Below are 72,089 nucleotides of genomic sequence, written 5' to 3'. Positions count from 1 at the left end.
ATGGCACCCTAAAAGCTAGAATGTTAAAAATGTCACAAGAAACAAAGATGCCCTGGCCAGAAAGCTTGTCAATAGCTCTATTCAGCGTCAGACACACACTTAGAGGGAAGCATTCACTATCCCCATATGGGATTCTATTTGGGACTGCACCTAGACTAGGTTGTTATTACCCACAACAGCTACAGCTTCAAACTGATGTTTTGGTAGATTATGTAACTGAACTTGCAAGTGCTTTGAACAAAATACATGCCCAAGTTTTCTCTTCAATTCCAGATCCCGATCTCGATACGGGTACCCACTAACTGCTTCCCGGAGATTGGGTTCTGGTAAAGAGATTTGTGCGGAAACACACCCTGGAACCAAGATTTGACGGACCATTCCAAGTCCTCCTGATCACTTCAACCTCCGTCAAGTTGGCCGGCAGGCCACATTGGATCCACACTTCCCATTGCAAGAAAACTCCTGCCCCAGAGGAAGCAGATACCGCACAACCATGTACCTCTGGTACATCATCTCCTTAATTAGCCTAATTAAGGCCCAACAAGTAGCCATTACTAAAGATGCCAGTGGGTATACCTTCTGGTACAATTCCTCATGTACCCGTGTGGCTACATACACTTTTGACTATTGTGACATTGTAGACTGCCCATTCCCTACGTCACAAATTCAAACCATCTATAGAGATATCCCTCATGTAAAAGACCCCTATGTTTGTGTAGTTGACAAACAATGGGGGCTGTAACGAAGCTCCGTGTACTCCGACCGAGTACCCTCCGTTGATGGATGCTCCTAGCGCTTACAGAGGACTCCAAGCACTGCAGACGACACCACAACCACCGTACGCTCCACAACCGCCGTAGCTTAACTGGAGCCGCGCCGTCTTCCTTCCACCCTGGAATGAACCTCCAGCATTCAGGACCGTGTGGGGAAGACCTCTCCTCCAGGAGAGCGTATCCGGAACAAGCTCTTAAAAGAGCTGCGTGATTAAGCTCAGGGGAATATGCAGAGCATAGCAATCCCCAGTGTGATACAGCAATTCCCTCCAATAACGAGACAAGGCTACGTTTTGAAGGGTCAAGAAGAACTGAGGACTGGGACACCCAGCCTGCTTTTTATTACAAAAAGGTACACACAGGACACTCCCAGGGGGAGGTTGAAATTAACCAATCACATACATGGTACCACCCCCACGTCTCCTCCCCTCAGATAAACACATAACATAATTATAGCATACAGTAAAAATACCGTTTTCACACATACACTGTAACTTTAAAACTATACATCAATCTCCATAAAAAATACATATTTGAACTCAGCACACTTCAAACATAAACACTTCCAAAAATCAGCCAAATCCCTCCAGTGGATCAAAAGTTAGCTGGAGGTCCCTTTATGACCGACCGCAAGCACAATTTCCTGCCCAAAACAGTTCCATAGATTTGGGCTGTGCGGCCGGTCAATTTCATGCGAAAAAAGGACTAAGTCCCATTTCGAACGGGACTTAGTCTCTGGAGCTGAAAACGAAGTGTAGGAGAAGGTAAGGGTCAGCGGTGTTCAGTAAAATGTGTAGCCGATTTCAGTTCCACAGAATCTTTAGCATACACCGCTGACCGCATTCGAATGAACCAAGATGGCCGCCGCCACGTGCAATTAACCTGCAGTAACCTCCTGGGAGGTAAATTGCCTGCATACTTTAACTTCTGGGTGGTCCGCCTGTGTGGTACTTGGTTCAGTAAGCCCTATTTACTGAACCAAGTGGGAGAGAGCCAGGGGCAAGTTATTTTACAGGTCTGGGGACATAGTCTTAAAGGGGTATTGTTCAGCAAAGTCACAATATGTCCCCCAGACGGTTCTTAAAGGGCCATACACACCCAATAAAAGTTAATAAGTTTTCAGGGGCACAATCTTCCAGGGGCCATAGTCATGAGGAAGGAGGCTGGCAGATAGGCTTCTCCACAATCCAGGGAAGCAGGGCAATTTTCCATTTAAAGGGCCAGTTACAAATAGCGATTTGTAACACATCTCCCCTTTGGGGGGAAGACTAACCAGGCACCTGACCTTCTGTCGGTCAGTGCCTCCGTTAGTCGATCCACCAACCCACAATAACCAAATGCCAGAGTAGCCCACCCACAACAAACAAGGGTGACCCACCCACAATACACAATTACTGCACCTGGGTATTTTGCTGTGGTGATGTGGTAACATGCTGTGGGGACTTGCGGGAGGGCAGAGGCCGACCGCACTCTGCCCAGCTGCCAGCTCTTCTGCTGGGGTGCTGGGACCATAGTCCGGCTCAGTAGCCAGGGGAGTCAGTGGGGGTTAATGTCGCCTCTGTTAACCCTGGTGCCACGCTAGGAGTTAGCTGGGGAGGGGAATTTGTACTTACCCCCTCCTCCTGTTGTCCCGGTGAGGGTAGTTGGGGATCTGGACAGGCTGTCCAGCATCCCTGTAGGTCAGGCACAGAGACCACGGTCCCATCTGCGCCGTCTGGGAGATTGGTGTCTCCCCTTGTTAGGGTAAGCTGCCGCTGGGGAGAGGGGGTGCTGTGCTCCTCTCCCTGAAACACAGGCTGCCGCTGGAGAGGGAGACCGCCTGTCTCCACTCCCGTAACATTGTCCTGCTGCTGTAGAGAGGGACCAACTGTCTCTGCTCTCTGTAGGACACACTGCCGCTGGGGGGGAAGGACGACACCTTCGGCCCCCTGGGGCTCACACTGCCGCTGGGGGGTAAGGACGACACCTTCGGCCCCCTGGGGTTTATACTGCCGGAGCCTGGGTGTCCATACCCTCAACGTCCACAGTTGTCGCTCAAATGCCATTGCCGCACGGTTCTCAGCACTCAACTGGCGCATTACTTTGGAGACCACCTTGTTTGTAATGTCTGGGCCATAGCAGACCAACCGCCTCTTTACCTCCTCAATGTAATCGTCACCCTCGTAGCAACGTACCATTTGGAGGTGTTCTTCGGAGGGCTCTATCCATGCCTGCTCCATGCTGCTGTAGGTAGGGACGCTGCCCAATGGCTAGCGTTGCCCTCAATTTGTAACTCCAAACGTTACCAGTGTCTCTGAGCTGCTTCTCCTCGCACTAGGACGCCATCCCACCGCTGCCACCACTGTAACGGAGCTCCGTGTACTCCGACCGAGTACCCTCCGTTGATGGATGCTCCTAGCGCTTACAGAGGACTCCAAGCACTGCAGACGACACCACAACCACCGTACGCTCCACAACCGCCGTAGCTTAACTGGAGCCGCGCCGTCTTCCTTCCACCCTGGAATGAACCTCCAGCATTCAGGACCGTGTGGGGAAGACCTCTCCTCCAGGAGAGCGTATCCGGAACAAGCTCTTAAAAGAGCTGCGTGATTAAGCTCAGGGGAATATGCAGAGCATAGCAATCCCCAGTGTGATACAGCAATTCCCTCCAATAACGAGACAAGGCTACGTTTTGAAGGGTCAAGAAGAACTGAGGACTGGGACACCCAGCCTGCTTTTTATTACAAAAAGGTACACACAGGACACTCCCAGGGGGAGGTTGAAATTAACCAATCACATACATGGTACCACACCCACGTCTCCTCCCCTCAGATAAACACATAACATAATTATAGCATACAGTAAAAATACCGTTTTCACACATACACTGTAACTTTAAAACTATACATCAATCTCCATAAAAAATACATATTTGAACTCAGCACACTTCAAACATAAACACTTCCAAAAATCAGCCAAATCCCTCCAGTGGATCAAAAGTTAGCTGGAGGTCCCTTTATGACCGACCGCAAGCACAATTTCCTGCCCAAAACAGTTCCATAGATTTGGGCTGTGCGGCCGGTCAATTTCATGCGAAAAAAGGACTAAGTCCCATTTCGAACGGGACTTAGTCTCTGGAGCTGAAAACGAAGTGTAGGAGAAGGTAAGGGTCAGCGGTGTTCAGTAAAATGTGTAGCCGATTTCAGTTCCACAGAATCTTTAGCATACACCGCTGACCGCATTCGAATGAACCAAGATGGCCGCCGCCACGTGCAATTAACCTGCAGTAACCTCCTGGGAGGTAAATTGCCTGCATACTTTAACTTCTGGGTGGTCCGCCTGTGTGGTACTTGGTTCAGTAAGCCCTATTTACTGAACCAAGTGGGAGAGAGCCAGGGGCAAGTTATTTTACAGGTCTGGGGACATAGTCTTAAAGGGGTATTGTTCAGCAAAGTCACAATATGTCCCCCAGACGGTTCTTAAAGGGCCATACACACCCAATAAAAGTTAATAAGTTTTCAGGGGCACAATCTTCCAGGGGCCATAGTCATGAGGAAGGAGGCTGGCAGATAGGCTTCTCCACAATCCAGGGAAGCAGGGCAATTTTCCATTTAAAGGGCCAGTTACAAATAGCGATTTGTAACAGGGGCATAACTGTAACCATTGGGGGGCTGCATGGTGGAATGCTGGGCCTGCCTGGGGTTACAAACCCAAAAGTGCCTTATCTAAGGTAGATGACCATGGTAGATCCCTCCTGCAAAGAATGACCTTAAGGAAGCCTGGAGGAGGTACACCCATGAAACTAATCTTAAACATAGAGCATCCCAGCCCAACGGATGCAGACCAGTATGTAATGGGAATGTATTGGAAGAAAGGTTCCTATAACAAATTGGGGCTCTTCTATCTGAAAGATATGTGCCACTCTCCAGAGTGGCAAGGGGCTACTCGCATGGTCTCAAATCTATTAAAACCACATATCCAGTCCTTTAAAGACATGATGGCCATTGCTAACCCCACTTTTGAAGATACTATGGCCGCTGAAACAGCTTTTAATGATGTTAATTTATGGTTAGAATGGATGAAATACAATGCCAACAAACATAACAGAACCGCATGCTATGTGTGTGGTGGTGCCCGACCCCATCTCGGCACCGTACCTTTGACTTTACCATTAGACATAGAAGAATGCATTTTAAGCCTTTTTGCCTACCACTACAATTTTAACAGGTCCCTCTGCAAAGCATGGACAGTAGAATACCCTCTCCTAACCATGGATGTCAAACCCCCAGATGGTATTAGATTTATAAGGGAAATTAGACCTGTTATGCCAATTATGATGGAATTGGTAGGTTCTTGGGTAACTTCTCCAAAGGATATTGTGCCACCTACAGAACTGTCCCTATGCACCTGCTACAATTTCATACTAGGTCATTAGGGGATATTTACTGGTTGTGTGGGGATTTACAGCTACGATCCAGAATGGACAAGGAATGGTGGGGGGAGTGTACTCTGGCTAAAGCCATCATGCCCATACATATTATCTCTTACACACACCCTGACATACATGAGTCCATACACACACCAGCCAAGGTTAAGCGTGAAGCCCCAGTAAGAGGCAGTTTTGACCCCCACATATACATTGATGCCATTGGGGTGCCTAGGGGAGTGCCTAATGAATTTAAAGCACGAGATGAGGTTGCTGCGGGGTATGAATTACTTTTTACCATAGTTACTGCAAACAAGAATTTAAACTGGATTAATTACATTTATTATAATCAACAGCGCTTTGTCAACTACACCAGAGATGCCCTCCAGGGCTTGGCCGAACAGTTGCAGGCCATATCCCAGATGACTTTCCAGAATAGAATGGCCTTAGACATGATGCTAGCTGAGAAGGGGGGCGTATGTAAAATACTGCCCGACACCATGACCTGTTGTACCTACATCCCAGAAAACACAGGTCCTAATGGTAAGGTCACCATGGCCATAGAAAAATTAAATAAGCTCTCTGAAGAGTTAAAAAGGAACTCTGGGGTGAAGGATCCCTGGGAAAGGTGGTTTGGTTGGATGACAGGGTGGCAAAAAGCTTTAATTCACATTGGTATGGCATTACTAATTTTTCTTTTTATTTTCGCTCTTCTCGTTTGTTGTGTCCTCCCCTGTCTGAGAAAATTCCTACAGAAGACTGCAGACCAAGTGGCACCAACTTTTGCACATCTGACAGTTGATGACCAAGATTTCCAAGATTTCAACTCACCCTGTATACCGCTGCAAACTATCCCTTATATTGATAAAGTGCAAGAGTTTTAGGTAGGGAACCAGCTCAGGGACAGCGCCCGTCTCTATGGAATTGACTGCCGTGCGGAGATGTGGTGGACAAGCCACCGCGGGATACCAGCGGAGTGAAGAAAGTTCCTGACCGTATTGACGGATGTGCTGCAGCCTATTAGGGAGAGGAAGGGACAGAATTGCACTTTGCAATAACACCTAGCTAGCGGTCATGGGGTTTCTGTGCCTTTGGGCTAACACGTCTTCTGGTATTAACAAATAAAGTTTATCTTTTTAGCGTCTAACATTTCATAGGGGGGACTGTTATGGAATTATTAAAAACCTTTATTAAAATTTCTCATTAACTCCATTTAACTTCATTATATGACAGATTTTCCTAACAGCATTTAGAATATTAGAAAGAGAATGTATTGTATGTATTTTCTAGAAGGATATGACTAACACCGGAATCATCAAGTTCCTGTAATATGAAACAAAGTATATCATAGCTAGCTCATGAGAAACTGCTCTAATGAAATGTCCATTCTCTAAAAAGCCTTGAACCTAACCTCGAATATAACATCACTAACTACTCAAAATGGCGCCTAAAGCCCCCCTCCCATCGAGTAAAGCCTCGTGCTAAGCAAGATGGCGCCTGAACCATCGTGTCCACACCCGTGTCCAAGATGACGCCACCTCTCGGTGGGAGGACACTTAGCCAGCCACTTAGTACTTGAGCCAATTAATAATATTGATGGGTGGACATTGACATAACCACTTAACACCTAACCCAATTAATGATGTTTATTTGTTGTTATCTTGATATTCAATGATGATGTAATTTTGCTCTTATAAGGGTCTGCGAGCCCGCTTTTTAACCAGATGCCATTAAATTTTCTCGAAGTTTCTTTAACCTGAACTCCGTGTGTCAGTGTGAATTTACTTCTGCGTATACGCAATTTAATCATCTCAGATTGGGACAGGAACAGATAGACATTCAAACATATTTGTTTGCTTAAAATAATCTATATCAGGAGCAGTGGTGCAATGTGTGTGAAAGGTTCAGTGTGTAGGGTGCATGGGGCAATGTGTGTATGGGTGGCTGTGTGTGTAGGGCAATGTGTGTATGGGGGTCTGTGTGTGTGTATGGGGGGGGCAGTGTGTGAATGTGTATGGTGTGTGTGGGGGCAGTGTTTGTATGGGGCTAGAGTTCACTCTCACCACTTGGACCACCAGGAATCCCTGGTGGTCGCAGTGGTGAGAGTGAACTCTAGCCTGTAGCTCCAGGGCTAGAGTTTCCCTGTGGCACTCTCCCCCCCCCTCCTCTGTCTCTCTCTATTCACCCCTCTTTCTCCCCTTGTGTCTCACTCTCCCCCCTTTCCCTGTGACACTCTTCCTCCCCCTCTGTCTCTCTCTATTCGCCTCTCTTTCTCCCCTTGTGTCTCACTCTGCCCCCTCTGTCTCTTTCTCCCTCCTTTCCCTGTGGCACTCTCCCTCCCCCTCTGTCTCTCTCTATTCACCCCTCTTTCTCCCCTTGTGTCTCACTCTCCCCCCTCTCCCTGTGGCACTCCCCCCTCTGTCTCTCTCTCTATTCACCCCCATTCCCTCTGTCTCTCTCTCTATTCACCCCCCCACCCCCTCTGTCTCTCTCTCTATTCACCCCCCATCCCCTCTGTGTCTCTCTCTCTATATATTCCCTCTGTCTCTCTCTCTCTCTCTCTATTCCCTCTGTCTCTCTCTCTATTCCCTCTGTCTCTCTCTCTATTCCCTCTGTCTCTCTCTCTGTCCCCTCTGTCTCTCTCTCTATTCCCTCTGTCCCCCCCCCCATCTCCCCCACCCACCTTAGAGGAGTCAGGGGCCGGCAGAGGAGTCAGGGGGCCGGCAGCGTTCCACACTGCAGCCTCACCGGTCCGGCGGCACTCCTACTGCTGAGGGCTGAAGGGGGAGGGAGCATATCTCTACCATGCTCCCTCGCATCCGTGCTGTGAATTGTGGGAACCGCGAGGGAGCATGGTAGAGATATGCTCCCCTCCCCCTTCAGCCCTCAGCAGTAGGAGTGCCGCCGGACCGGCGAGGCTGCGATCCGGCCCGGTGGCTCCAGCCAGGAACGCGGCCGCCGGCCCCCCTCTGAGTGTGCCACCGGACCGGCCACCCGGTGGCACATACTTGCGCAACCCCCAGATGCCGCGGCCCACCGGGAAATTTCCCGGTATCCCGGTGGGCCAGTCCGGCCCTGGAATAGGTTTACACTCCTAGCAGTCAAACTGGAACAGCATCCAATAAATCCTCCCCCAATAATGAGACAACACTTCACTTTGAGGGTTAAACAGGAACTCCCTGTACTGGCCCATACAGCCTCTTTTATTCCCAATCCCCAAACACATTACAGCCCACAGGGTTTTGCAGAACAACCAATAAACACATTACAACTCATACAATGCAAGTACAGCGGCCAATCAGACACAATGGGACAATAGAAACACACCCAGCATATTCCTCCCCTCTGCTTAGGAGATAATTGAGTCAATTACTGTATCTACTCAATTATCTCCAAGCTGAAAAGTTACACTTTTTATACATTTTAATAACTCCCTGATCTTACATCACATACGGATAATTATATTTACATACTTATATTTCTGTGATCAGCATAACTTGGGGAGCAACATATGTAAAAATCACATGAATCAGTCCAGGGGTTAAAAAGTTAGGTGAGGTCCCTTTATTATCCCTTGCCAGCATGGCTTTCCGGCTCAGACCGGTTTCAGAGTCTTCTATCCTGGAGATAATTGAGAAGTAATTCAATTATCTCCCAGAACAGACTCCATTATGCACATGGTGAGCACAAAGCATTAAAATACTATAAAATACACAAAGTCACATTTTATACATAAAACACAGACATGTCACATATCCCCAGATAGCTGGGATCTGAGCGCACAAAACTACCGAATAGCGCTCAGATCCTATTCACACAGTTCAATTGCCATGGAGCCGAAGTATTTTAACTACACAAATGGGCTCCATGGCATAGCTATCTGGGTTAACACATTCACATAAAGTCGGGACCATAGTCCCAAGGCAAGAGGCGGGCAAGCAGCCCCCTCCAAGGACACGTGGCGAGGTCGGTTTCGCCACAAAAATATTAAAGAGAATGGGTCCAAGTATCTATCCCTGAGGTACCCCACTGGTGACAAGCCCAAGATTCGAATATACTCCATTGACTACAACCCTCTGTTGCCTGTCACTCAGCCACTGCCTTACCCATGATTGGTAGCGTTTGTTTGTATGATTCATTTGAACAAACGTATCAAACGGCGCTCTCCTGACATGTGTGGGGAAGAAGCAGGCGTTCGTTTAACTTCAGCTGTGTTCAGCTGTGTCCTCGCAGTTTTAGGTTTCGATAACATTTGAATAATATTTTTGTTGATTTTCCTTTTTCAAATTTTTTTATATATAATGAACTTCTCCCTTCATCTAAATTTTTCGACAACAATGATTTAACTCTAAGGTAATGAAACACTTCAGCTGCGGGCAAGCTATATTCTTGGACTAAAACAGCAAAAGTTTTAATTTTTCCCTCCGTTATTATATCATTTACAAAATTGATATTCTTTTCTTTCCATAGATCTAATTTTAGATCATCTATTAAGGATTCCAATATTTCCAATTCAATAAGTCTATATAGCTTACCTATACTTTTTATATTTTCCTTATTTTATACCAAGAAGAGCAAATATATGTTAAAATTGTATTTTTATTTTCTTTCGTTGCCAAAGGTGTTTTATTTTGCCAAAATTAACTGTAATGGACTGCCTTGCACACAAGAGGTTAAAAACCATTTAGGCGATATTCCCCTTTCCAATGCACAGGCAGCTACTGCAAGCACCAGTCTCCCGAACTGCAAACTACACGAATCCTCAACTCCCGAACAGGAAACACACGAACACTGGAAACAGCTGAACAGGAAAAGCATACAATCAGCTTACACTCCTGGCAATCAGCATACAATCCAATTCCCCCAATAACGAGACGACACTTCGTTTTGAGGTCAAGCAGAACTGCCTGTACTGGCACATACAGCCTCTTTTATTCACAATCCACAAACATAGTACTGCCCACAGGGTTTTGAAATACAACCAATCATTCTGTACAATACACACAGACACTCCCACACAAAATCCTCCCCTCTGCCTGTGATATGATTACTGAACACAATGGGTAATATAATTATCACAGGCAGAGAAATACAGTTTTATAAAACATATCACAGGGACCCCAAAACATGCAATAACTCCAAGTATAAAAGTATATCCTCGGAAGCGGGGGATCTGGGTGAACCACATATCCAAAATCCACCCAGATCCGTTCAGTAGTTTGGAAGATACAGTTTAATGCAGATTCCGCAGAACATATACAGGCTATATGAAAAATAATTACTGTATAATGTGTCCCCTGTTGTATAGTTTAATACTACTGCACGGTGTCTTTGTGCACCAAATACCGGCAAGATGGCACCGTGTAGAAAAGTCAACACAGTGTCTGTGAGTTAAAATGGCCGCCGTCCATTGTTCTCACCATGTGCCTCTGATACATGAAATGGTGGCCACCCAGTAACTCCACAGTATGTCCCCAGATGGTTCTTAAAGGGCCAGCAGCAGCATAATAAAATACAATATGCCCAAATCTGTTATTTCAAGGGCAAAACCTCCCAGGGACCATAATCACATGGCAAGAGGCTGGCAAGCAGTCCTCTACAGGCACAAGTGGCGGGGCTGTTTCCACCACATTAACTTAGATTTTTTTAATTTATCATTTGAGTTTCTAAAATGAACCATCCTGTTTCTTTTACATATTTTTTAGTTAATATCTGAGTGTGGTATATTATGCTGGCTTCATGATGTTTTATTATATTGGGGAAATTCATACCTCCTTGTCCCAGGGGGTTAGTCAATTGATCTTGATTAATATGAGGTCTTTTACCTCTCCAAACTAAATTTCTAAACGTTCTCTGTATAATCTCTAACCAGCTGGTGGGAATTTTTAACGGTATCATTTTTAAATGATAATCTAGGGATTATATAGGCATTTAGAATATTAATTCTTCCCAGCCAGCTCAATAGCAAAGTGTTCCACTTTTTTAGAGTCAGCCCTGTAGATTTCAATAGCTTAAAAAAAAAATAATAATTCTATTATTCTATCTATATTATCCGACAGGAGTATGCCCAAATAAGCAAAACTTCCCTTGGATTCTTTAAAGCCATATAAATCTAAGATTTGTTTTTTCCTATCCTCTTCACAATTTTTAAACACAACCACAGATTTTTCTATGTTGATCTTATAATTAGATATTTTGCTGTATTGCATTATCTCATTCATCAAATGGGAAACGGAAACGTTTGGGTCAGTCAGGGTCATTATAGTATCATCTGCATACATGCACAATTTCAGTTCTCTAATGGCAGCCTGGGCTTGCTCTTATTTTTATGGCTAACGGTTCCATTGAAAGTATATAGAGTATCGGTAAATCCCTGACGGGTGCCATTGCCCAATCGGAACCGATCGGAGCACAAATCTGTTCCAGCTACTCTAGCCATCAGTTCTTGAGATATGGTTCTGATTGCTAACCTCATCCAGCCATCAAAGCCCCTAGCCTCCAACACCCAAAGCATATATCCCCACCCGACCCTGTCAACGGCCTTTTCTGCATCCAAAGACAGGGTCAGGAGGGGACTTTTTGTTCTCTCTCACCAATCCAGAATATTTATCAAGCGCCTTGTATTGGCACTTGCCTGTCTGGTGTGAACAAAACCAATTTGGTCTTCATGGGAGTACTTTCTTTATCCTATCTGCCAATTGACGAAAACAACGTTTAATCTACATTAAATAGTGAAATTGGGTGATAATTCTTAAGCTCTTGGGGATCTTTATCCTTTTTTAGGATTGGTAAAATATTCGCATATAGCATTTCTTCTGGTCCTTTGCCTTCAGCTACAATTTCGTTAAAGGCATTTACCAAATTTTCCGATAAAATTTCTTTATACATTTTATAAAAACTATTTGTCAGACCGTCTGGACCAGGAGTTTTGTAGTTTACCAGTTTTTTAATGGCTTGATTAAATTCTGCTTTGGTGAGGGGTGTGTTTAAATAATTATTTTGTTCCAATGTTAGTTTAGGGAAGTTTCTATCTTTTAGATAGTTTTTTTTATTTGATTTTCTTCAGATTCTTTTGGGATATTGTATAATTCTTCATAGTAGGTTTAAAAAACATTATGCTATCAACTCTGGGTTTCTATATGTTTTTTGCTCTTTTTTAACACTTACTATCCTATTCTTCCCTGTTTTCCTCTTAAGTTTGTTAGTTAACCATTTAGTTATTTTGTTATTATCATGATAGAAATTCATTTTTATTTTCTCTACATTTTTTATTAATCTGTTCCATTTCTAATTAATTTATTTTATTTTTGATCTCTTCAAGTTGTTTTGTCGTTTCATTGGTTAAATATTTTTTGTTATCTTTTGATAGCTTATAATACTCTATATATAATTTTTCCCTTGAAATACCCTTTTCTCTCTGGGTTTTACTTTTAAGTTTTATCAAATACCCTCTCACTACAGCTTTAAAGGCACACCAGATAGTTGCAAACGACAGTCCTTCTGTTTTGTTTTCAATAAAATACAGTTCTATTAGATTTCTAATTTGATTTTGATCTGCTATATTAGACAAAATATTATCATCCAAGCGCCACGTGGTAAAATGTTTGTATTTTGTCTTTTCTTTTATATCAAACAGATGATAACTATGGTCCGCCCATGGGTTGTCCTTTACTATGATTTTTGCATTTGTTCAACTAAACTATTCTGGCCTAAGACCAAATCGATTCTAGACAATGATTGATGTACTCTAGAATGGTGTGTATATTCTTTTTCTTCTACATGATATACTCGCCATATATCCATTAAGTTATTCCCTTGCATAATATTTCTTAAGATCTTGGATTGTTTCTTTAATTGCTTATTGATTATTTTCTTTTCTTTAATTTTTTTTGTCTAATACTGTATATGGGACACAATTAAAATCCCCAGTTATGACTAACAATCCTAATTTAACTTTTTCTACCCTTTCCATTATCTTATTTAGGTACTTAGTTGGTAAAACATTGGGGAGATATAGATTTACCCGGGTATAATTAACCGAGTTTATTTTGCATACTAAAATCTGATATCTACCTTCATTATCTACCTCGGAATATATTATCTCTTTATTAAGTTTTTTGAGAAAATAATAGCTACTCCTCTTTGTTTTTTTACTCTCTTAAGAGATGCGTGTGCAGCTACTTCATACCACTCATAGTTCCATCTGATCTCTTCCTCCCTTTTCCGGTGAGTTTTTTTGAATCATTGCTATTTCAATCCGGTCCTTTCTGAGTAATTCATATAAATGTTTTTTTTTTTTTTGAATGGGGTATTTAACCCCTGTATATTCATAGAAATGCACTTCAGAGTTATATCCTAGTTATTTACTCCTTGTCCCAATCTCAGTAATCCCCACACAGATAATACATATAAGTTCTCCTATGTTAAACATATTTCTGAGGTTTCTTCTAAAAGGCGGTCCTTATTTAAAGCAAGCAAGTGGAGACAGCGTTTCTGCTCCTCTCTGAATCTTTATCAAGTCTTGTTAAAGGCTCAGAGAGGAGACGAAACATTGTCTCCACTTCCTTGTTTCAAATAAAAAAAAGACAGCCTTTTAGAAGAAATCTCAGGGTGCTTGGATATTTCTTTTTCTTCCATTTGCTGTTTTAAGAGATTGGCCCTCCCTTTCTGGAGCACCCTGTAGGAAGTATTCCCCCTTTTTTAGTGTGTGCATTAGACTTGTTTTTTTGTTAAACATATTTCTGTCTAAGGAGGTATAAATTGATACACGACACTTGTTAAACAGATAGTTACCCTGGTGTATATGTATCATAGGCATGCGTAATACATTTCATTATGGCGTGCTCCTGGAAATATGTTTTAGAAGGTGCTAGAGGTTACTGTGTTTTGTGTAGATGTGGGGTGGCTGTAAGAGTTGTATCTGTCTGTATGTTCTGTGTGTAAGTAGCTATGTGTGATGTGTGAATATATCAAAGTGATCTGTTTGGATAGCTTTTAGTGATGTGTGATGTGTGGGTAGATGTGACTGAGTGATATATTGTTATAACAGAAAAAGAAATTGAATTTCTGACGCTTGTGTATAGTGCGCTTGGCGGCTCGAACTCCCCAAACCAGAGTCTCTTTCTTCTGGTAATATACAATAAATATGCTATTTAACCCCTTAAGGACACATGACATGTGTGACATGTCATGATTCCCTTTTATTCTAAAAGTTTGGTCCTTAAGGGGTTAAGCAAGATAGGTCTAGTATGCTGTAACACTTTGAGAAAGCCTTATTGTGGGCGAAACGCGTCAGTGTTTTACAAATCATTTTAAGCTTTACTTGGTTTTACTATTTGTCTCCAAATAAAGTTTGTTATTTCACGCAATTTGGAGCTTCCCGACCTATCTTTGAAGGTTTTACTCTAGGTCTCGCTCAGTGATTTTCCCAAAAATTAGAACACCCCTTTACACACAAGGTATCCCCACAAATTACATATCCCTTGATAGCCCTGATCTGGGGGGACCAACATATTCATATTTCACCCAGATTGGTTCAGGGGTTCTCAAAAAGTATGGAAGTCATAAGTTACCGACCACACACAAGGCTCCTGCCCAAAACAGTTCCACAAATTCAGCGTGTGCGGTCGGTCAATTCAGTAAATGGCATAAAAACAAATAAAGTCCCGAATAGAGCCTCCTGGCTCATAGGAGCGATTGCTCCCCTTGTTCGTATGAACCAAACAACCAGCTCTCCTGGCTGTTCGACAACTAAAGGAAGCAGGCTTTCGGTCGTTTCAGCGGTGGTTCGGGAGGTAGAGTGTCCGATATTAGTTCCAGAAACTTGACGACCAAGTCCCGCTGCCTCCTTTCGTGCAACCAAGATGGCCGCCATTTTCTGTTCCACGTGGCATTTGGCTATACAAACGGCGGCCGCCCAGAGAGCGCTTAATAGACGGTTCTTTTGAAGTTAATGAGCCAGGAGGGTGGTCGGTGTTCGGTAGTTTTAAACTGCTCAACCAATAAATCCAAAATTAACGAAAGGGTGCAAAAAAGCACGAACACAGAAGAAAATACCGAACTCAGTCTATTTTCTTCACAAAGGTCTAAAAGCTGCCCAAGATAAGCTGCTCGACACGCTCGGCCCACTTGCTAAGATACTATATTATGTGGACTTGGCATTCCCCCCCGGGCACTCCACTGGATGCCAATGACATACGAGAATGGGTGCAACATGCTATGTGCATGTTGGGCAATACGATCGTTGCTATATGTGCCGAACGACGGAAGGCGGTCCTACTCAAGATGGACACCAAACTCTGGAGTTGGGAAAAAGGGAATTGGGTCCATTGGCTAAGGACCTATTATTCAGAGAACCATCCATAGCGGAACTGAAAAAACATGTAAATTTATACACCACCCTTAATAAGGAACAGATGTCCATGAAGCAAGTCTTCCGCAATCCTGCACAGAGCAAAGGTGTTTTATGGTCCACAGGCCCTAAATCACAGACACAACAACCCTTCTTCCCATCGTCACAAACCACCTCCACGTGGGGCGCATTTGAGCCAAAGGCTCTCGTGGACGAGGATGTGGACAACACAGGTGAGCATGCCTATTTCACTACATTATCACTCACATTTAACCGCTGGCAGACTGTCCCTTTTTCCACAGAATTGGGAAAAGATCTCTACAGATGATTGGATCCTCCAGACGATCAGAGGATGCGTCATAGAATTCATCTGTACACCTGTACACCTGTACAGAACGAACCTCCACCTCCCCTTCGGGCATCGAAAGACCACAAAAACCTCATAGACAAGGAGATTTGCACATTATTCACCAAAGGCGCAGTGCAATTCTCTCCGGACGACACGGACCATTTCAGCAATATCTTTGTGGTCAAGAAGAAGATAGGAGACTACTGACCCCGTCATCAACTTACGCCACCTCAACAGTTTCGTGAAGTATCGACATTTGAAGATGGAAGGTATCCATCTCTTGCGGGATCTCCTCCTCGCAAACAACTGGTTCACTCGTTTGGACTTGAATGACGCATACATGTCCATCCCAATAGCACCAGAGAGTTGCCCATTCCTTCAATTAATTTGGCAGGACCAATCATGCCAATTCACGTGTCTACTATTCGGACTCAGCACTGCCCCATGATGCTTCACGAAGCTCCTGAAGCCGGTCATGGTGCACCTTCGATCCAAGGGAGTCTGCTGCCTTATTATTTACCTTAATAAAAAAAAGATTTGCTAAAAATTTTTTTAAATAAACATGCTCGGTTAACAGTAGATTTGTGTAGAAATAGTTTATTTTTTCAAAATGGTAAATGTACAGAATATTGGTATCGGTAAGTTATCGGCTATCGGCCTCAAAATTCACAGATTATCGGTATCGGCTCTAAAAAGTCAATATCGGTCGATCCCTAATAAGTACTAATTATTTTTTGTACATCTGATTCATATATATTTCTCCTCTAATAGAGGGATCAGGGCCGCCCTCAGGGGGTGACAACCGTGACGGTTGTCACGGGCCCGGCGGTCCTGGGGGGCCCGGACTGCTTTGGCAGTCCAGGGCCCCACAATTACTTTCTGCACATATATATAGCGATCATCGCTATATATATGTGCAGCCGCGGGCCCCCCGGCTCCCTATACTTGCAAAGGGGGCCCAGCGGACTGCAGAAGCACTTTCCAGCATTTCCCTCGCTCTAACTCCCGCGAGACGTGCGGCCGTTAGAGCGTTGCCATGGCAACGCTCCGCGCGGTGCGCACACCACATCTCGCGGGAGTTAGAGCAGGAAATGCTGGAAAGGGCTTCTGCAGTCCGCTGGGCCCCCTCTGCAAGTATAGGGAGCCGGGGGGCCCACAATTCCACCTGACCGGACCACCAGGGATCAAAGGATCTTCCCCCCTCCCTGAACCAGGTAAGAAACAGGGAGGGGGGAATAACAAAAATACATTTAAATTACTATTACTACATTTATACATTTACATGCATACACTACTCAACACATACACACACTGCATTCATTACACTGACACACACACTGCATTCACTACACTGACACACTGCATTCATTACACTGACACACACACTGCATTCACTACACTGACACACACACTGCATTCACTACACTCACACACACTGCACTAACACACACACACTGCATGCACTGCACTGACACACACACACACTGCATCCACTGCACTGACACACACACTGCATTCACTACACTGACACACTGCATTCACTACACTGACACACACTGCATTCACTACACTGACACACACTGCATTCACTACACTGACACACACTGCATTCACTACACTGACACACACACACTGCATTCACTACACTGACACACACTCTGCCTTCATTGCACTGACACACACTGCATTCATTACACTGACACACACTGCACTAACACACACACACTGCATCCACTGCACTGACACACACACACTGCATCCACTGCACTGACACACACTGCATTCACTACACTGACACACTGCATTCACTACACTGACACACACTGCACTAACACACACACACTGCATCCACTGCACTGACACACACACACACACTGCATCCACTGCACTGACACACACACTGCATTCACTACACTGACACACACTGCATTCACTACACTGACACACACTGCATTCACTACACTGACACACACACTGCATTCACTACACTGACACACTGCATTCATTACACTGACACACACACTGCATTCACTACACTGACACACACACTGCATTCACTACACTCACACACACTGCACTAACACACACACACTGCATGCACTGCACTGACACACACACACACTGCATCCACTGCACTGACACACACACTGCATTCACTACACTGACACACTGCATTCACTACACTGACACACACTGCATTCACTACACTGACACACACTGCATTCACTACACTGACACACACTGCATTCACTACACTGACACACACACACTGCATTCACTACACTGACACACACTCTGCCTTCATTGCACTGACACACACTGCATTCATTACACTGACACACACTGCACTAACACACACACACTGCATCCACTGCACTGACACACACACACTGCATCCACTGCACTGACACACACTGCATTCACTACACTGACACACTGCATTCACTACACTGACACACACTGCACTAACACACACACACTGCATCCACTGCACTGACACACACACACACACTGCATCCACTGCACTGACACACACACTGCATTCACTACACTGACACACACTGCATTCACTACACTGACACACACACACTGCATTCACTACACTGACACACACTCTGCCTTCATTGCAATGACACACACTGCATTCATTACACTGACACACACTGCACTAACACACACACACTGCATCCACTGCACTGACACACACACACTGCATCCACTGCACTGACACACACTGCATTCACTACACTGACACACTGCATTCACTACACTGACACACACTGCATTCACTACACTGACACACACTGCATTCACTACACTGACACACACTGCATTCACTACACTGACACACACACTGCATTCACTACACTGACACACACACACTGCATTCACTACACTGACACACACTCTGCCTTCATTGCACTGACACACACTGCATTCATTACACTGACACACACTGCATTCATTACACTGTCACACACTGCATTCATTATACTGACACACACTCTGCATTCACTGCACAAACACACACTGCACTAACACACTCACTGCACTAACACACACACTGCATCCACCGCACTGACACACACACTGCATCCACCGCACTGACACACACTGCATCCACCGCACTGACACACACACTACATTCACTACACTGACACACACACTGCATTCACTGCACTGACACACACTGCACTAACACACACACACACACTGCATCCACTGCACTGACACACAATGCATCCACTACACTGACACACACTGCATTCACTACACTGACACACTGCATTCATTACACTGACACACACACTGCATTCACTACACTGACACACACACTGCATTCACTACACTCACACACACTGCACTAACACACACACACTGCATGCACTGCACTGACACACACACACACTGCATCCACTGCACTGACACACACACTGCATTCACTACACTGACACACTGCATTCACTACACTGACACACACTGCATTCACTACACTGACACACACTGCATTCACTACACTGACACACACTGCATTCACTACACTGACACACACACACTGCATTCACTACACTGACACACACTCTGCCTTCATTGCACTGACACACACTGCATTCATTACACTGACACACACTGCACTAACACACACACACTGCATCCACTGCACTGACACACACACACTGCATCCACTGCACTGACACACACTGCATTCACTACACTGACACACTGCATTCACTACACTGACACACACTGCACTAACACACACACACTGCATCCACTGCACTGACACACACACACACACTGCATCCACTGCACTGACACACACACTGCATTCACTACACTGACACACACTGCATTCACTACACTGACACACACACACTGCATTCACTACACTGACACACACTCTGCCTTCATTGCAATGACACACACTGCATTCATTACACTGACACACACTGCACTAACACACACACACTGCATCCACTGCACTGACACACACACACTGCATCCACTGCACTGACACACACTGCATTCACTACACTGACACACTGCATTCACTACACTGACACACACTGCATTCACTACACTGACACACACTGCATTCACTACACTGACACACACTGCATTCACTACACTGACACACACACTGCATTCACTACACTGACACACACACACTGCATTCACTACACTGACACACACTCTGCCTTCATTGCACTGACACACACTGCATTCATTACACTGACACACACTGCATTCATTACACTGTCACACACTGCATTCATTATACTGACACACACTCTGCATTCACTGCACAAACACACACTGCACTAACACACTCACTGCACTAACACACACACTGCATCCACCGCACTGACACACACACTGCATCCACCGCACTGACACACACTGCATCCACCGCACTGACACACACACTACATTCACTACACTGACACACACACTGCATTCACTGCACTGACACACACTGCACTAACACACACACACACACTGCATCCACTGCACTGACACACAATGCATCCACTACACTGACACACACTGCATTCACTACACTGACACACACTGCATTCACTACACTGACACACACACACTGCATTCACTACACTGACACACACTCTGCATTCACTGCACTAACACTCACTGCACTAACACACACTCTGCATTCACTACACTAACACACACTCTTCATCCACTACACTAACACACATACTGCATTCATTGGGGGGGAGGCAGGCCGGCCGGGCAGGGGGGGGGCCCAGACTTTGTGCTTTGTCAGGGGCCCCAAAATTTCTGGTGGCGGCCCTGAGAGGGATACCTACCGATTTAAGTATTTATATTGTTTACTGATTTCTTGTTTTAGTAATACATGTGTCTGCAGATTTTTGCAGCATTAAGTTACCCTGCCCCCTGTTATGGTACTTTTTGCAGTAAACCAAAATGTTTAAATGTCTATCTGTTCCTGTCCAAATTAATAAAATTGAATTGCGTATATACGCTGAAGTAATTAAGTCTGACACACGAGGTTCAGGTTAAAATTACTTCGAGAAAATTTATTGGCAAGTGATTAAAAAGCGGGCGCGCAGGCCCTTGTAAGAGGCATTTTACTTCATCATTGATTATTAGAATATCAGAGAATAAACATCATTAATTGGATTAATTGTTAAGTGTCGGGATTAGTGTCCACCTATCAATATTATTAATTGGCTCAAAAACTAAGTGGTTAGTCCCGTGCCCACCCACCAAGAGGTGGGATTGTTCTGGACACGGGTGGGGACAAGGGGGTCTTGAGCGTCATTTTACACGGTCGGTGATCTCAGGCCTCGTGGCCAGGTGCAAGGTCTCTTATGAACAGAACATTTCATTACTACTGTGTTCTCATGGCCTTCAAATTATACTATGTTGCAAGTTAAGGAAAAGTCAGCAATTCCTGTGTTAATCATGTCTTTATAGAAAATACAGTCTTTGTCTATTGTATTAGATGTGCTGGGAAATTCTGTCATGTAAGGTAGTTTTTAAAATGAACAAGTTAGGTTATGAGGACAAAATGGAGGAATGAAGAAGTCAGGTTAGGAGGACAAAATGGAGGATTCACAGTATAAGGTTAAAATGGAGTTAGTGCAATAATTCAATACGAGTACAATAAGGATTTTTAAATAATCCCACATCACCCTTTCTGTGCTTACATTAAACTTTACATTCTGGGCTGCAACAAGCTGCTTCTGTATAAATTGGAACTGTTGCAGTTTTTCTCCCATTTGGGAAGTTTATGTTATGAACAGTTACAAGAACTAGATACATTATTTACTTAAGAGGTTTATTTACATTGAGGGGAATTGTTTGTTCATTTTTTGTTTCATTATTTAAGCTGCTGTATTTCATTAAAGGCATATTTATTATTTTTTACCTATAGGAACATTATGTGTTTCTTTTACCCACCTACATTTTTGGAGCCCTCATACTATATATTTTGAATTTAAGATTACCATTTGCCAAGTGGCTTTTCTGTATGTAGCTGCCCATCCCATTGGTTACCACTTTTTATCTATTTACTAACACTTTGTGTGCTTTTTGATACCCATTTCACCTTAGTGAGTAATACTGACAGATTTCAAGTATATATTTTATTAGTAATTTATTTACAACAGTTCCAGTGTGCTGCCATGCACTATTCTGCTGCAGAGCAGATAATATACTATTTTAATAAATAAGAATGTGCTAGTTTTCACCAAGACGCCTGGTGATGCGTCCGTTTAGTCTCTATTAACTTATAAATTATATTAAAGCAATAATAATAGAACCTATTCGGAACTATTTTGTCTGTCCCTCACTGAGGTTCGCTGCGGAAGGAAACTTTAACGGTGAAACGTCTTTCGCTTACGTCACAGATAGGAGGTTATAATAGGCAGTGCCACGGCAACCACTCCTTAGTCACGTCGCAGTATCGAAGAATGTGTGAAGAGCTTCGGACCAAGAAGAGGATCCTCAACGGCTGATCACTTTTACGTCGTTATTTCATGTTTTACTTTTATTTATCAGCTGTTTTACACGCTCCATCGCCGGTTGTAGTCTCCGCAGGTATTTCAAACTAAATTCCAGCTGCTCAATATATATAACATTGACCACAGCCATAGGTTTTCTATGTATCCGAGGGGCTAAAAACTAATGTTTGGAGGGACTAAAAATTATATTTATATAGTATGGAGGAGATAAAAGGTCTAGATATAAATTATATGGAGGGGATAAAAGGTCTAGATACACTGTATGGAGGGGGTAATAATTCTATCCATGTAACGTGTTTAATGTTATATCCGATAACAGCAGCTATACCGCTCGGTTAATGTTTATTAATGTTTATTATGATTGTTTTGTGGGCGGGTAGTTGTATCGTGTTCTAATCACGGTGCCTAGTTGGGGATATAATCTGAATAATATTTAAAGTCCCCGATTATTATTATTAATAGTGAGATTACCTCACGGTCTCTGATCAGCACGGTGTTAATAACATTTAATAAATCTCTAAACCCGTGTTAATAAAAGATGGTGGTTTAATCCGCGGTACATTTTATAATTTCCTATATAATCTAGATTAGGTTTTTATTAAAGCCAGGAATAGTGATTATTATTTATTATTCCGACACACAATGTACTATTCCCCGGTTTCAGACGACGCCCTGTTTTTACTGATAAAGATGGCCGCCGAGCTTCTCGGTGTGGGCGGGGCTTAATGATTGTCGTGCCGTCGTTTTCTTTGTGACGCGCATGCTCTGTATCAGACCATTGATTGGATCACCCGGATTAGGGGCGGGGATTAATTCTAAAGTGGTGGGATAGTTTCTTTGCAGCACTCCCACACAGTGATCCAGACCAGGCATTGTCTAGATTTATTAAACATAATAGTAGTTTTAGTGTTTTGTCATTATGGTAGAATGCTGGTGTTATTTTGAAGCAGCTGGAATTTAGTGAGAATTTGTGGAGCCTTAAAATGGTTGATAAATGTGCATGTGCTAATAATTTCTATCAGATTCATTGAGCGTGGACCATCTAAACATGTCATGCAATGGAAGTTGCCAACACAGAGACTTTGTTACAGATATGAACTTTCGAAATGCTGAAATTGATGACCGTCACCAGCCGGCCCACTTCCGTTTTGAGTGTTTACAAAATGAGGATTTTATCTGAGATCTGGTATTTTCGTTCCAGTTTTCCAAGGGAATGTAGCAATTTGCTATAACTCTTTCATGTGCAACTTTGTTGCATGTCCCTATTGTAATGCAAGTATTGGTTTCACTGTTCATTAATATTTCAAATTGCACAACCTGTAACTATTTTTGAACATATTGCTTACTTTTTAATGTTATAATTTATACTGCATTTGTGTAAAACTTGACTATAACGCTCCTTATTTTATAACTTCACCTCGCTCCCAAGTTGAGTTATTTACAGTTTTTTGGTAACCATTTAGCCATTTTGTTTGTTTGCTTCTGTCAGCGTATAGCTTCTCATAAATGAAATCCACACCATCTTGAAGATTCAGCATCCTCTGGTGGGTGGCCATTATGCTGTTACAACCCTTTGGTAAGCACACACTGCATCCCAATGTCTAGGCTGCAGACTTGGCTATCAAGAATACACTGGGTCATTATAAGGCACCCTTTTTGGTAAGCACTCAAGTAAAAAGTTATCCACCTGGTTTCCGATATTCACCACTTGAGGGATTTAATTATATTCCTTCAATATGTTCACTTTAGCAGTCCATATCAAGTTTCCACCAATAGCAGCTGCTTCAGCTGAGTAATTTTTAACTTTAGATCTAGGCTAATATTGACCTTTTTTTTTTTTTTAACAGTGACTGATTACTTCTCAGGCGTCATTCTCAAAATTCCCTATTAATACATAACTTAAGCAGTTTAGAATTGTAACTATTCTTGGTTTCCAGTTTTATTGAATCCCAATATCTTCCAACACGACAAACTATACTCCTATGTAATCCACATCCTTTCCTATACACTTGCTGAAATGTGGCAAATACTTTCATGAATTGCCTTCAAGTAACCATACTTTGCTGTGGTTTATATCCTGCTAGTTGTAACACATGTGGATGTTTTGAATTCCTTCCTAGGTAGTTTTCTTACTATCACAGTCAGGTGTTTCTCAGTGCATCAGATGGTTCCTTCTGCATATGCTCTGGTAAAGATGTATTTCCAAGTAAGATCTTTCTTTGTTGTATTTTTGCAATGTTTTATCAGTGTATATATTGGATATCTGTAAAATTAAGTTTAATTAAAAAATGTACAGATTTACGACTGTTTCTATGTCTCATTGCTGGGAGGTTATACAAACCTTTTGGTGGTTATCTTTCAGGTAAACGCGACATGTCCTCACTTGTTCATATTTTGTGTTCCACCTCTATCCATGGACCAGAGTTCCTAAAGATGCTAAGTACTTTACAACCTCTTTAAAAAAAAAAAAAAAATTTTAGTCAAAAACACTAGAGCACGTTATTTGGTTATAATGGGTACATATAATTTATTTTTTTTAAAAAAAATTCTTAATGGGTTGTCTTATCAAACTGACGATGACTTCAGTTTCTGAACAATGTTTGGTTTCATTTCCTTGGACAGGTTACTTATTCTCAGTGGAGGATGTGAACAGTCAAAGCACTAAAGTGAGCAGCATCTCTGGCAGATAAGTCTGTGGAAAGGTCTGCGACATTGCATGTATTCTAGAATATTCCCAACACCTGTGCAGAATACACATGTGGAAAACATTGTCTTCATATTGAGGCGAACATATCCATATAGGAGGGGCCTGGTGTAGGTGGACCATTTTCCCATCAGGCTGTGCTGACATTAAGCTTAATATCTGGCAAAGGCATATCTTTCATGTGACACTACTGGGTACTGTATTTTCCTCAACTTGTTTTGTCACTAGCTATTTTTACAGCCACTATTTTTTTTTCATTATCCCAGTTCCAATGTTCAGTAACAATGAACATTTTCCAACCATTACATTCAGGGTGTTATCTCCCATACAGGACAAATATAAAATGTATTCTCAAGTAGTGCACGAGTTTGCATTTTAACAGTATCAACTTTTGTAACCCTGCAATTGCTTGGTTTATAGTTTAAATAAATCCCTTTGCATTTAGCTAAATGCACTGTAATTTGCCTTCAGTTCATACAGTGCTTTTTTAATTTATATATTTTTTTTACACAAAATGGATTTGGGTCTGCTAAGATGCAGCCTTAGAATATATGAAGTTTAAATAGCTGTTATTCTTGACTCCCTTATAGGTGACGCTTGCCAGTTCCTACAGGAATAGATTTTTTTTTTCTCCATGCATATTTTTCAGATATTTCTTTGTTCAACATATATTTTTCTTTCCTGGTTTTACCAAGCCCATTTACCGTAGGATGACTTGCAAGTAACCAGCTCTTCATAAGAAAAATGCTTTCAAATAAGGCTTACATACGATTTAACAGGGCTTTGGTCATATGAATCATTTCAAAGGTATGCAGATGTCACAGTTTCTATCTTTAAAAGCAATATGTACAATAGCCATATTTACACTCCCCCATCGATAGAATACATCATGCCATAAACCATATAATAAACATTATAGTCCCTTTTAGGTTACAATAACTGTTGGATTTTCTTTCCTTTCATGTTTTTAAAGCTGAAATTGTTTTTGGCACTCTAGAAACTGCTTCACTGGGAGAACATACTTCTGGTGGTCTGGTATCCCTTGTGGGAATTCTTGAACTGCACTAAAGTGTCTTCCAAGAAGGGTCCATATTATCACATTACTGCCAAGCAGTCTGTAGTTTCAAGACCCTGCCAAGAGGTCCATAGTACCAAGTCAGTTCCAGAAGGTCCATATATCAGCATTTCTTAAGTGTTCTTCCTAGACTACAAGTTACTGAACATTACACAAGTCTCAAAGGAATTCAGGTATGAGGATTTGGATACTAGTTATGTGAATGGTGATTTCAGTTAGACATGGAAAATCTTGCAAAGATCATTTTACCCAAGTCAATATATGTAAATTAGTTTTATCATACTGGAAACATACCTTTGCCTGCAACTTCAGATAAGGCAATTAAATCCAGGAACCATATTTTGTTAGCAGGTATGTCTGTCTGTTAACGAAGTCTCAAGTTCTAATTGTGATTAGCAGCAAAATCGTTTTAAGTGAAACTCCAGTAATACTTTGCAGTTGTGGGTCAGTGGACTTTTATCATATTTGAGGGAAAACCCATTTATAAATATCTCAAATTAATCTTTATTTTCACAATTTAATAAGCTTCAGTCTCTAGTCTAAAAGCTTGGTATTTCCAAATGATAAATCTGAAGTACAAAGTTTAAACAAGTGAAAGTGACAACAGAAATCACCTATATATGCGCACATACACATGTGCTTACCTTAATGAAACAACATTAAATTGAAAGTGCACTAGGACTGGGCACGCAAAAATGATCAAAGTTAGATGTTTTGTCATCACCGTATAGATAATGGGTGTTGCTTGTCATGGTATGAGCTAACTGCTCATTCTATTCAAGCCTATAGTTGAATGCATGTAAACATCATTTCTAAATAAAGCAAAATTGACATCCTCAAAAGGAATAGGGGCTTACTCTAAAACAATATCATCTTGAGTTTCACAGCAACAAATCCTGTTTAACAGTAGTGGTTAGAGCCAGCTTCAATTATACTACACGTGCAAGCGTTGTGATGACTTGAGACAATGCCCAAAGACTGGGGAAGAAGAGTGCTCTTTAGTAAGGTAGGTGTGTCTTGATAGATGACCATGTTAAATGGCGATATGCGTGATCTGAAAGACCCCAAGTAGCCACATTAAAAGATAGTGTTTATATTTGAGTGAATTGTTGGGATACTATGATGAGAACTTAATGTTAAAATATATATATATATATATATATATAATTTCCTGGATAGATCCATGACAGCACTACAGATGGGTATCTTCTCCATGTCCTTAATTACAGGAATACGCCCGGTCACTAATGGTAGAATCTTCAAGGGGGTTTGTACATGTACTTGTGTGCATTGTTGGGATGCTATGTCGAGAACCTAGTTTTAATATAAACTGTTCCATAAAGGCAGGGGATACATTTTTGCTTAGGTCTGGATAAACCTATAAATACATTAAATTATATTAACAAGGCACATTGTAGCAACTGATGGCGTACTGAAAAAAAAATACATAAAATGATTTCACTGATTTAACGTGATGGTTTTTGTTGCATTCCAGAATTGTGCAGCCCTGCCCTAACATGTTGAAAGTGGAAAGGAAGGTACTATAGAAGTATGATACAGGTTGAAAATCTAATCATTCATGAGAATGGATCAAAACACATAATATAATTTTCTTAACTCAATGTAACTTAGGCCTGCAACTACAATCTACCCAACTAATTTAACTAAAGGCATCAGTTAAGAAAAGTTACTGTATTTAAAGATACAATATATTAAATTGAGAGTGGGCCTCTTCTAAAATTACACTACATACACGTTTTCTAGCAGAACTAATGTTAATTTGTAATTGTCCTATTTATAGTTACATCCCCCTCTCATAATATTGTAAAGCGCTACGGAATCTGTTGGCGCTATATAAATGGCGAACATTTATTTACCCAACTGCTCATTTTTAGTCATGATTAATTTAGAAATTGATCCAATGGTAAAATTATTATAAAATGCGGTAGTAAAGTTGTTCTCTGACGTGTGAACTAAAATATAAATACTGAGGACCTCTTTTGAAAAAACTCAACAAAAACATTTTTTTTTTTTAAAACAATGTGTTTTAATAAATTGGGTATCAAGATAAAAAAAAAGCTTGAGCATGTACAATTGTTTTTCATGGTTATAGCATTATATAACTTTAAAATATTGCAATTTTTACAAAGTATGGCTTCACTATTGGGGATGAAAAGAGAACGTTGCATAATACAGGTTTTATTAGTGGTTTGGACCCAATTAAAAGGAAATGTTTGTTACATTGCAAGAATGAGAATTTATTAAAAGTAGGTATGCTCAGTATATTACATTATTAAAAAAAAAAAAAAAGCAACTCATGAATTCACTTCTAGTATTTTGCAAAAAAGACACATCAAGATGTCTGTCTGCTGTTATAAGAGAAGGGTCATCTGGTTTCTGTTAGGTTAACCTAAATCAAATAACAAACGAAAGCATTTTCTGAACATCATCTGGAGACACAAAGAAGAGAAGAGTTCCTCTACCTGCAGAGAAATCGTAATTTGTAAGAGCCTTTCTATTCCTAGATTAGAAAACAAAAGATAAGAGCAGGGGAGAATTTAATTGCTAAATGCCAAATGAAATAAAGGGGATTCCGAAAGAGATGCTGACATTACAAAAGAATCTCAGAAGTTTCGATCAACAGAAAAACAATAAGTTAAATTCTTAACAATTGTCAGGTGAGCAATTTTAATTGAAAGGCTTTTCAGGAAGAAGTTGAAACTACCTATCATGGTATGATGGAGGAATTATCTTAATCCATTTGTTTTTGTTTCTATGACGAAATGCAAAACCGTATTTCTGTTTAACAGCTTTATTCCGAGACTTATTTTTTATTGAAATGATAAATAGAAGTCATGATATTGTTGAGATGTTTTAATGTTTGATCATGTGGGGCATAAATCCTCTTTTTATTTGCTTTCCTGAGAGTTGTATACTTGTTTTTGAGGGAAGAAGTGCATATACATAAAATCTAGTTGTCTGACTGGCATTTATTTCAAGAGTCACCATATGGAGAAATAAATCACTGGTTGGAGGATATTCGGTTATTGTCAGGTGGGCAATGTGTCATGTTTTAATTAGTTTCAGCGATTCCCGAAGAGCTTTCGAAGTAACCCAAAACACGAACAATTGTGAGTGAATCCATAAAAGTATGAAAATTCCTGATGGGAAAGAAATGTGTAGAAATATGTGGGATGTGTAAGAACCTCTCTAAAACTGTATTTTAAAAGTAAAGATGTTTGGGAAAATATGTTGGTGCAATGCATAATGGCAGCATGTCATTTTGGGGTAAGAGGATACAGCCTGTTTGTGGTGACTGGTTGCTCAGAAGCCCTCATATGCTGTTTGTAGAAGTGGATCACTTGTGGTCAATTATCAGGTGAGTTGCGTGTCCTCTTAATGAATTTCTGAGTCTATCGAGGTTGTTGGGAAAACAGCTTTGGGTCTAGAACAGGGTTTTCCAAACTCTGGCCCTCCAGATGTTGCTAAAGTTTGAAGAACCCTTATATAGCAGGAGCCGCTACAAATTGTGAGTGAATCCATGAGTTAAAGAAAATGGTTGATGTGATTGGAAAGAGAAATGTATAGAAATATGTGGGAGACCTGTCGTTTGCTTTATCATTCACAGGCTGAGGATTTCTTCAGGGGAAAAGTGACTAACTAGATCTGTGTTGCTTTCTTATTTAAATGTAATGGATTTTGTTGTGAAGAAGTATAGGTTATTATTGCATTGTTATGTTAGGGTTTTCAATTTTTACCGAATAGTATTAACCCCTTAAGGACACATGACGTGTGTGACACGTCATGATTCCCTTTTATTCCAGAAGTTTGGTCCTTAAGGGGTTAAGGACCAGACTTCTGGAATAAAAGGGAATCATGACATGTCACACATGTCATGTGTCCTTAAGGGGTTAAAGAGGAGAGATAATCTTCTTCTATAGAGAAAATTAAATGTAAGAACCTTTCTATTCTACTATTCCAAAAGTAAAGATGTTCTTGGGATAAAGTCAGTACAATGCATAATTTCAACATGTCCTTGTGGTATGATGGGAAGAAGCCTCTTTGTGTGCCTGTCTATGTAGTTTGCTGCTTGACAGATATCTCAAGAGTTGCCATATGCAGTACGAAGAATTGGACAACGTGCTATGGGATCTTCATCGGTTTTCAGGTGAGAATTGTTTTTGATGAGTTTAAGAGTCTCTCAAGAAGTTGGAAACAACCTTTGGTCTAGGAGGAGATCCTACCAATTGTGAGTGAATCCATTAAAGAATGAAATTGGCTGATGTGATTGGAAAGAGAAATGTTTAGAAATATGTGGGAGACCTGTCGTTTGCTTTATGATTCACAGGCTGAGGATTTCTTCAGGGGACAACTGGCTAACTAAAGAGGTCTGTGTTGCATTCTTCTTTAAATGTTATGGATTTTATTGTGTAAAAGTATGGGATAATATTTGTATTGTTGTTGCGGGAGGGTTGTTTCTCTTTTTTTTCTAACCAATAGTTTCAAAGAAGAAAGAAGAGCGTCTTCTTGTATAGAGAAAATGAAATGTAAGAACCTTTCTATTCTACTATTCCAAAAGTAAAGATGTTCTTGGGATAAAGTCAGTACAATGCATAATTTCAACATGTCCTTGTGGGATGATGGGGAAGAGCCTCTTTGTGTGCCTGTCTATGTAGTTTGCTGCTTGACAGATATCTCAAGAGTTGCCATATGCAGTACGAAGAATTGGACAACGTACTATTGGATCTTCATCGGTTTTCAGGTGAGAATTGTTTTTGATGAGTTTCAGAGTCTCTCAAGAAGTTGGAAACAACCTTTGGTCTAGGAGGAGATCCTACCAACTGTGAGTGAATCCATTAAAGAATGAAATTGGCTGATGTGATTGGAAAGAGAAATGTTTAGAAATATGTGGGATGGGGGAGACCTGTCGTTTGCTTTATGATTCACAGGCTGAGGATTTCTTCAGGGGACAACTGGCTAACTAAAGAGGTCTGTGTTGCTTTCTTCTTTAAATGTAATGGATTTTATTGTGTAAAAGTATGGGATAATATTTGTATTGTTGTTGCGGGAGGGTTGTTTCTCTTTTTTTTCTAACCAATAGTTTCAAAGAAGAGAGAAGAGCGTCTTCTTCTATAGAGAAAATGAAACGTAAGAACCTTTCTATTCTACTATTCCAAAAGTAAAGATGTTCTTGGGATAAAGTCAGTACAATGCATAATTTCAACATGTCCTTGTGGGATGATGGGAAGAAGCCTCTTTGTGTGCCTGTCTATGTAGTTTGCTGCTTGACAGATATCTCAAGAGTTGCCATATGCAGTACGAAGAATTGGACAACGTGCTATTGGATCTTCATCGGGTTTCAGGTGAGATTTGTTTTTGATGAGTTTCAGAGTCTCTCAAGAAGTTGGAAACAACCTTTGGTCTAGGAGGAGATCCTACCAATTGTGAGTGAATCCATTAAAGAATGAAATTGGCTGATGTGATTGGAAAGAGAAATGTTTAGAAATATGTGGGATGGGGGAGACCTGTCGTTTGCTTTATGATTCACAGGCTGAGGATTTCTTCAGGGGACAACTGGCTAACTAAAGAGGTCTGTGTTGCTTTCTTCTTTAAATGTAATGGATTTTATTGTGTAAAAGTATGGGATAATATTTGTATTGTTGTTGCGGGAGGGTTGTTTCTCTTTTTTTTCTAACCAATAGTTTCAAAGAAGAGAGAAGAGCGTCTTCTTCTATAGAGAAAATGAAACGTAAGAACATTTCTATTCTACTATTCCAAAAGTAAAGATGTTCTTGGGATAAAGTCAGTACAATGCATAATTTCAACATGTCCTTGTGGGATGATGGGAAGAAGCCTCTTTGTGTGCCTGTCTATGTAGTTTGCTGCTTGACAGATATCTCAAGAGTTGCCATATGCAGTACGAAGAATTGGACAACGTGCTATTGGATCTTCATCGGGTTTCAGGTGAGAATTGTTTTTGATGAGTTTCAGAGTCTCTCAAGAAGTTGGAAACAACCTTTGGTCTAGGAGGAGATCCTACCAGTTGTGAGTGAATCCATTAAAGAATGAAATTGGCTGATGTGATTGGAAAGAGAAATGTTTAGAAATATGTGGGATGTGGGAGACCTGTCGTTTGCTTTATGATTCACAGGCTGAGGATTTCTTCAGGGGACAACTGGCTAACTAAAGAGGTCTGTGTTGCTTTCTTCTTTAAATGTAATGGATTTTATTGTGTAAAAGTATGGGATAATATTTGTATTGTTGTTGCGGGAGGGTTGTTTCTCTTTTTTTTCTAACCAATAGTTTCAAAGAAGAGAGAAGAGCGTCTTCTTCTATAGAGAAAATGAAACGTAAGAACCTTTCTATTCTACTATTCCAAAAGTAAAGATGTTCTTGGGATAAAGTCAGTACAATGCATAATTTCAACATGTCCTTGTGGGATGATGGGAAGAAGCCTCTTTGTGTGCCTGTCTATGTAGTTTGCTGCTTGACAGATATCTCAAGAGTTGCCATATGCAGTACGAAGAATTGGACAACGTGCTATTGGATCTTCATCGGTTTTCAGGTGAGAATTGTTTTTGATGAGTTTCAGAGTCTCTCAAGAAGTTGGAAACAACCTTTGGTCTAGGAGGAGATCCTACCAATTGTGAGTGAATCCATTAAAGAATGAAATTGGCTGATGTGATTGGAAAGAGAAATGTTTAGTGGGATGTGGGAGACCTGTCGTTTGCTTTATGATTCACAGGCTGAGGATTTCTTGAGGGGACAACTGGCTAACTAAAGAGGTCTGTGTTGCTTTCTTCTTTAAATGTAATGGATTTTATTGGGTAAAAGTATGGGATAATATTTGTATTGTTGTTGCGGGAGGGTTGTTTCTCTTTTTTTTCTAACCAATAGTTTCAAAGAAGAGAGAAGAGCGTCTTCTTCTATAGAGAAAATGAAACCTTAAAACCTTTCTATTCTACTATTCCAAAAGTAAAGATGTTCTTGGGATAAAGTCAGTACAATGCATAATTTCAACATGTCCTTGTGGGATGATGGGGAAGAGCCTCTTTGTGTGCCTGTCTATGTAGTTTGCTGCTTGACAGATATCTCAAGAGTTGCCATATGCAGTACGAAGAATTGGACAACGTACTATTGGATCTTCATCGGTTTTCAGGTGAGAATTGTTTTTGATGAGTTTCAGAGTCTCTCAAGAAGTTGGAAACAACCTTTGGTCTAGGAGGAGATCCTACCAACTGTGAGTGAATCCATTAAAGAATGAAATTGGCTGATGTGATTGGAAAGAGAAATGTTTAGTGGGATGTGGGAGACCTGTCGTTTGCTTTATGATTCACAGGCTGAGGATTTCTTCAGGGGACAACTGGCTAACTAAAGAGGTCTGTGTTGCTTTCTTCTTTAAATGTTATGGATTTTATTGTGTAAAAGTATGGGATAATATTTGTATTGTTGTTGCGGGAGGGTTGTTTCTCTTTTTTTTCTAACCAATAGTTTCAAAGAAGAGAGAAGAGCGTCTTCTTCTATAGAGAAAATGAAACGTAAGAACCTTTCTATTCTACTATTCCAAAAGTAAAGATGTTCTTGGGATAAAGTCAGTACAATGCATAATTTCAACATGTCCTTGTGGGATGATGGGGAAGAGCCTCTTTGTGTGCCTGTCTATGTAGTTTGCTGCTTGACAGATATCTCAAGAGTTGCCATATGCAGTACGAAGAATTGGACAACGTGCTATTGGATCTTCATCGGGTTTCAGGTGAGAATTGTTTTTGATGAGTTTCAGAGTCTCTCAAGAAGTTGGAAACAACCTTTGGTCTAGGAGGAGATCCTACCAATTAAGAGTGAATCCATTAAAGAATGAAATTGGCTGATGTGATTGGAAAGAGAAATGTTTAGAAATATGTGGGATGTGGGAGACCTGTCGTTTGCTTTATGATTCACAGGCTGAGGATTTCTTCAGGGGACAACTGGCTAACTAAAGAGGTCTGTGTTGCTTTCTTCTTTAAATGTAATGGATTTTATTGTGTAAAAGTATGGGATAATATTTGTATTGTTGTTGCGGGAGGGTTGTTTCTCTTTTTTTTCTAACCAATAGTTTCAAAGAAGAGAGAAGAGCGTCTTCTTCTATAGAGAAAATGAAACGTAAGAACCTTTCTATTCTACTATTCCAAAAGTAAAGATGTTCTTGGGATAAAGTCAGTACAATGCATAATTTCAACATGTCCTTGTGGGATGATGGGAAGAAGCCTCTTTGTGTGCCTGTCTATGTAGTTTGCTGCTTGACAGATATCTCAAGAGTTGCCATATGCAGTACGAAGAATTGGACAACGTGCTATTGGATCTTCATCGGTTTTCAGGTGAGAATTGTTTTTGATGAGTTTCAGAGTCTCTCAAGAAGTTGGAAACAACCTTTGGTCTAGGAGGAGATCCTACCAATTGTGAGTGAATCCATTAAAGAATGAAATTGGCTGATGTGATTGGAAAGAGAAATGTTTAGTGGGATGTGGGAGACCTGTCGTTTGCTTTATGATTCACAGGCTGAGGATTTCTTGAGGGGACAACTGGCTAACTAAAGAGGTCTGTGTTGCTTTCTTCTTTAAATGTAATGGATTTTATTGGGTAAAAGTATGGGATAATATTTGTATTGTTGTTGCGGGAGGGTTGTTTCTCTTTTTTTTCTAACCAATAGTTTCAAAGAAGAGAGAAGAGCGTCTTCTTCTATAGAGAAAATGAAACCTTAAAACCTTTCTATTCTACTATTCCAAAAGTAAAGATGTTCTTGGGATAAAGTCAGTACAATGCATAATTTCAACATGTCCTTGTGGGATGATGGGGAAGAGCCTCTTTGTGTGCCTGTCTATGTAGTTTGCTGCTTGACAGATATCTCAAGAGTTGCCATATGCAGTACGAAGAATTGGACAACGTGCTATTGGATCTTCATCGGGTTTCAGGTGAGAATTGTTTTTGATGAGTTTCAGAGTCTCTCAAGAAGTTGGAAACAACCTTTGGTCTAGGAGGAGATCCTACCAATTGTGAGTGAATCCATTAAAGAATGAAATTGGCTGATGTGATTGGAAAGAGAAATGTTTAGAAATATGTGGGATGTGGGAGACCTGTCGTTTGCTTTATGATTCACAGGCTGAGGATTTCTTCAGGGGACAACTGGCTAACTAAAGAGGTCTGTGTTGCTTTCTTCTTTAAATGTAATGGATTTTATTGTGTAAAAGTATGGGATAATATTTGTATTGTTGTTGCGGGAGGGTTGTTTCTCTTTTTTTTCTAACCAATAGTTTCAAAGAAGAGAGAAGAGCGTCTTCTTCTATAGAGAAAATGAAACGTAAGAACCTTTCTATTCTACTATTCCAAAAGTAAAGATGTTCTTGGGATAAAGTCAGTACAATGCATAATTTCAACATGTCCTTGTGGGATGATGGGAAGAAGCCTCTTTGTGTGCCTGTCTATGTAGTTTGCTGCTTGACAGATATCTCAAGAGTTGCCATATGCAGTACGAAGAATTGGACAACGTGCTATTGGATCTTCATCGGTTTTCAGGTGAGAATTGTTTTTGATGAGTTTCAGAGTCTCTCAAGAAGTTGGAAACAACCTTTGGTCTAGGAGGAGATCCTACCAATTGTGAGTGAATCCATTAAAGAATGAAATTGGCTGATGTGATTGGAAAGAGAAATGTTTAGAAATATGTGGGAGACCTGTCGTTTGCTTTATGATTCACAGGCTGAGGATTTCTTCAGGGGACAACTGGCTAACTAAAGAGGTCTGTGTTGCATTCTTCTTTAAATGTTATGGATTTTATTGTGTAAAAGTATGGGATAATATTTGTATTGTTGTTGCGGGAGGGTTGTTTCTCTTTTTTTTCTAACCAATAGTTTCAAAGAAGAAAGAAGAGCGTCTTCTTGTATAGAGAAAATGAAATGTAAGAACCTTTCTATTCTACTATTCCAAAAGTAAAGATGTTCTTGGGATAAAGTCAGTACAATGCATAATTTCAACATGTCCTTGTGGGATGATGGGGAAGAGCCTCTTTGTGTGCCTGTCTATGTAGTTTGCTGCTTGACAGATATCTCAAGAGTTGCCATATGCAGTACGAAGAATTGGACAACGTACTATTGGATCTTCATCGGTTTTCAGGTGAGAATTGTTTTTGATGAGTTTCAGAGTCTCTCAAGAAGTTGGAAACAACCTTTGGTCTAGGAGGAGATCCTACCAACTGTGAGTGAATCCATTAAAGAATGAAATTGGCTGATGTGATTGGAAAGAGAAATGTTTAGAAATATGTGGGATGGGGGAGACCTGTCGTTTGCTTTATGATTCACAGGCTGAGGATTTCTTCAGGGGACAACTGGCTAACTAAAGAGGTCTGTGTTGCTTTCTTCTTTAAATGTAATGGATTTTATTGTGTAAAAGTATGGGATAATATTTGTATTGTTGTTGCGGGAGGGTTGTTTCTCTTTTTTTTCTAACCAATAGTTTCAAAGAAGAGAGAAGAGCGTCTTCTTCTATAGAGAAAATGAAACGTAAGAACCTTTCTATTCTACTATTCCAAAAGTAAAGATGTTCTTGGGATAAAGTCAGTACAATGCATAATTTCAACATGTCCTTGTGGGATGATGGGAAGAAGCCTCTTTGTGTGCCTGTCTATGTAGTTTGCTGCTTGACAGATATCTCAAGAGTTGCCATATGCAGTACGAAGAATTGGACAACGTGCTATTGGATCTTCATCGGGTTTCAGGTGAGATTTGTTTTTGATGAGTTTCAGAGTCTCTCAAGAAGTTGGAAACAACCTTTGGTCTAGGAGGAGATCCTACCAATTGTGAGTGAATCCATTAAAGAATGAAATTGGCTGATGTGATTGGAAAGAGAAATGTTTAGAAATATGTGGGATGGGGGAGACCTGTCGTTTGCTTTATGATTCACAGGCTGAGGATTTCTTCAGGGGACAACTGGCTAACTAAAGAGGTCTGTGTTGCTTTCTTCTTTAAATGTAATGGATTTTATTGTGTAAAAGTATGGGATAATATTTGTATTGTTGTTGCGGGAGGGTTGTTTCTCTTTTTTTTCTAACCAATAGTTTCAAAGAAGAGAGAAGAGCGTCTTCTTCTATAGAGAAAATGAAACGTAAGAACATTTCTATTCTACTATTCCAAAAGTAAAGATGTTCTTGGGATAAAGTCAGTACAATGCATAATTTCAACATGTCCTTGTGGGATGATGGGAAGAAGCCTCTTTGTGTGCCTGTCTATGTAGTTTGCTGCTTGACAGATATCTCAAGAGTTGCCATATGCAGTACGAAGAATTGGACAACGTGCTATTGGATCTTCATCGGGTTTCAGGTGAGAATTGTTTTTGATGAGTTTCAGAGTCTCTCAAGAAGTTGGAAACAACCTTTGGTCTAGAAGGAGATCCTACCAGTTGTGAGTGAATCCATTAAAGAATGAAATTGGCTGATGTGATTGGAAAGAGAAATGTTTAGAAATATGTGGGATGTGGGAGACCTGTCGTTTGCTTTATGATTCACAGGCTGAGGATTTCTTCAGGGGACAACTGGCTAACTAAAGAGGTCTGTGTTGCTTTCTTCTTTAAATGTAATGGATTTTATTGTGTAAAAGTATGGGATAATATTTGTATTGTTGTTGCGGGAGGGTTGTTTCTCTTTTTTTTCTAACCAATAGTTTCAAAGAAGAGAGAAGAGCGTCTTCTTCTATAGAGAAAATGAAACGTAAGAACCTTTCTATTCTACTATTCCAAAAGTAAAGATGTTCTTGGGATAAAGTCAGTACAATGCATAATTTCAACATGTCCTTGTGGGATGATGGGAAGAAGCCTCTTTGTGTGCCTGTCTATGTAGTTTGCTGCTTGACAGATATCTCAAGAGTTGCCATATGCAGTACGAAGAATTGGACAACGTGCTATTGGATCTTCATCGGTTTTCAGGTGAGAATTGTTTTTGATGAGTTTCAGAGTCTCTCAAGAAGTTGGAAACAACCTTTGGTCTAGGAGGAGATCCTACCAATTGTGAGTGAATCCATTAAAGAATGAAATTGGCTGATGTGATTGGAAAGAGAAATGTTTAGTGGGATGTGGGAGACCTGTCGTTTGCTTTATGATTCACAGGCTGAGGATTTCTTGAGGGGACAACTGGCTAACTAAAGAGGTCTGTGTTGCTTTCTTCTTTAAATGTAATGGATTTTATTGGGTAAAAGTATGGGATAATATTTGTATTGTTGTTGCGGGAGGGTTGTTTCTCTTTTTTTTCTAACCAATAGTTTCAAAGAAGAGAGAAGAGCGTCTTCTTCTATAGAGAAAATGAAACCTTAAAACCTTTCTATTCTACTATTCCAAAAGTAAAGATGTTCTTGGGATAAAGTCAGTACAATGCATAATTTCAACATGTCCTTGTGGGATGATGGGGAAGAGCCTCTTTGTGTGCCTGTCTATGTAGTTTGCTGCTTGACAGATATCTCAAGAGTTGCCATATGCAGTACGAAGAATTGGACAACGTACTATTGGATCTTCATCGGTTTTCAGGTGAGAATTGTTTTTGATGAGTTTCAGAGTCTCTCAAGAAGTTGGAAACAACCTTTGGTCTAGGAGGAGATCCTACCAACTGTGAGTGAATCCATTAAAGAATGAAATTGGCTGATGTGATTGGAAAGAGAAATGTTTAGTGGGATGTGGGAGACCTGTCGTTTGCTTTATGATTCACAGGCTGAGGATTTCTTCAGGGGACAACTGGCTAACTAAAGAGGTCTGTGTTGCTTTCTTCTTTAAATGTAATGGATTTTATTGTGTAAAAGTATGGGATAATATTTGTATTGTTGTTGCGGGAGGGTTGTTTCTCTTTTTTTTCTAACCAATAGTTTCAAAGAAGAGAGAAGAGCGTCTTCTTCTATAGAGAAAATGAAACGTAAGAACCTTTCTATTCTACTATTCCAAAAGTAAAGATGTTCTTGGGATAAAGTCAGTACAATGCATAATTTCAACATGTCCTTGTGGGATGATGGGAAGAAGCCTCTTTGTGTGCCTGTCTATGTAGTTTGCTGCTTGACAGATATCTCAAGAGTTGCCATATGCAGTACGAAGAATTGGACAACGTGCTATTGGATCTTCATCGGTTTTCAGGTGAGAATTGTTTTTGATGAGTTTCAGAGTCTCTCAAGAAGTTGGAAACAACCTTTGGTCTAGGAGGAGATCCTACCAATTGTGAGTGAATCCATTAAAGAATGAAATTGGCTGATGTGATTGGAAAGAGAAATGTTTAGTGGGATGTGGGAGACCTGTCGTTTGCTTTATGATTCACAGGCTGAGGATTTCTTGAGGGGACAACTGGCTAACTAAAGAGGTCTGTGTTGCTTTCTTCTTTAAATGTAATGGATTTTATTGGGTAAAAGTATGGGATAATATTTGTATTGTTGTTGCGGGAGGGTTGTTTCTCTTTTTTTTCTAACCAATAGTTTCAAAGAAGAGAGAAGAGCGTCTTCTTCTATAGAGAAAATGAAACCTTAAAACCTTTCTATTCTACTATTCCAAAAGTAAAGATGTTCTTGGGATAAAGTCAGTACAATGCATAATTTCAACATGTCCTTGTGGGATGATGGGGAAGAGCCTCTTTGTGTGCCTGTCTATGTAGTTTGCTGCTTGACAGATATCTCAAGAGTTGCCATATGCAGTACGAAGAATTGGACAACGTACTATTGGATCTTCATCGGTTTTCAGGTGAGAATTGTTTTTGATGAGTTTCAGAGTCTCTCAAGAAGTTGGAAACAACCTTTGGTCTAGGAGGAGATCCTACCAACTGTGAGTGAATCCATTAAAGAATGAAATTGGCTGATGTGATTGGAAAGAGAAATGTTTAGTGGGATGTGGGAGACCTGTCGTTTGCTTTATGATTCACAGGCTGAGGATTTCTTCAGGGGACAACTGGCTAACTAAAGAGGTCTGTGTTGCTTTCTTCTTTAAATGTTATGGATTTTATTGTGTAAAAGTATGGGATAATATTTGTATTGTTGTTGCGGGAGGGTTGTTTCTCTTTTTTTTCTAACCAATAGTTTCAAAGAAGAGAGAAGAGCGTCTTCTTCTATAGAGAAAATGAAACGTAAGAACCTTTCTATTCTACTATTCCAAAAGTAAAGATGTTCTTGGGATAAAGTCAGTACAATGCATAATTTCAACATGTCCTTGTGGGATGATGGGGAAGAGCCTCTTTGTGTGCCTGTCTATGTAGTTTGCTGCTTGACAGATATCTCAAGAGTTGCCATATGCAGTACGAAGAATTGGACAACGTGCTATTGGATCTTCATCGGGTTTCAGGTGAGAATTGTTTTTGATGAGTTTCAGAGTCTCTCAAGAAGTTGGAAACAACCTTTGGTCTAGGAGGAGATCCTACCAATTAAGAGTGAATCCATTAAAGAATGAAATTGGCTGATGTGATTGGAAAGAGAAATGTTTAGAAATATGTGGGATGTGGGAGACCTGTCGTTTGCTTTATGATTCACAGGCTGAGGATTTCTTCAGGGGACAACTGGCTAACTAAAGAGGTCTGTGTTGCTTTCTTCTTTAAATGTAATGGATTTTATTGTGTAAAAGTATGGGATAATATTTGTATTGTTGTTGCGGGAGGGTTGTTTCTCTTTTTTTTCTAACCAATAGTTTCAAAGAAGAGAGAAGAGCGTCTTCTTCTATAGAGAAAATGAAACGTAAGAACCTTTCTATTCTACTATTCCAAAAGTAAAGATGTTCTTGGGATAAAGTCAGTACAATGCATAATTTCAACATGTCCTTGTGGGATGATGGGAAGAAGCCTCTTTGTGTGCCTGTCTATGTAGTTTGCTGCTTGACAGATATCTCAAGAGTTGCCATATGCAGTACGAAGAATTGGACAACGTGCTATTGGATCTTCATCGGTTTTCAGGTGAGAATTGTTTTTGATGAGTTTCAGAGTCTCTCAAGAAGTTGGAAACAACCTTTGGTCTAGGAGGAGATCCTACCAATTGTGAGTGAATCCATTAAAGAATGAAATTGGCTGATGTGATTGGAAAGAGAAATGTTTAGTGGGATGTGGGAGACCTGTCGTTTGCTTTATGATTCACAGGCTGAGGATTTCTTGAGGGGACAACTGGCTAACTAAAGAGGTCTGTGTTGCTTTCTTCTTTAAATGTAATGGATTTTATTGGGTAAAAGTATGGGATAATATTTGTATTGTTGTTGCGGGAGGGTTGTTTCTCTTTTTTTTCTAACCAATAGTTTCAAAGAAGAGAGAAGAGCGTCTTCTTCTATAGAGAAAATGAAACCTTAAAACCTTTCTATTCTACTATTCCAAAAGTAAAGATGTTCTTGGGATAAAGTCAGTACAATGCATAATTTCAACATGTCCTTGTGGGATGATGGGGAAGAGCCTCTTTGTGTGCCTGTCTATGTAGTTTGCTGCTTGACAGATATCTCAAGAGTTGCCATATGCAGTACGAAGAATTGGACAACGTGCTATTGGATCTTCATCGGGTTTCAGGTGAGAATTGTTTTTGATGAGTTTCAGAGTCTCTCAAGAAGTTGGAAACAACCTTTGGTCTAGGAGGAGATCCTACCAATTGTGAGTGAATCCATTAAAGAATGAAATTGGCTGATGTGATTGGAAAGAGAAATGTTTAGAAATATGTGGGATGTGGGAGACCTGTCGTTTGCTTTATGATTCACAGGCTGAGGATTTCTTCAGGGGACAACTGGCTAACTAAAGAGGTCTGTGTTGCTTTCTTCTTTAAATGTAATGGATTTTATTGTGTAAAAGTATGGGATAATATTTGTATTGTTGTTGCGGGAGGGTTGTTTCTCTTTTTTTTCTAACCAATAGTTTCAAAGAAGAGAGAAGAGCGTCTTCTTCTATAGAGAAAATGAAACGTAAGAACCTTTCTATTCTACTATTCCAAAAGTAAAGATGTTCTTGGGATAAAGTCAGTACAATGCATAATTTCAACATGTCCTTGTGGGATGATGGGAAGAAGCCTCTTTGTGTGCCTGTCTATGTAGTTTGCTGCTTGACAGATATCTCAAGAGTTGCCATATGCAGTACGAAGAATTGGACAACGTGCTATTGGATCTTCATCGGTTTTCAGGTGAGAATTGTTTTTGATGAGTTTCAGAGTCTCTCAAGAAGTTGGAAACAACCTTTGGTCTAGGAGGAGATCCTACCAATTGTGAGTGAATCCATTAAAGAATGAAATTGGCTGATGTGATTGGAAAGAGAAATGTTTAGAAATATGTGGGAGACCTGTCGTTTGCTTTATGATTCACAGGCTGAGGATTTCTTCAGGGGACAACTGGCTAACTAAAGAGGTCTGTGTTGCATTCTTCTTTAAATGTTATGGATTTTATTGTGTAAAAGTATGGGATAATATTTGTATTGTTGTTGCGGGAGGGTTGTTTCTCTTTTTTTTCTAACCAATAGTTTCAAAGAAGAAAGAAGAGCGTCTTCTTGTATAGAGAAAATGAAATGTAAGAACCTTTCTATTCTACTATTCCAAAAGTAAAGATGTTCTTGGGATAAAGTCAGTACAATGCATAATTTCAACATGTCCTTGTGGGATGATGGGGAAGAGCCTCTTTGTGTGCCTGTCTATGTAGTTTGCTGCTTGACAGATATCTCAAGAGTTGCCATATGCAGTACGAAGAATTGGACAACGTACTATTGGATCTTCATCGGTTTTCAGGTGAGAATTGTTTTTGATGAGTTTCAGAGTCTCTCAAGAAGTTGGAAACAACCTTTGGTCTAGGAGGAGATCCTACCAACTGTGAGTGAATCCATTAAAGAATGAAATTGGCTGATGTGATTGGAAAGAGAAATGTTTAGAAATATGTGGGATGGGGGAGACCTGTCGTTTGCTTTATGATTCACAGGCTGAGGATTTCTTCAGGGGACAACTGGCTAACTAAAGAGGTCTGTGTTGCTTTCTTCTTTAAATGTAATGGATTTTATTGTGTAAAAGTATGGGATAATATTTGTATTGTTGTTGCGGGAGGGTTGTTTCTCTTTTTTTTCTAACCAATAGTTTCAAAGAAGAGAGAAGAGCGTCTTCTTCTATAGAGAAAATGAAACGTAAGAACCTTTCTATTCTACTATTCCAAAAGTAAAGATGTTCTTGGGATAAAGTCAGTACAATGCATAATTTCAACATGTCCTTGTGGGATGATGGGAAGAAGCCTCTTTGTGTGCCTGTCTATGTAGTTTGCTGCTTGACAGATATCTCAAGAGTTGCCATATGCAGTACGAAGAATTGGACAACGTGCTATTGGATCTTCATCGGGTTTCAGGTGAGATTTGTTTTTGATGAGTTTCAGAGTCTCTCAAGAAGTTGGAAACAACCTTTGGTCTAGGAGGAGATCCTACCAATTGTGAGTGAATCCATTAAAGAATGAAATTGGCTGATGTGATTGGAAAGAGAAATGTTTAGAAATATGTGGGATGGGGGAGACCTGTCGTTTGCTTTATGATTCACAGGCTGAGGATTTCTTCAGGGGACAACTGGCTAACTAAAGAGGTCTGTGTTGCTTTCTTCTTTAAATGTAATGGATTTTATTGTGTAAAAGTATGGGATAATATTTGTATTGTTGTTGCGGGAGGGTTGTTTCTCTTTTTTTTCTAACCAATAGTTTCAAAGAAGAGAGAAGAGCGTCTTCTTCTATAGAGAAAATGAAACGTAAGAACATTTCTATTCTACTATTCCAAAAGTAAAGATGTTCTTGGGATAAAGTCAGTACAATGCATAATTTCAACATGTCCTTGTGGGATGATGGGAAGAAGCCTCTTTGTGTGCCTGTCTATGTAGTTTGCTGCTTGACAGATATCTCAAGAGTTGCCATATGCAGTACGAAGAATTGGACAACGTGCTATTGGATCTTCATCGGGTTTCAGGTGAGAATTGTTTTTGATGAGTTTCAGAGTCTCTCAAGAAGTTGGAAACAACCTTTGGTCTAGAAGGAGATCCTACCAGTTGTGAGTGAATCCATTAAAGAATGAAATTGGCTGATGTGATTGGAAAGAGAAATGTTTAGAAATATGTGGGATGTGGGAGACCTGTCGTTTGCTTTATGATTCACAGGCTGAGGATTTCTTCAGGGGACAACTGGCTAACTAAAGAGGTCTGTGTTGCTTTCTTCTTTAAATGTAATGGATTTTATTGTGTAAAAGTATGGGATAATATTTGTATTGTTGTTGCGGGAGGGTTGTTTCTCTTTTTTTTCTAACCAATAGTTTCAAAGAAGAGAGAAGAGCGTCTTCTTCTATAGAGAAAATGAAACGTAAGAACCTTTCTATTCTACTATTCCAAAAGTAAAGATGTTCTTGGGATAAAGTCAGTACAATGCATAATTTCAACATGTCCTTGTGGGATGATGGGAAGAAGCCTCTTTGTGTGCCTGTCTATGTAGTTTGCTGCTTGACAGATATCTCAAGAGTTGCCATATGCAGTACGAAGAATTGGACAACGTGCTATTGGATCTTCATCGGTTTTCAGGTGAGAATTGTTTTTGATGAGTTTCAGAGTCTCTCAAGAAGTTGGAAACAACCTTTGGTCTAGGAGGAGATCCTACCAATTGTGAGTGAATCCATTAAAGAATGAAATTGGCTGATGTGATTGGAAAGAGAAATGTTTAGTGGGATGTGGGAGACCTGTCGTTTGCTTTATGATTCACAGGCTGAGGATTTCTTGAGGGGACAACTGGCTAACTAAAGAGGTCTGTGTTGCTTTCTTCTTTAAATGTAATGGATTTTATTGGGTAAAAGTATGGGATAATATTTGTATTGTTGTTGCGGGAGGGTTGTTTCTCTTTTTTTTCTAACCAATAGTTTCAAAGAAGAGAGAAGAGCGTCTTCTTCTATAGAGAAAATGAAACCTTAAAACCTTTCTATTCTACTATTCCAAAAGTAAAGATGTTCTTGGGATAAAGTCAGTACAATGCATAATTTCAACATGTCCTTGTGGGATGATGGGGAAGAGCCTCTTTGTGTGCCTGTCTATGTAGTTTGCTGCTTGACAGATATCTCAAGAGTTGCCATATGCAGTACGAAGAATTGGACAACGTACTATTGGATCTTCATCGGTTTTCAGGTGAGAATTGTTTTTGATGAGTTTCAGAGTCTCTCAAGAAGTTGGAAACAACCTTTGGTCTAGGAGGAGATCCTACCAACTGTGAGTGAATCCATTAAAGAATGAAATTGGCTGATGTGATTGGAAAGAGAAATGTTTAGTGGGATGTGGGAGACCTGTCGTTTGCTTTATGATTCACAGGCTGAGGATTTCTTCAGGGGACAACTGGCTAACTAAAGAGGTCTGTGTTGCTTTCTTCTTTAAATGTTATGGATTTTATTGTGTAAAAGTATGGGATAATATTTGTATTGTTGTTGCGGGAGGGTTGTTTCTCTTTTTTTTCTAACCAATAGTTTCAAAGAAGAGAGAAGAGCGTCTTCTTCTATAGAGAAAATGAAACGTAAGAACCTTTCTATTCTACTATTCCAAAAGTAAAGATGTTCTTGGGATAAAGTCAGTACAATGCATAATTTCAACATGTCCTTGTGGGATGATGGGGAAGAGCCTCTTTGTGTGCCTGTCTATGTAGTTTGCTGCTTGACAGATATCTCAAGAGTTGCCATATGCAGTACGAAGAATTGGACAACGTGCTATTGGATCTTCATCGGGTTTCAGGTGAGAATTGTTTTTGATGAGTTTCAGAGTCTCTCAAGAAGTTGGAAACAACCTTTGGTCTAGGAGGAGATCCTACCAATTAAGAGTGAATCCATTAAAGAATGAAATTGGCTGATGTGATTGGAAAGAGAAATGTTTAGAAATATGTGGGATGTGGGAGACCTGTCGTTTGCTTTATGATTCACAGGCTGAGGATTTCTTCAGGGGACAACTGGCTAACTAAAGAGGTCTGTGTTGCTTTCTTCTTTAAATGTAATGGATTTTATTGTGTAAAAGTATGGGATAATATTTGTATTGTTGTTGCGGGAGGGTTGTTTCTCTTTTTTTTCTAACCAATAGTTTCAAAGAAGAGAGAAGAGCGTCTTCTTCTATAGAGAAAATGAAACGTAAGAACCTTTCTATTCTACTATTCCAAAAGTAAAGATGTTCTTGGGATAAAGTCAGTACAATGCATAATTTCAACATGTCCTTGTGGGATGATGGGAAGAAGCCTCTTTGTGTGCCTGTCTATGTAGTTTGCTGCTTGACAGATATCTCAAGAGTTGCCATATGCAGTACGAAGAATTGGACAACGTGCTATTGGATCTTCATCGGTTTTCAGGTGAGAATTGTTTTTGATGAGTTTCAGAGTCTCTCAAGAAGTTGGAAACAACCTTTGGTCTAGGAGGAGATCCTACCAATTGTGAGTGAATCCATTAAAGAATGAAATTGGCTGATGTGATTGGAAAGAGAAATGTTTAGTGGGATGTGGGAGACCTGTCGTTTGCTTTATGATTCACAGGCTGAGGATTTCTTGAGGGGACAACTGGCTAACTAAAGAGGTCTGTGTTGCTTTCTTCTTTAAATGTAATGGATTTTATTGGGTAAAAGTATGGGATAATATTTGTATTGTTGTTGCGGGAGGGTTGTTTCTCTTTTTTTTCTAACCAATAGTTTCAAAGAAGAGAGAAGAGCGTCTTCTTCTATAGAGAAAATGAAACCTTAAAACCTTTCTATTCTACTATTCCAAAAGTAAAGATGTTCTTGGGATAAAGTCAGTACAATGCATAATTTCAACATGTCCTTGTGGGATGATGGGGAAGAGCCTCTTTGTGTGCCTGTCTATGTAGTTTGCTGCTTGACAGATATCTCAAGAGTTGCCATATGCAGTACGAAGAATTGGACAACGTGCTATTGGATCTTCATCGGGTTTCAGGTGAGAATTGTTTTTGATGAGTTTCAGAGTCTCTCAAGAAGTTGGAAACAACCTTTGGTCTAGGAGGAGATCCTACCAATTGTGAGTGAATCCATTAAAGAATGAAATTGGCTGATGTGATTGGAAAGAGAAATGTTTAGAAATATGTGGGATGTGGGAGACCTGTCGTTTGCTTTATGATTCACAGGCTGAGGATTTCTTCAGGGGACAACTGGCTAACTAAAGAGGTCTGTGTTGCTTTCTTCTTTAAATGTAATGGATTTTATTGTGTAAAAGTATGGGATAATATTTGTATTGTTGTTGCGGGAGGGTTGTTTCTCTTTTTTTTCTAACCAATAGTTTCAAAGAAGAGAGAAGAGCGTCTTCTTCTATAGAGAAAATGAAACGTAAGAACCTTTCTATTCTACTATTCCAAAAGTAAAGATGTTCTTGGGATAAAGTCAGTACAATGCATAATTTCAACATGTCCTTGTGGGATGATGGGAAGAAGCCTCTTTGTGTGCCTGTCTATGTAGTTTGCTGCTTGACAGATATCTCAAGAGTTGCCATATGCAGTACGAAGAATTGGACAACGTGCTATTGGATCTTCATCGGTTTTCAGGTGAGAATTGTTTTTGATGAGTTTCAGAGTCTCTCAAGAAGTTGGAAACAACCTTTGGTCTAGGAGGAGATCCTACCAATTGTGAGTGAATCCATTAAAGAATGAAATTGGCTGATGTGATTGGAAAGAGAAATGTTTAGAAATATGTGGGATGTGGGAGACCTGTCGTTTGCTTTATGATTCACAGGCTGAGGATTTCTTGAGGGGACAACTGGCTAACTAAAGAGGTCTGTGTTGCTTTCTTCTTTAAATGTAATGGATTTTATTGGGTAAAAGTATGGGATAATATTTGTATTGTTGTTGCGGGAGGGTTGTTTCTCTTTTTTTTCTAACCAATAGTTTCAAAGAAGAGAGAAGAGCGTCTTCTTCTATAGAGAAAATGAAACCTTAAAACCTTTCTATTCTACTATTCCAAAAGTAAAGATGTTCTTGGGATAAAGTCAGTACAATGCATAATTTCAACATGTCCTTGTGGGATGATGGGGAAGAGCCTCTTTGTGTGCCTGTCTATGTAGTTTGCTGCTTGACAGATATCTCAAGAGTTGCCATATGCAGTACGAAGAATTGGACAACGTACTATTGGATCTTCATCGGTTTTCAGGTGAGAATTGTTTTTGATGAGTTTCAGAGTCTCTCAAGAAGTTGGAAACAACCTTTGGTCTAGGAGGAGATCCTACCAACTGTGAGTGAATCCATTAAAGAATGAAATTGGCTGATGTGATTGGAAAGAGAAATGTTTAGTGGGATGTGGGAGACCTGTCGTTTGCTTTATGATTCACAGGCTGAGGATTTCTTCAGGGGACAACTGGCTAACTAAAGAGGTCTGTGTTGCTTTCTTCTTTAAATGTTATGGATTTTATTGTGTAAAAGTATGGGATAATATTTGTATTGTTGTTGCGGGAGGGTTGTTTCTCTTTTTTTTCTAACCAATAGTTTCAAAGAAGAGAGAAGAGCGTCTTCTTCTATAGAGAAAATGAAACGTAAACCTTTCTATTCTACTATTCCAAAAGTAAAGATGTTCTTGGGATAAAGTCAGTACAATGCATAATTTCAACATGTCCTTGTGGGATGATGGGGAAGAGCCTCTTTGTGTGCCTGTCTATGTAGTTTGCTGCTTGACAGATATCTCAAGAGTTGCCATATGCAGTACGAAGAATTGGACAACGTGCTATTGGATCTTCATCGGGTTTCAGGTGAGAATTGTTTTTGATGAGTTTCAGAGTCTCTCAAGAAGTTGGAAACAACCTTTGGTCTAGGAGGAGATCCTACCAATTGTGAGTGAATCCATTAAAGAATGAAATTGGCTGATGTGATTGGAAAGAGAAATGTTTAGAAATATGTGGGATGTGGGAGACCTGTCGTTTGCTTTATGATTCACAGGCTGAGGATTTCTTCAGGGGACAACTGGCTAACTAAAGAGGTCTGTGTTGCTTTCTTCTTTAAATGTAATGGATTTTATTGTGTAAAAGTATGGGATAATATTTGTATTGTTGTTGCGGGAGGGTTGTTTCTCTTTTTTTTCTAACCAATAGTTTCAAAGAAGAGAGAAGAGCGTCTTCTTCTATAGAGAAAATGAAACGTAAGAACCTTTCTATTCTACTATTCCAAAAGTAAAGATGTTCTTGGGATAAAGTCAGTACAATGCATAATTTCAACATGTCCTTGTGGGATGATGGGAAGAAGCCTCTTTGTGTGCCTGTCTATGTAGTTTGCTGCTTGACAGATATCTCAAGAGTTGCCATATGCAGTACGAAGAATTGGACAACGTGCTATTGGATCTTCATCGGTTTTCAGGTGAGAATTGTTTTTGATGAGTTTCAGAGTCTCTCAAGAAGTTGGAAACAACCTTTGGTCTAGGAGGAGATCCTACCAATTGTGAGTGAATCCATTAAAGAATGAAATTGGCTGATGTGATTGGAAAGAGAAATGTTTAGAAATATGTGGGATGTGGGAGACCTGTCGTTTGCTTTATGATTCACAGGCTGAGGATTTCTTCAGGGGACAACTGGCTAACTAAAGAGGTCTGTGTTGCTTTCTTCTTTAAATGTTATGGATTTTATTGTGTAAAGGTATGGGATAATATTTGTATTGTTGTTGCGGGAGAGTTGTTTCTCTTTTTTTTCTAACCAATAGTTTCAAAGAAGAGAGAAGAGTGTCTTCTTCTATAGAGAAAATGAAACGTAAGAACCTTTCTATTCTACTATTCCAAAAGTAAAGATGTTCTTGGGATAAAGTCAGTACAATGCATAATTTCAACATGTCCTTGTGGGATGATGGGAAGAAGCCTCTTTGTGTGCCTGTCTATGTAGTTTGCTGCTTGACAGATATCTCAAGAGTTGCCATATGCAGTACGAAGAATTGGACAACGTGCTATTGGATCTTCATCGGTTTTCAGGTGAGAATTGTTTTTGATGAGTTTCAGAGTCTCTCAAGAAGTTGGAAACAACCTTTGGTCTAGGAGGAGATCCTACCAATTGTGAGTGAATCCATTAAAGAATGAAATTGGCTGATGTGATTGGAAAGAGAAATGTTTAGAAATATGTGGGATGTGGGAGACCTGTCGTTTGCTTTATGATTCACAGGCTGAGGATTTCTTCAGGGGACAACTGGCTAACTAAAGAGGTCTGTGTTGCTTTCTTCTTTAAATGTAATGGATTTTATTGTGTAAAAGTATGGGATAATATTTGTATTGTTGTTGCGGGAGGGTTGTTTCTCTTTTTTTTCTAACCAATAGTTTCAAAGAAGAGAGAAGAGCGTCTTCTTCTATAGAGAAAATGAAACGTAAGAACCTTTCTATTCTACTATTCCAAAAGTAAAGATGTTCTTGGGATAAAGTCAGTACAATGCATAATTTCAACATGTCCTTGTGGGATGATGGGAAGAAGCCTCTTTGTGTGCCTGTCTATGTAGTTTGCTGCTTGACAGATATCTCAAGAGTTGCCATATGCAGTACGAAGAATTGGACAACGTGCTATTGGATCTTCATCGGGTTTCAGGTGAGATTTGTTTTTGATGAGTTTCAGAGTCTCTCAAGAAGTTGGAAACAACCTTTGGTCTAGGAGGAGATCCTACCAATTGTGAGTGAATCCATTAAAGAATGAAATTGGCTGATGTGATTGGAAAGAGAAATGTTTAGAAATATGTGGGATGTGGGAGACCTGTCGTTTGCTTTATGATTCACAGGCTGAGGATTTCTTCAGGGGACAACTGGCTAACTAAAGAGGTCTGTGTTGCTTTCTTCTTTAAATGTAATGGATTTTATTGTGTAAAAGTATGGGATAATATTTGTATTGTTGTTGCGGGAGGGTTGTTTCTCTTTTTTTTCTAACCAATAGTTTCAAAGAAGAGAGAAGAGCGTCTTCTTCTATAGAGAAAATGAAACGTAAGAACCTTTCTATTCTACTATTCCAAAAGTAAAGATGTTCTTGGGATAAAGTCAGTACAATGCATAATTTCAACATGTCCTTGTGGGATGATGGGAAGAAGCCTCTTTGTGTGCCTGTCTATGTAGTTTGCTGCTTGACAGATATCTCAAGAGTTGCCATATGCAGTACGAAGAATTGGACAACGTGCTATTGGATCTTCATCGGTTTTCAGGTGAGAATTGTTTTTGATGAGTTTCAGAGTCTCTCAAGAAGTTGGAAACAACCTTTGGTCTAGGAGGAGATCCTACCAATTGTGAGTGAATCCATTAAAGAATGAAATTGGCTGATGTGATTGGAAAGAGAAATGTTTAGAAATATGTGGGATGTGGGAGACCTGTCGTTTGCTTTATGATTCACAGGCTGAGGATTTCTTCAGGGGACAACTGGCTAACTAAAGAGGTCTGTGTTGCTTTCTTCTTTAAATGTAATGGATTTTATTGTGTAAAAGTATGGGATAATATTTGTATTGTTGTTGCGGGAGGGTTGTTTCTCTTTTTTTTCTAACCAATAGTTTCAAAGAAGAGAGAAGAGCGTCTTCTTCTATAGAGAAAATGAAACGTAAGAACCTTTCTATTCTACTATTCCAAAAGTAAAGATGTTCTTGGGATAAAGTCAGTACAATGCATAATTTCAACATGTCCTTGTGGGATGATGGGAAGAAGCCTCTTTGTGTGCCTGTCTATGTAGTTTGCTGCTTGACAGATATCTCAAGAGTTGCCATATGCAGTACGAAGAATTGGACAACGTGCTATTGGATCTTCATCGGTTTTCAGGTGAGAATTGTTTTTGATGAGTTTCAGAGTCTCTCAAGAAGTTGGAAACAACCTTTGGTCTAGGAGGAGATCCTACCAATTGTGAGTGAATCCATTAAAGAATGAAATTGGCTGATGTGATTGGAAAGAGAAATGTTTAGAAATATGTGGGATGTGGGAGACCTGTCGTTTGCTTTATGATTCACAGGCTGAGGATTTCTTCAGGGGACAACTGGCTAACTAAAGAGGTCTGTGTTGCTTTCTTCTTTAAATGTAATGGATTTTATTGTGTAAAAGTATGGGATAATATTTGTATTGTTGTTGCGGGAGGGTTGTTTCTCTTTTTTTTCTAACCAATAGTTTCAAAGAAGAGAGAAGAGCGTCTTCTTCTATAGAGAAAATGAAACGTAAGAACCTTTCTATTCTACTATTCCAAAAGTAAAGATGTTCTTGGGATAAAGTCAGTACAATGCATAATTTCAACATGTCCTTGTGGGATGATGGGAAGAAGCCTCTTTGTGTGCCTGTCTATGTAGTTTGCTGCTTGACAGATATCTCAAGAGTTGCCATATGCAGTACGAAGAATTGGACAACGTGCTATTGGATCTTCATCGGTTTTCAGGTGAGAATTGTTTTTGATGAGTTTCAGAGTCTCTCAAGAAGTTGGAAACAACCTTTGGTCTAGGAGGAGATCCTACCAATTGTGAGTGAATCCATTAAAGAATGAAATTGGCTGATGTGATTGGAAAGAGAAATGTTTAGAAATATGTGGGATGTGGGAGACCTGTCGTTTGCTTTATGATTCACAGGCTGAGGATTTCTTCAGGGGACAACTGGCTAACTAAAGAGGTCTGTGTTGCTTTCTTCTTTAAATGTAATGGATTTTATTGTGTAAAAGTATGGGATAATATTTGTATTGTTGTTGCGGGAGGGTTGTTTCTCTTTTTTTTCTAACCAATAGTTTCAAAGAAGAGAGAAGAGCGTCTTCTTCTATAGAGAAAATGAAACGTAAGAACCTTTCTATTCTACTATTCCAAAAGTAAAGATGTTCTTGGGATAAAGTCAGTACAATGCATAATTTCAACATGTCCTTGTGGGATGATGGGAAGAAGCCTCTTTGTGTGCCTGTCTATGTAGTTTGCTGCTTGACAGATATCTCAAGAGTTGCCATATGCAGTACGAAGAATTGGACAACGTGCTATTGGATCTTCATCGGGTTTCAGGTGAGATTTGTTTTTGATGAGTTTCAGAGTCTCTCAAGAAGTTGGAAACAACCTTTGGTCTAGGAGGAGATCCTACCAATTGTGAGTGAATCCATTAAAGAATGAAATTGGCTGATGTGATTGGAAAGAGAAATGTTTAGAAATATGTGGGATGTGGGAGACCTGTCGTTTGCTTTATGATTCACAGGCTGAGGATTTCTTCAGGGGACAACTGGCTAACTAAAGAGGTCTGTGTTGCTTTCTTCTTTAAATGTAATGGATTTTATTGTGTAAAAGTATGGGATAATATTTGTATTGTTGTTGCGGGAGGGTTGTTTCTCTTTTTTTTCTAACCAATAGTTTCAAAGAAGAGAGAAGAGCGTCTTCTTCTATAGAGAAAATGAAACGTAAGAACCTTTCTATTCTACTATTCCAAAAGTAAAGATGTTCTTGGGATAAAGTCAGTACAATGCATAATTTCAACATGTCCTTGTGGGATGATGGGAAGAAGCCTCTTTGTGTGCCTGTCTATGTAGTTTGCTGCTTGACAGATATCTCAAGAGTTGCCATATGCAGTACGAAGAATTGGACAACGTGCTATTGGATCTTCATCGGTTTTCAGGTGAGAATTGTTTTTGATGAGTTTCAGAGTCTCTCAAGAAGTTGGAAACAACCTTTGGTCTAGGAGGAGATCCTACCAATTGTGAGTGAATCCATTAAAGAATGAAATTGGCTGATGTGATTGGAAAGAGAAATGTTTAGAAATATGTGGGATGTGGGAGACCTGTCGTTTGCTTTATGATTCACAGGCTGAGGATTTCTTCAGGGGACAACTGGCTAACTAAAGAGGTCTGTGTTGCTTTCTTCTTTAAATGTAATGGATTTTATTGTGTAAAAGTATGGGATAATATTTGTATTGTTGTTGCGGGAGGGTTGTTTCTCTTTTTTTTCTAACCAATAGTTTCAAAGAAGAGAGAAGAGCGTCTTCTTCTATAGAGAAAATGAAACGTAAGAACCTTTCTATTCTACTATTCCAAAAGTAAAGATGTTCTTGGGATAAAGTCAGTACAATGCATAATTTCAACATGTCCTTGTGGGATGATGGGAAGAAGCCTCTTTGTGTGCCTGTCTATGTAGTTTGCTGCTTGACAGATATCTCAAGAGTTGCCATATGCAGTACGAAGAATTGGACAACGTGCTATTGGATCTTCATCGGGTTTCAGGTGAGATTTGTTTTTGATGAGTTTCAGAGTCTCTCAAGAAGTTGGAAACAACCTTTGGTCTAGGAGGAGATCCTACCAATTGTGAGTGAATCCATTAAAGAATGAAATTGGCTGATGTGATTGGAAAGAGAAATGTTTAGAAATATGTGGGATGTGGGAGACCTGTCGTTTGCTTTATGATTCACAGGCTGAGGATTTCTTCAGGGGACAACTGGCTAACTAAAGAGGTCTGTGTTGCTTTCTTCTTTAAATGTAATGGATTTTATTGTGTAAAAGTATGGGATAATATTTGTATTGTTGTTGCGGGAGGGTTGTTTCTCTTTTTTTTCTAACCAATAGTTTCAAAGAAGAGAGAAGAGCGTCTTCTTCTATAGAGAAAATGAAACGTAAGAACCTTTCTATTCTACTATTCCAAAAGTAAAGATGTTCTTGGGATAAAGTCAGTACAATGCATAATTTCAACATGTCCTTGTGGGATGATGGGAAGAAGCCTCTTTGTGTGCCTGTCTATGTAGTTTGCTGCTTGACAGATATCTCAAGAGTTGCCATATGCAGTACGAAGAATTGGACAACGTGCTATTGGATCTTCATCGGTTTTCAGGTGAGAATTGTTTTTGATGAGTTTCAGAGTCTCTCAAGAAGTTGGAAACAACCTTTGGTCTAGGAGGAGATCCTACCAATTGTGAGTGAATCCATTAAAGAATGAAATTGGCTGATGTGATTGGAAAGAGAAATGTTTAGAAATATGTGGGATGTGGGAGACCTGTCGTTTGCTTTATGATTCACAGGCTGAGGATTTCTTCAGGGGACAACTGGCTAACTAAAGAGGTCTGTGTTGCTTTCTTCTTTAAATGTAATGGATTTTATTGGGTAAAAGTATGGGATAATATTTGTATTGTTGTTGCGGGAGGGTTGTTTCTCTTTTTTTTCTAACCAATAGTTTCAAAGAAGAGAGAAGAGCGTCTTCTTCTATAGAGAAAATGAAACCTTAAAACCTTTCTATTCTACTATTCCAAAAGTAAAGATGTTCTTGGGATAAAGTCAGTACAATGCATAATTTCAACATGTCCTTGTGGGATGATGGGGAAGAGCCTCTTTGTGTGCCTGTCTATGTAGTTTGCTGCTTGACAGATATCTCAAGAGTTGCCATATGCAGTACGAAGAATTGGACAACGTGCTATTGGATCTTCATCGGGTTTCAGGTGAGAATTGTTTTTGATGAGTTTCAGAGTCTCTCAAGAAGTTGGAAACAACCTTTGGTCTAGGAGGAGATCCTATCAATTGTGAGTGAATCCATTAAAGAATGAAATTGGCTGATGTGATTGGAAAGAGAAATGTTTAGAAATATGTGGGATGTGGGAGACCTGTCGTTTGCTTTATGATTCACAGGCTGAGGATTTCTTCAGGGGACAACTGGCTAACTAAAGAGGTCTGTGTTGCTTTCTTCTTTAAATGTAATGGATTTTATTGTGTAAAAGTATGGGATAATATTTGTATTGTTGTTGCGGGAGGGTTGTTTCTCTTTTTTTTCTAACCAATAGTTTCAAAGAAGAGAGAAGAGCGTCTTCTTCTATAGAGAAAATGAAACGTAAGAACCTTTCTATTCTACTATTCCAAAAGTAAAGATGTTCTTGGGATAAAGTCAGTACAATGCATAATTTCAACATGTCCTTGTGGGATGATGGGAAGAAGCCTCTTTGTGTGCCTGTCTATGTAGTTTGCTGCTTGACAGATATCTCAAGAGTTGCCATATGCAGTACGAAGAATTGGACAACGTGCTATTGGATCTTCATCGGTTTTCAGGTGAGAATTGTTTTTGATGAGTTTCAGAGTCTCTCAAGAAGTTGGAAACAACCTTTGGTCTAGGAGGAGATCCTACCAATTGTGAGTGAATCCATTAAAGAATGAAATTGGCTGATGTGATTGGAAAGAGAAATGTTTAGAAATATGTGGGATGTGGGAGACCTGTCGTTTGCTTTATGATTCACAGGCTGAGGATTTCTTGAGGGGACAACTGGCTAACTAAAGAGGTCTGTGTTGCTTTCTTCTTTAAATGTAATGGATTTTATTGGGTAAAAGTATGGGATAATATTTGTATTGTTGTTGCGGGAGGGTTGTTTCTCTTTTTTTTCTAACCAATAGTTTCAAAGAAGAGAGAAGAGCGTCTTCTTCTATAGAGAAAATGAAACCTTAAAACCTTTCTATTCTACTATTCCAAAAGTAAAGATGTTCTTGGGATAAAGTCAGTACAATGCATAATTTCAACATGTCCTTGTGGGATGATGGGGAAGAGCCTCTTTGTGTGCCTGTCTATGTAGTTTGCTGCTTGACAGATATCTCAAGAGTTGCCATATGCAGTACGAAGAATTGGACAACGTACTATTGGATCTTCATCGGTTTTCAGGTGAGAATTGTTTTTGATGAGTTTCAGAGTCTCTCAAGAAGTTGGAAACAACCTTTGGTCTAGGAGGAGATCCTACCAACTGTGAGTGAATCCATTAAAGAATGAAATTGGCTGATGTGATTGGAAAGAGAAATGTTTAGTGGGATGTGGGAGACCTGTCGTTTGCTTTATGATTCACAGGCTGAGGATTTCTTCAGGGGACAACTGGCTAACTAAAGAGGTCTGTGTTGCTTTCTTCTTTAAATGTTATGGATTTTATTGTGTAAAAGTATGGGATAATATTTGTATTGTTGTTGCGGGAGGGTTGTTTCTCTTTTTTTTCTAACCAATAGTTTCAAAGAAGAGAGAAGAGCGTCTTCTTCTATAGAGAAAATGAAACGTAAGAACCTTTCTATTCTACTATTCCAAAAGTAAAGATGTTCTTGGGATAAAGTCAGTACAATGCATAATTTCAACATGTCCTTGTGGGATGATGGGGAAGAGCCTCTTTGTGTGCCTGTCTATGTAGTTTGCTGCTTGACAGATATCTCAAGAGTTGCCATATGCAGTACGAAGAATTGGACAACGTGCTATTGGATCTTCATCGGGTTTCAGGTGAGAATTGTTTTTGATGAGTTTCAGAGTCTCTCAAGAAGTTGGAAACAACCTTTGGTCTAGGAGGAGATCCTACCAATTGTGAGTGAATCCATTAAAGAATGAAATTGGCTGATGTGATTGGAAAGAGAAATGTTTAGAAATATGTGGGATGTGGGAGACCTGTCGTTTGCTTTATGATTCACAGGCTGAGGATTTCTTCAGGGGACAACTGGCTAACTAAAGAGGTCTGTGTTGCTTTCTTCTTTAAATGTAATGGATTTTATTGTGTAAAAGTATGGGATAATATTTGTATTGTTGTTGCGGGAGGGTTGTTTCTCTTTTTTTTCTAACCAATAGTTTCAAAGAAGAGAGAAGAGCGTCTTCTTCTATAGAGAAAATGAAACGTAAGAACCTTTCTATTCTACTATTCCAAAAGTAAAGATGTTCTTGGGATAAAGTCAGTACAATGCATAATTTCAACATGTCCTTGTGGGATGATGGGAAGAAGCCTCTTTGTGTGCCTGTCTATGTAGTTTGCTGCTTGACAGATATCTCAAGAGTTGCCATATGCAGTACGAAGAATTGGACAACGTGCTATTGGATCTTCATCGGTTTTCAGGTGAGAATTGTTTTTGATGAGTTTCAGAGTCTCTCAAGAAGTTGGAAACAACCTTTGGTCTAGGAGGAGATCCTACCAATTGTGAGTGAATCCATTAAAGAATGAAATTGGCTGATGTGATTGGAAAGAGAAATGTTTAGAAATATGTGGGATGTGGGAGACCTGTCGTTTGCTTTATGATTCACAGGCTGAGGATTTCTTCAGGGGACAACTGGCTAACTAAAGAGGTCTGTGTTGCTTTCTTCTTTAAATGTTATGGATTTTATTGTGTAAAGGTATGGGATAATATTTGTATTGTTGTTGCGGGAGAGTTGTTTCTCTTTTTTTTCTAACCAATAGTTTCAAAGAAGAGAGAAGAGTGTCTTCTTCTATAGAGAAAATGAAACGTAAGAACCTTTCTATTCTACTATTCCAAAAGTAAAGATGTTCTTGGGATAAAGTCAGTACAATGCATAATTTCAACATGTCCTTGTGGGATGATGGGAAGAAGCCTCTTTGTGTGCCTGTCTATGTAGTTTGCTGCTTGACAGATATCTCAAGAGTTGCCATATGCAGTACGAAGAATTGGACAACGTGCTATTGGATCTTCATCGGTTTTCAGGTGAGAATTGTTTTTGATGAGTTTCAGAGTCTCTCAAGAAGTTGGAAACAACCTTTGGTCTAGGAGGAGATCCTACCAATTGTGAGTGAATCCATTAAAGAATGAAATTGGCTGATGTGATTGGAAAGAGAAATGTTTAGAAATATGTGGGATGTGGGAGACCTGTCGTTTGCTTTATGATTCACAGGCTGAGGATTTCTTCAGGGGACAACTGGCTAACTAAAGAGGTCTGTGTTGCTTTCTTCTTTAAATGTAATGGATTTTATTGTGTAAAAGTATGGGATAATATTTGTATTGTTGTTGCGGGAGGGTTGTTTCTCTTTTTTTTCTAACCAATAGTTTCAAAGAAGAGAGAAGAGCGTCTTCTTCTATAGAGAAAATGAAACGTAAGAACCTTTCTATTCTACTATTCCAAAAGTAAAGATGTTCTTGGGATAAAGTCAGTACAATGCATAATTTCAACATGTCCTTGTGGGATGATGGGAAGAAGCCTCTTTGTGTGCCTGTCTATGTAGTTTGCTGCTTGACAGATATCTCAAGAGTTGCCATATGCAGTACGAAGAATTGGACAACGTGCTATTGGATCTTCATCGGGTTTCAGGTGAGATTTGTTTTTGATGAGTTTCAGAGTCTCTCAAGAAGTTGGAAACAACCTTTGGTCTAGGAGGAGATCCTACCAATTGTGAGTGAATCCATTAAAGAATGAAATTGGCTGATGTGATTGGAAAGAGAAATGTTTAGAAATATGTGGGATGTGGGAGACCTGTCGTTTGCTTTATGATTCACAGGCTGAGGATTTCTTCAGGGGACAACTGGCTAACTAAAGAGGTCTGTGTTGCTTTCTTCTTTAAATGTAATGGATTTTATTGTGTAAAAGTATGGGATAATATTTGTATTGTTGTTGCGGGAGGGTTGTTTCTCTTTTTTTTCTAACCAATAGTTTCAAAGAAGAGAGAAGAGCGTCTTCTTCTATAGAGAAAATGAAACGTAAGAACCTTTCTATTCTACTATTCCAAAAGTAAAGATGTTCTTGGGATAAAGTCAGTACAATGCATAATTTCAACATGTCCTTGTGGGATGATGGGAAGAAGCCTCTTTGTGTGCCTGTCTATGTAGTTTGCTGCTTGACAGATATCTCAAGAGTTGCCATATGCAGTACGAAGAATTGGACAACGTGCTATTGGATCTTCATCGGGTTTCAGGTGAGAATTGTTTTTGATGAGTTTCAGAGTCTCTCAAGAAGTTGGAAACAACCTTTGGTCTAGGAGGAGATCCTACCAATTGTGAGTGAATCCATTAAAGAATGAAATTGGCTGATGTGATTGGAAAGAGAAATGTTTAGAAATATGTGGGATGTGGGAGACCTGTCGTTTGCTTTATGATTCACAGGCTGAGGATTTCTTCAGGGGACAACTGGCTAACTAAAGAGGTCTGTGTTGCTTTCTTCTTTAAATGTAATGGATTTTATTGTGTAAAAGTATGGGATAATATTTGTATTGTTGTTGCGGGAGGGTTGTTTCTCTTTTTTTTCTAACCAATAGTTTCAAAGAAGAGAGAAGAGCGTCTTCTTCTATAGAGAAAATGAAACGTAAGAACCTTTCTATTCTACTATTCCAAAAGTAAAGATGTTCTTGGGATAAAGTCAGTACAATGCATAATTTCAACATGTCCTTGTGGGATGATGGGAAGAAGCCTCTTTGTGTGCCTGTCTATGTAGTTTGCTGCTTGACAGATATCTCAAGAGTTGCCATATGCAGTACGAAGAATTGGACAACGTGCTATTGGATCTTCATCGGTTTTCAGGTGAGAATTGTTTTTGATGAGTTTCAGAGTCTCTCAAGAAGTTGGAAACAACCTTTGGTCTAGGAGGAGATCCTACCAATTGTGAGTGAATCCATTAAAGAATGAAATTGGCTGATGTGATTGGAAAGAGAAATGTTTAGTGGGATGTGGGAGACCTGTCGTTTGCTTTATGATTCACAGGCTGAGGATTTCTTCAGGGGACAACTGGCTAACTAAAGAGGTCTGTGTTGCTTTCTTCTTTAAATGTAATGGATTTTATTGTGTAAAAGTATGGGATAATATTTGTATTGTTGTTGCGGGAGGGTTGTTTCTCTTTTTTTTCTAACCAATAGTTTCAAAGAAGAGAGAAGAGCGTCTTCTTCTATAGAGAAAATGAAACGTAAGAACCTTTCTATTCTACTATTCCAAAAGTAAAGATGTTCTTGGGATAAAGTCAGTACAATGCATAATTTCAACATGTCCTTGTGGGATGATGGGAAGAAGCCTCTTTGTGTGCCTGTCTATGTAGTTTGCTGCTTGACAGATATCTCAAGAGTTGCCATATGCAGTACGAAGAATTGGACAACGTGCTATTGGATCTTCATCGGTTTTCAGGTGAGAATTGTTTTTGATGAGTTTCAGAGTCTCTCAAGAAGTTGGAAACAACCTTTGGTCTAGGAGGAGATCCTACCAATTGTGAGTGAATCCATTAAAGAATGAAATTGGCTGATGTGATTGGAAAGAGAAATGTTTAGAAATATGTGGGATGTGGGAGACCTGTCGTTTGCTTTATGATTCACAGGCTGAGGATTTCTTCAGGGGACAACTGGCTAACTAAAGAGGTCTGTGTTGCTTTCTTCTTTAAATGTAATGGATTTTATTGGGTAAAAGTATGGGATAATATTTGTATTGTTGTTGCGGGAGGGTTGTTTCTCTTTTTTTTTCTAACCAATAGTTTCAAAGAAGAGAGAAGAGCGTCTTCTTCTATAGAGAAAATGAAACGTAAGAACCTTTCTATTCTACTATTCCAAAAGTAAAGATGTTCTTGGGATAAAGTCAGTACAATGCATAATTTCAACATGTCCTTGTGGGATGATGGGAAGAAGCCTCTTTGTGTGCCTGTCTATGTAGTTTGCTGCTTGACAGATATCTCAAGAGTTGCCATATGCAGTACGAAGAATTGGACAACGTGCTATGGGATCTTCATCGGTTTTCAGGTGAGAATTGTTTTTGATGAGTTTCAGAGTCTCTCAAGAAGTTGGAAACAGCCTTTGGTCTAGGAGGAGATCCTACCAATTGTGAGTGAATCCATTAAAGAATGAAATTGGCTGATGTGATTGGAAAGAGAAATGTTTAAAAATATGTGGGATGTGGGAGACCTGTCGTTTGCTTTATGATTCACAGGCTGAGGATTTCTTCAGGGGACAACTGGCTAACTAAAGAGGTCTGTGTTGCTTTCTACTTTAAATGTTATGGATTTTATTGTGTAAAAGTATGGGATAATATTTGTATTGTTGTTGCGGGAGGGTTGTTTCTCTTTTTTTTCTAACCAATAGTTTCAAAGAAGAGAGAAGAGCGTCTTCTTCTATAGAGAAAATGAAACGTAAGAACCTTTCTATTCTACTATTCCAAAAGTAAAGATGTTCTTGGGATAAAGTCAGTACAATGCATAATTTCAACATGTCCTTGTGGGATGATGGGAAGAAGCCTCTTTGTGTGCCTGTCTATGTAGTTTGCTGCTTGACAGATATCTCAAGAGTTGCCATATGCAGTACGAAGAATTGGACAACGTGCTATTGGATCTTCATCGGTTTTCAGGTGAGAATTGTTTTTGATGAGTTTCAGAGTCTCTCAAGAAGTTGGAAACAACCTTTGGTCTAGGAGGAGATCCTACCAATTGTGAGTGAATCCATTAAAGAATGAAATTGGCTGATGTGATTGGAAAGAGAAATGTTTAGAAATATGTGGGATGTGGGAGACCTGTCGTTTGCTTTATGATTCACAGGCTGAGGATTTCTTCAGGGGACAACTGGCTAACTAAAGAGGTCTGTGTTGCTTTCTTCTTTAAATGTAATGGATTTTATTGTGTAAAAGTATGGGATAATATTTGTATTGTTGTTGCGGGAGGGTTGTTTCTCTTTTTTTTCTAACCAATAGTTTCAAAGAAGAGAGAAGAGCGTCTTCTTCTATAGAGAAAATGAAACGTAAGAACCTTTCTATTCTACTATTCCAAAAGTAAAGATGTTCTTGGGATAAAGTCAGTACAATGCATAATTTCAACATGTCCTTGTGGGATGATGGGAAGAAGCCTCTTTGTGTGCCTGTCTATGTAGTTTGGTGCTTGACAGATATCTCAAGAGTTGCCATATGCAGTACGAAGAATTGGACAACGTGCTATTGGATCTTCATCGGTTTTCAGGTGAGAATTGTTTTTGATGAGTTTCAGAATCTCTCAAGAAGTTGGAAACAACCTTTGGTCTAGGAGGAGATCCTACCAATTGTGAGTGAATCCATTAAAGAATGAAATTGGCTGATGTGATTGGAAAGAGAAATGTTTAGAAATATGTGGGATGTGGGAGACCTGTCGTTTGCTTTATGATTCACAGGCTGAGGATTTCTTCAGGGGACAACTGGCTAACTAAAGAGGTCTGTGTTGCTTTCTTCTTTAAATGTAATGGATTTTATTGTGTAAAAGTATGGGATAATATTTGTATTGTTGTTGCGGGAGGGTTGTTTCTCTTTTTTTTCTAACCAATAGTTTCAAAGAAGAGAGAAGAGCGTCTTCTTCTATAGAGAAAATGAAAGGTAAGAACCTTTCTATTCTACTATTCCAAAAGTAAAGATGTTCTTGGGATGAAGTCAGTACAATGCATAATTTCAACATGTCCTTGTGGGATGATGGGAAGAAGCCTCTTTGTGTGCCTGTCTATGTAGTTTGCTGCTTGACAGATATCTCAAGAATTGCCATATGCAGTACGAAGAATTGGACAACGTGCTATGGGATCTTCATCGGTTTTCAGGTGAGAATTGTTTTTGATGAGTTTCAGAGTCTCTCAAGAAGTTGGAAACAGCCTTTGGTCTAGGCGGAGATCCTACCAATTGTGAGTGAATCCATTAAAGAATGAAATTGGCTGATGTGATTGGAAAGAGAAATGTTTAGAAATATGTGGGATGTGGGAGACCTGTCGTTTGCTTTATGATTCACAGGCTGAGGATTTCTTCAGGGGACAACTGGCTAACTAAAGAGGTCTGTGTTGCTTTCTTCTTTAAATGTTATGGATTTTATTGTGTAAAAGTATGGGATAATATTTGTATTGTTGTTGCGGGAGGGTTGTTTCTCTTTTTTTTCTAACCAATAGTTTCAAAGAAGAGAGAAGAGCGTCTTCTTCTATAGAGAAAATGAAATGTAAGAACCTTTCTATTCTACTATTCCAAAAGTAAAGATGTTCTTGGGATAAAGTCAGTACAATGCATAATTTCAACATGTCCTTGTGGGATGATGGGAAGAAGCCTCTTTGTGTGCCTGTCTATGTAGTTTGCTGCTTGACAGATATCTCAAGAGTTGCCATATGCAGTACGAAGAATTGGACAACGTGCTATTGGATCTTCATCGGTTTTCAGGTGAGAATTGTTTTTGATGAGTTTCAGAGTCTCTCAAGAAGTTGGAAACAACCTTTGGTCTAGGAGGAGATCCTACCAATTGTGAGTGAATCCATTAAAGAATGAAATTGGCTGATGTGATTGGAAAGAGAAATGTTTAGAAATATGTGGGATGTGGGAGACCTGTCGTTTGCTTTATGATTCACAGGCTGAGGATTTCTTCAGGGGACAACTGGCTAACTAAAGAGGTCTGTGTTGCTTTCTTCTTTAAATGTAATGGATTTTATTGGGTAAAAGTATGGGATAATATTTGTATTGTTGTTGCGGGAGGGTTGTCTCTCTTTTTTTTTCTAACCAATAGTTTCAAAGAAGAGAGAAGAGCGTCTTCTTCTATAGAGAAAATGAAACGTAAGAACCTTTCTATTCTACTATTCCAAAAGTAAAGATGTTCTTGGGATAAAGTCAGTACAATGCATAATTTCAACATGTCCTTGTGGGATGATGGGGAAGAGCCTCTTTGTGTGCCTGTCTATGTAGTTTGCTGCTTGACAGATATCTCAAGAGTTGCCATATGCAGTACGAAGAATTGGACAACGTACTATTGGATCTTCATCGGTTTTCAGGTGAGAATTGTTTTTGATGAGTTTCAGAGTCTCTCAAGAAGTTGGAAACAACCTTTGGTCTAGGAGGAGATCCTACCAACTGTGAGTGAATCCATTAAAGAATGAAATTGGCTGATGTGATTGGAAAGAGAAATGTTTAGAAATATGTGGGATGTGGGAGACCTGTCGTTTGCTTTATGATTCACAGGCTGAGGATTTCTTCAGGGGACAACTGGCTAACTAAAGAGGTCTGTGTTGCTTTCTTCTTTAAATGTAATGGATTTTATTGTGTAAAAGTATGGGATAATATTTGTATTGTTGTTGCGGGAGGGTTGTTTCTCTTTTTTTTCTAACCAATAGTTTCAAAGAAGAGAGAAGAGCGTCTTCTTCTATAGAGAAAATGAAACGTAAGAACCTTTCTATTCTACTATTCCAAAAGTAAAGATGTTCTTGGGATAAAGTCAGTACAATGCATAATTTCAACATGTCCTTGTGGGATGATGGGAAGAAGCCTCTTTGTGTGCCTGTCTATGTAGTTTGCTGCTTGACAGATATCTCAAGAGTTGCCATATGCAGTACGAAGAATTGGACAACGTGCTATTGGATCTTCATCGGGTTTCAGGTGAGATTTGTTTTTGATGAGTTTCAGAGTCTCTCAAGAAGTTGGAAACAACCTTTGGTCTAGGAGGAGATCCTACCAATTGTGAGTGAATCCATTAATGAATGAAATTGGCTGATGTGATTGGAAAGAGAAATGTTTAGAAATATGTGGGATGTGGGAGACCTGTCGTTTGCTTTATGATTCACAGGCTGAGGATTTCTTCAGGGGACAACTGGCTAACTAAAGAGGTCTGTGTTGCTTTCTTCTTTAAATGTAATGGATTTTATTGTGTAAAAGTATGGGATAATATTTGTATTGTTGTTGCGGGAGGGTTGTTTCTCTTTTTTTTCTAACCAATAGTTTCAAAGAAGAGAGAAGAGCGTCTTCTTCTATAGAGAAAATGAAACGTAAGAACCTTTCTATTCTACTATTCCAAAAGTAAAGATGTTCTTGGGATAAAGTCAGTACAATGCATAATTTCAACATGTCCTTGTGGGATGATGGGAAGAAGCCTCTTTGTGTGCCTGTCTATGTAGTTTGCTGCTTGACAGATATCTCAAGAGTTGCCATATGCAGTACGAAGAATTGGACAACGTGCTATTGGATCTTCATCGGTTTTCAGGTGAGAATTGTTTTTGATGAGTTTCAGAATCTCTCAAGAAGTTGGAAACAACCTTTGGTCTAGGAGGAGATCCTACCAATTGTGAGTGAATCCATTAAAGAATGAAATTGGCTGATGTGATTGGAAAGAGAAATGTTTAGAAATATGTGGGATGTGGGAGACCTGTCGTTTGCTTTATGATTCACAGGCTGAGGATTTCTTCAGGGGACAACTGGCTAACTAAAGAGGTCTGTGTTGCTTTCTTCTTTAAATGTAATGGATTTTATTGTGTAAAAGTATGGGATAATATTTGTATTGTTGTTGCGGGAGGGTTGTTTCTCTTTTTTTTCTAACCAATAGTTTCAAAGAAGAGAGAAGAGCGTCTTCTTCTATAGAGAAAATGAAATGTAAGAACCTTTCTATTCTACTATTCCAAAAGTAAAGATGTTCTTGGGATAAAGTCAGTACAATGCATAATTTCAACATGTCCTTGTGGGATGATGGGAAGAAGCCTCTTTGTGTGCCTGTCTATGTAGTTTGCTGCTTGACAGATATCTCAAGAGTTGCCATATGCAGTACGAAGAATTGGACAACGTGCTATGGGATCTTCATCGGTTTTCAGGTGAGAATTGTTTTTGATGAGTTTCAGAGTCTCTCAAGAAGTTGGAAACAGCCTTTGGTCTAGGCGGAGATCCTACCAATTGTGAGTGAATCCATTAAAGAATGAAATTGGCTGATGTGATTGGAAAGAGAAATGTTTAGTGGGATGTGGGAGACCTGTCGTTTGCTTTATGATTCACAGGCTGAGGATTTCTTCAGGGGACAACTGGCTAACTAAAGAGGTCTGTGTTGCTTTCTTCTTTAAATGTTATGGATTTTATTGTGTAAAAGTATGGGATAATATTTGTATTGTTGTTGCGGGAGGGTTGTTTCTCTTTTTTTTCTAACCAATAGTTTCAAAGAAGAGAGAAGAGCGTCTTCTTCTATAGAGAAAATGAAACGTAAGAACCTTTCTATTCTACTATTCCAAAAGTAAAGATGTTCTTGGGATAAAGTCAGTACAATGCATAATTTCAACATGTCCTTGTGGGATGATGGGAAGAAGCCTCTTTGTGTGCCTGTCTATGTAGTTTGCTGCTTGACAGATATCTCAAGAGTTGCCATATGCAGTACGAAGAATTGGACAACGTGCTATTGGATCTTCATCGGGTTTCAGGTGAGATTTGTTTTTGATGAGTTTCAGAGTCTCTCAAGAAGTTGGAAACAACCTTTGGTCTAGGAGGAGATCCTACCAATTGTGAGTGAATCCATTAATGAATGAAATTGGCTGATGTGATTGGAAAGAGAAATGTTTAGAAATATGTGGGATGTGGGAGACCTGTCGTTTGCTTTATGATTCACAGGCTGAGGATTTCTTCAGGGGACAACTGGCTAACTAAAGAGGTCTGTGTTGCTTTCTTCTTTAAATGTAATGGATTTTATTGTGTAAAAGTATGGGATAATATTTGTATTGTTGTTGCGGGAGGGTTGTTTCTCTTTTTTTTCTAACCAATAGTTTCAAAGAAGAGAGAAGAGCGTCTTCTTCTATAGAGAAAATGAAAGGTAAGAACCTTTCTATTCTACTATTCCAAAAGTAAAGATGTTCTTGGGATAAAGTCAGTACAATGCATAATTTCAACATGTCCTTGTGGGATGATGGGAAGAAGCCTCTTTGTGTGCCTGTCTATGTAGTTTGCTGCTTGACAGATATCTCAAGAATTGCCATATGCAGTACGAAGAATTGGACAACGTGCTATGGGATCTTCATCGGTTTTCAGGTGAGAATTGTTTTTGATGAGTTTCAGAGTCTCTCAAGAAGTTGGAAACAGCCTTTGGTCTAGGCGGAGATCCTACCAATTGTGAGTGAATCCATTAAAGAATGAAATTGGCTGATGTGATTGGAAAGAGAAATGTTTAGAAATATGTGGGATGTGGGAGACCTGTCGTTTGCTTTATGATTCACAGGCTGAGGATTTCTTCAGGGGACAACTGGCTAACTAAAGAGGTCTGTGTTGCTTTCTTCTTTAAATGTTATGGATTTTATTGTGTAAAAGTATGGGATAATATTTGTATTGTTGTTGCGGGAGGGTTGTTTCTCTTTTTTTTCTAACCAATAGTTTCAAAGAAGAGAGAAGAGCGTCTTCTTCTATAGAGAAAATGAAATGTAAGAACCTTTCTATTCTACTATTCCAAAAGTAAAGATGTTCTTGGGATAAAGTCAGTACAATGCATAATTTCAACATGTCCTTGTGGGATGATGGGAAGAAGCCTCTTTGTGTGCCTGTCTATGTAGTTTGCTGCTTGACAGATATCTCAAGAGTTGCCATATGCAGTACGAAGAATTGGACAACGTGCTATTGGATCTTCATCGGTTTTCAGGTGAGAATTGTTTTTGATGAGTTTCAGAGTCTCTCAAGAAGTTGGAAACAACCTTTGGTCTAGGAGGAGATCCTACCAATTGTGAGTGAATCCATTAAAGAATGAAATTGGCTGATGTGATTGGAAAGAGAAATGTTTAGAAATATGTGGGATGTGGGAGACCTGTCGTTTGCTTTATGATTCACAGGCTGAGGATTTCTTCAGGGGACAACTGGCTAACTAAAGAGGTCTGTGTTGCTTTCTTCTTTAAATGTAATGGATTTTATTGGGTAAAAGTATGGGATAATATTTGTATTGTTGTTGCGGGAGGGTTGTCTCTCTTTTTTTTTCTAACCAATAGTTTCAAAGAAGAGAGAAGAGCGTCTTCTTCTATAGAGAAAATGAAACGTAAGAACCTTTCTATTCTACTATTCCAAAAGTAAAGATGTTCTTGGGATAAAGTCAGTACAATGCATAATTTCAACATGTCCTTGTGGGATGATGGGGAAGAGCCTCTTTGTGTGCCTGTCTATGTAGTTTGCTGCTTGACAGATATCTCAAGAGTTGCCATATGCAGTACGAAGAATTGGACAACGTACTATTGGATCTTCATCGGTTTTCAGGTGAGAATTGTTTTTGATGAGTTTCAGAGTCTCTCAAGAAGTTGGAAACAACCTTTGGTCTAGGAGGAGATCCTACCAACTGTGAGTGAATCCATTAAAGAATGAAATTGGCTGATGTGATTGGAAAGAGAAATGTTTAGAAATATGTGGGATGTGGGAGACCTGTCGTTTGCTTTATGATTCACAGGCTGAGGATTTCTTCAGGGGACAACTGGCTAACTAAAGAGGTCTGTGTTGCTTTCTTCTTTAAATGTAATGGATTTTATTGTGTAAAAGTATGGGATAATATTTGTATTGTTGTTGCGGGAGGGTTGTTTCTCTTTTTTTTCTAACCAATAGTTTCAAAGAAGAGAGAAGAGCGTCTTCTTCTATAGAGAAAATGAAACGTAAGAACCTTTCTATTCTACTATTCCAAAAGTAAAGATGTTCTTGGGATAAAGTCAGTACAATGCATAATTTCAACATGTCCTTGTGGGATGATGGGAAGAAGCCTCTTTGTGTGCCTGTCTATGTAGTTTGCTGCTTGACAGATATCTCAAGAGTTGCCATATGCAGTACGAAGAATTGGACAACGTGCTATTGGATCTTCATCGGGTTTCAGGTGAGATTTGTTTTTGATGAGTTTCAGAGTCTCTCAAGAAGTTGGAAACAACCTTTGGTCTAGGAGGAGATCCTACCAATTGTGAGTGAATCCATTAATGAATGAAATTGGCTGATGTGATTGGAAAGAGAAATGTTTAGAAATATGTGGGATGTGGGAGACCTGTCGTTTGCTTTATGATTCACAGGCTGAGGATTTCTTCAGGGGACAACTGGCTAACTAAAGAGGTCTGTGTTGCTTTCTTCTTTAAATGTAATGGATTTTATTGTGTAAAAGTATGGGATAATATTTGTATTGTTGTTGCGGGAGGGTTGTTTCTCTTTTTTTTCTAACCAATAGTTTCAAAGAAGAGAGAAGAGCGTCTTCTTCTATAGAGAAAATGAAACGTAAGAACCTTTCTATTCTACTATTCCAAAAGTAAAGATGTTCTTGGGATAAAGTCAGTACAATGCATAATTTCAACATGTCCTTGTGGGATGATGGGAAGAAGCCTCTTTGTGTGCCTGTCTATGTAGTTTGCTGCTTGACAGATATCTCAAGAGTTGCCATATGCAGTACGAAGAATTGGACAACGTGCTATTGGATCTTCATCGGTTTTCAGGTGAGAATTGTTTTTGATGAGTTTCAGAATCTCTCAAGAAGTTGGAAACAACCTTTGGTCTAGGAGGAGATCCTACCAATTGTGAGTGAATCCATTAAAGAATGAAATTGGCTGATGTGATTGGAAAGAGAAATGTTTAGAAATATGTGGGATGTGGGAGACCTGTCGTTTGCTTTATGATTCACAGGCTGAGGATTTCTTCAGGGGACAACTGGCTAACTAAAGAGGTCTGTGTTGCTTTCTTCTTTAAATGTAATGGATTTTATTGTGTAAAAGTATGGGATAATATTTGTATTGTTGTTGCGGGAGGGTTGTTTCTCTTTTTTTTCTAACCAATAGTTTCAAAGAAGAGAGAAGAGCGTCTTCTTCTATAGAGAAAATGAAATGTAAGAACCTTTCTATTCTACTATTCCAAAAGTAAAGATGTTCTTGGGATAAAGTCAGTACAATGCATAATTTCAACATGTCCTTGTGGGATGATGGGAAGAAGCCTCTTTGTGTGCCTGTCTATGTAGTTTGCTGCTTGACAGATATCTCAAGAGTTGCCATATGCAGTACGAAGAATTGGACAACGTGCTATGGGATCTTCATCGGTTTTCAGGTGAGAATTGTTTTTGATGAGTTTCAGAGTCTCTCAAGAAGTTGGAAACAGCCTTTGGTCTAGGCGGAGATCCTACCAATTGTGAGTGAATCCATTAAAGAATGAAATTGGCTGATGTGATTGGAAAGAGAAATGTTTAGTGGGATGTGGGAGACCTGTCGTTTGCTTTATGATTCACAGGCTGAGGATTTCTTCAGGGGACAACTGGCTAACTAAAGAGGTCTGTGTTGCTTTCTTCTTTAAATGTTATGGATTTTATTGTGTAAAAGTATGGGATAATATTTGTATTGTTGTTGCGGGAGGGTTGTTTCTCTTTTTTTTCTAACCAATAGTTTCAAAGAAGAGAGAAGAGCGTCTTCTTCTATAGAGAAAATGAAACGTAAGAACCTTTCTATTCTACTATTCCAAAAGTAAAGATGTTCTTGGGATAAAGTCAGTACAATGCATAATTTCAACATGTCCTTGTGGGATGATGGGAAGAAGCCTCTTTGTGTGCCTGTCTATGTAGTTTGCTGCTTGACAGATATCTCAAGAGTTGCCATATGCAGTACGAAGAATTGGACAACGTGCTATTGGATCTTCATCGGGTTTCAGGTGAGATTTGTTTTTGATGAGTTTCAGAGTCTCTCAAGAAGTTGGAAACAACCTTTGGTCTAGGAGGAGATCCTACCAATTGTGAGTGAATCCATTAATGAATGAAATTGGCTGATGTGATTGGAAAGAGAAATGTTTAGAAATATGTGGGATGTGGGAGACCTGTCGTTTGCTTTATGATTCACAGGCTGAGGATTTCTTCAGGGGACAACTGGCTAACTAAAGAGGTCTGTGTTGCTTTCTTCTTTAAATGTAATGGATTTTATTGTGTAAAAGTATGGGATAATATTTGTATTGTTGTTGCGGGAGGGTTGTTTCTCTTTTTTTTCTAACCAATAGTTTCAAAGAAGAGAGAAGAGCGTCTTCTTCTATAGAGAAAATGAAACGTAAGAACCTTTCTATTCTACTATTCCAAAAGTAAAGATGTTCTTGGGATAAAGTCAGTACAATGCATAATTTCAACATGTCCTTGTGGGATGATGGGGAAGAGCCTCTTTGTGTGCCTGTCTATGTAGTTTGCTGCTTGACAGATATCTCAAGAGTTGCCATATGCAGTACGAAGAATTGGACAACGTACTATTGGATCTTCATCGGGTTTCAGGTGAGATTTGTTTTTGATGAGTTTCAGAGTCTCTCAAGAAGTTGGAAACAACCTTTGGTCTAGGAGGAGATCCTACCAATTGTGAGTGAATCCATTAATGAATGAAATTGGCTGATGTGATTGGAAAGAGAAATGTTTAGAAATATGTGGGATGTGGGAGACCTGTCGTTTGCTTTATGATTCACAGGCTGAGGATTTCTTCAGGGGACAACTGGCTAACTAAAGAGGTCTGTGTTGCTTTCTTCTTTAAATGTAATGGATTTTATTGTGTAAAAGTATGGGATAATATTTGTATTGTTGTTGCGGGAGGGTTGTTTCTCTTTTTTTTCTAACCAATAGTTTCAAAGAAGAGAGAAGAGCGTCTTCTTCTATAGAGAAAATGAAACGTAAGAACCTTTCTATTCTACTATTCCAAAAG

The sequence above is a fragment of the Pelobates fuscus genome, chromosome 12 (genome assembly GCF_036172605.1).
Source record: "Pelobates fuscus isolate aPelFus1 chromosome 12, aPelFus1.pri, whole genome shotgun sequence".
Classification (NCBI taxonomy): Eukaryota; Metazoa; Chordata; class Amphibia; order Anura; family Pelobatidae; genus Pelobates; species Pelobates fuscus.
The sequence above is the reverse complement of the archived record's forward strand: the minus strand, read 5'-3'. Positions refer to the sequence as shown.